This window comes from Ovis canadensis, chromosome 10, assembly GCF_042477335.2.
Source record: "Ovis canadensis isolate MfBH-ARS-UI-01 breed Bighorn chromosome 10, ARS-UI_OviCan_v2, whole genome shotgun sequence".
NCBI lineage: Eukaryota > Metazoa > Chordata > Mammalia > Artiodactyla > Bovidae > Ovis > Ovis canadensis.
The window spans coordinates 44118503-44190436 of NC_091254.1; the positions used below are offsets into that span (position 1 = coordinate 44118503).

General features: G+C 45.9%; 1 protein-coding gene across 1 annotated transcript; it reads right to left on the reverse strand.

Moving 5' to 3' along the window:
* Nucleotides 1–3062: 3062 nt before the first annotated feature.
* LOC138446781 (cilia- and flagella-associated protein 337-like) lies at nucleotides 3063–35036 on the reverse strand. The gene is made up of 12 exons (XM_069602121.1): nucleotides 34828–35036; nucleotides 32185–32290; nucleotides 26381–26535; nucleotides 24351–24453; nucleotides 20936–21042; nucleotides 20771–20854; nucleotides 19196–19337; nucleotides 17328–17387; nucleotides 12588–12753; nucleotides 5659–5760; nucleotides 3583–3632; nucleotides 3063–3227 (listed from the first exon to the last, which is right to left on the reverse strand). Exons 1-12 carry the CDS (start codon nucleotides 35034–35036, stop codon nucleotides 3063–3065), a joined length of 1449 nt encoding a protein of 482 aa, XP_069458222.1.
* Nucleotides 35037–71934: the final 36898 nt, after the last annotated feature.

A 71934-nucleotide genomic window follows, 5' to 3' on the forward strand; every position in this document is an offset into this window, starting at 1 on the left:
GGGAACACCAAGAGGTTGGAATGAAACTTCTGACCGGGGTCCAGGCCCCACGCCAGCACTGACTCCTTTTAACTCCAGTGAATAAAGTCTTAAACATACTAAGCATCTACACTTACACTAAAATAGTGGATCAATTCAAGGAAAACAATCATCATTTATAAGAAAAATGGCTTCAGATCTCTTCCTTTACTCTGTGTAGGGAACATAACCATCTAGTCCTCACAGCAGCAGCAGAATTATAGTACTGTCCTTGTCTTCTGATGAATTCAGAAGGCTTCTGAGAGAACCCATTTACTCAAAGCTGGGAAAAGTATTTTGACTCTGTTATACATTCTTAAACTCTAAAATGGATGGTACTCACGATTCACCATGCTGATGTGGGCCCGCCAGAATTTCACGTCTAAATCAGAGGAAAGAGCACAGCTGAGTGCGGTGGGAGAGGCCCACCCTGAAGCTAGATGCTGCGCACGGTCACTGCAGGGTGGGGTCGGAGCTGGATGAGCGCCCAGCAGGGAGAGAGGCCCAGCCTGAAGCTAGATGCTGTGCAACGGTCACTGCAGGCTGGGGTCGGAGCTGGATGAGCGCCCAGCAGGGAGAGAGGCCCAGCCTGAAGCTAGATGCTGTGCAACGGTCACTGCAGGCTGGGGTCGGAGCTGGATGAGCGCCCAGCAGGGAGAGAGGCCCAGCCTGAAGCTAGATGCTGTGCAACGGTCACTGCAGGCTGGGGTCGGAGCTGGATGAGCGCCCAGCAGGGAGAGAGGCCCAGCCTGAAGCTAGATGCTGTGCAACGGTCACTGCAGGCTGGGGTCGGAGCTGGATGAGCGCCCAGCAGGGAGAGAGGCCCAGCCCAATGCTAGATGCTGTGCAACGGTCACTGCAGGCTGGGGTCGGAGCTGGATGAGCGCCCAGCAGGGAGAGAGGCCCAGCCCAATGCTAGATGCTGCGCATGGTCACTGCAGGCTGGGGTCATATCTGGATGAGCATCCAGCAGGGAGAGAGGCCCAGCCTGAACCAAGATGCTCGCAACAGTCACAGCAGGCTGGGGTCAGACCTGGATGAGCGTCCAGCAGGAAGAGAGGCACTGGTGTGACAAGTCGTTGGTCTTGCTACATTACTTTGATACAAGTTTTTATCAAGCATCTACTATGTGCAAGACCCTATGCCAGCTCCAAATACATATAAAATGGGGCCTGTTCAAGGTCCTCACCCTATAGTTTCCTTTAGCACTTAGGGTTTGGTAAGGCTGCAAGAGTGGGAAAGTAATAAAAAATAATTTTTAATACAGCCTGGCGAAAGCTATGTTCCCAGTACTCAGAGTAAAGACCAATGCAAGGCCGATCACTCTTACTTCTAAATTCCAATTTCTCACACTTTAGCATTTAAACTTCTCCTGTGGTGGAACAGGAAAAAGTGAATAAGGGGAGGCAGGTGAATATTTGCCTCTAAATTGGCTTTACAGAAATATATTTAATGAAATATTTTATAGCCATTCAAATATGCTAAAAAAAAATACCTAAATATGCTTATATGTAAAGCTGGCTAAGATACAAATGAAAAAATGAGTCCTGAAAGTATGTATCGTGGGTGTGTGTGTATGTGCTCCTGTATATATTTTGTATATATATATATATGCATAGGAACTTTCTGGAAGGAAATTGAAATTCATTAATAGTGTTGCTAGGATGCAGAAAAGTCGGGCTGGGTGATGGAGGAGGTCAGAGAAACAACTACTGCTTTTCATTTTATATTTTATCATGCTGCTTGATTTTTTTTCTAAACATGAGCATTTCTACAACTGTATGAAAGGCTTTTAACACTTTAAACATATTCTGTTATTACCAAAGCAGTATATCTCCAGAAAAATTAGGAAAGACACATTTATTAAAAGAAGATAACCCTGTATGCGAGACAGCAAAAGAGACACAGATGTATAGAATGATCTTTTGGACTCTGTGGGAGAGGGCGAGGGTGGGATGATTTGGGAGAATGGCATTGAAACATGTATATTATCATATGTGAAACGAGTCACCAGTCCAGGTTTGATGCATGATACAGGATGCTCAGGGCTGGTGCACTGGGATGACCCAGGGGGATGGGATGGGGAGGGAGGTGGGAGGGGGGTTCAGGATGGGGAACACATGTACACCCGTGGCAGATTCATGTCAATGTATGGCAAAACCAATACAATATTGTAAAGTAATTAGCCTCCAATTAAAATAAATAAATTTATATTTAAAAAAGAAAAGCATAACTAAAACCTCAATGTGGGCTTCCCTTGTGGCTCAGCTGGTAAATAATCTGCCTGTGGGAGACCTGGGTACAATCCCTGGATTGGGAAGATTCCCTGGAGAAGGAAAGGCTGCCCACTCCAGTATTCCTGCCTGAAGAATTCTGTGGACTGTATAGTCCATGGGGTCACAAAGAGCTGGACACAGCTGAGTGACTTTCACTTTTCAAAACCTCATGTACAAAGAGATAAGGATTTGTTACATCCTTGATGTCTATTTCTCCAGACTTTCAATCTTCCGTGTGTGTCTTCGTTTTAACAAGGGTTGCATTATTGTTTTGTGACCTAATTTTTCACTGAACAATTTTATCATGAATAGTCTCCCTATAAATACATTTTCATATATGGCATCCTTACACAATAACTCAATGATATTTCAATATGTTATATTCTATACCATCACATGTTTAATTATTCCCCTTACACTGGACAGTTTGGTTTCTCTATTATTTTCTTCTGCCTCTCTTATAAACAATATGCTGATTCACAACGTTATAACTAAGTCTTTGTTTATGCTCCTTACTCTTTTTTTTTGGCCAAATCCTTAGAAGTAGAATTGCTGGTTCAAAGCTTTAATGTGCATTGTCAACTTGCCTTTTATGCCCTTCAGACTGTATATACCAACTCACTCTCCATCCAAGAGCATGTGAGTGCCATTTTCCCCTCACCTTGCCAATACTGAATATTTTCATGAAAATATTTTTCTCTAGAAAAATATCAAATTTTATTTAATCTAATATTTAACTAAAACTGAAGCAATGCTCATCATAGCATCTCACATGGAGAGCTCATGCCTACTCGTGGGAGGCTGCAGCTCCTGTCCCTGCAGGCCCTGCTCCTCAATGTCATAGACGTGCACAATGCCGTGCTGGTCACCCATGTAAGCACAGGCATCTCCCGCCGTCACCACCATGCTGCTGACCCGGGCTTTGTCTGTGGACTGAAGACACATACACACAGGGATCTTTACACACACACACACACACACAGGGTCCATCACAGAGAGACACACAGACACACACACAGCGTCCATCACAGACAGACACAGACACACATGGTCCATCAGCGGTAAAGCTTACGTGTCAGACAATAGCAAGTGAAATACATTCTCCTTGATGAGAGAGACACTAGTTTTTTGACACAGGCTAGTGTCAAAAATGGCAACCCTTGCCAGTATTCTTGCCTGGAGAATCCCATGGATGGAGGAGCCTGGTGAGCTACAGTCCACGGGGTCGCAAAGAGTCAGACATGACTGAGCGAGCGACTTAGGTGTCAAAAAACAAGCCAACCCAAACATAAGGTATGGAACTTATTTCCAACCCACTACCCAACTTATAGGAGCAAAGTTTGCAATGGGACGGGCCCCACCAAACAGCCTCAGACGGTGACAGAACCTGGGAGGAGGGAAGCAGAAGGGAGGGCCCTTGGGTGTTGGTGCTTTACAGTTCTGGAGCTCCCGGGCAGAGTCTGGGAGTCTCTGTTGAGAGGCACCGCAGTCTCAGGACTCCAGGGTGGTGCCTGGGCTGCTTGGCTTAATCTGACCAGCTGAATGATCCATCTGTGTGTATCCGGGGAAGGGGCCCCCCTTGGAGGCTTTGGATTAAATGTCTCAATAGCCTCTCCCTTCTCCACTATTCCAGGCAGCCTTCCTGACAGAGGAGGCTTCTTTGGGCTGTGGAGGCGAGATATGGAAGTTTGTGCTATGGCAACAATTAATGTGTGTGCGTATGTGTGTACACAGGCACTTGTGTGTGTAGGCACATCTTTTAAACACATTGTGGGACTTGCCTAGTCAAAGGAATTCTCTGGGACCTCCTTTGGTCTGTCAGTCACAATTCTTGAGTGCTTTGCCGGTAGGTGTTCACAGCAAGCCTGTGAAGTGGGAACCCCATGCATACCTCTTCGCCTCAGTTCAGTTCAGTTCAGTTCAGTTCAGTAGGCTCAGTCGTGTCTGACTCTTTGCGACCCCAGGAATCACACCACGCCAGGCCTCCCTGTCCATCACCATCTCCCGGAGTTCACACAGACTCACGTCCATCGAGTCTGTGATGCCATCTAGCCATCTCATCCTCCGTCGTCCCCTTCTCCTCCTGCCCCCAATCCCTCCCAGCATCAGAGTCTTTTCCAATGAGTCAACTCTTTGCATGAGGTGGCCAACGTACTGGAGCTTCAGCTTTAGCATCATTCCTTCCAAAGAAATCCCAGGGCTGATCTCCTTCAGAATGGACTGGCTGGATCTCCTTGCAGTCCAAGGGACTCTCAAGAGTCTTCTCCAATCCCACAGTTCAAACGCATCAATTCTTTGGCGCTCAGCCTTCTTCACAGTCCAACTCTCACATCCATACACGACCACTGGAAAAACCATAGCCTTGACTAGACGGACCTTAGTCAGCAAAATAATGTCTCTGCTTTTGAATATACTATCTTTGCCTAGGAGCTCCCTAAATCACAGACTGTGGGATCCTCCTCTTCTCTCAGGGGAGGGGGTCCTGTGCTGCTGACAGGTAAAGCAGAAGCGAGGGATGCCCAGGGTGAGGGCGCCTGGGGCCAGAAGCTTCAGGGCTGGGCCAAGGTCGGGCATCGGGAGGAGGCTTGCGAGCAGAGCCAGAAGGCGGTCTCCTTCTCCAGTGAGGAGACTACAAACGACCGAATGCCCTGGGATTCGGGCTCTTGCAATCAGAGTAACACAGGCGGCGGCTTCTAACTCACTGTTTAAAATAAAATTCCTGTGCTTTGGAGCAGGACACTGGCCCACTCCTTACAGTTCACTGAAGCCAGAGGTCCTGTCATCTATGTGACATCACCAAAGCTAGTTAGTGGCGGAGGCGGCCTCAGGAAATGTCCTCTACCCAGGAGTCCCCAGCCTCCGGGATCTAATGCCTGATGGAGCTGATGTAGCAATAATAGAAATAAACTGCACAATAAATCATCCCGAAACCATCTCCTACCTCCCAGTCTATGGAAAAACTGTCTTCCACAAAACCAGTCCCTGGTGCCAAACAGGCTGGGTAAGACTGCATCCCTGCAGGCTGACCCGCATTACATGATTCTCAGCTCTTCTCTCAGACCTCCCGTGGGTGCTGTGGCAGTCTGCCCCTCCCTCGCTGAATAAACATCTGATGTTTATTTAACCTCACTGAACGACATCCTGTGAGCCCTATGTCCCTGCAGGAATCACCAGGGGCTTTTGGGGAGACAGCAGGCAGGGAGACTCAACTGGGAGGAAGCTGCCCTCTCCCAGCTGGAAGGCTAGGCTGAGTCAGCCAGGGAGTGCCTGGTGAGTCCCGAATGCCTGGGGGTCCTTCCTCTTGGAACCCGGGCCTGCAGTGGCCACTTCTTAGAGACGAGCTGACGGCCAGTGTGGGCACCATTCTCACCTCGGGGCCCGTTGGCCATCAGCGAAGCGGAGGCTGATTCCAAGTTGGCTGCCCGAGTCTTGAGGAAGGCGAGGCAGGAGACACTTCCGTCTGGGCCTAGAGACAAGGAGAGGGTTTTGGTTGTGCTCCCCATGCAGCTCCCAGCTCTCTTCTCGTCCTCTCTGGTGATTGCCCCGGGGCCCCAGAGTCTCAGAGCTGCCCCTGGACCTGGGTTGAAGCGGTCGAGGCATACACAAGAGCACAGGTGGCCTTGCTGGTTGAGAAGCAGCCCAGCCTAGCTGGGGGGATAAAGTCAGATGTGAAGGCAATCCAGGGTACCCCTGCATTGCCCCAGGACCCTAGGGCTTTTGCAGAGAGTCAGGTATGGGGAACTTGGTTAGGGCTTGAGGGAGGGGCTGAGAGAGATGGTAGGGCAGTCAGAGGCTTTGCCTGGAGCTCTATGGGTATTTCCTAGGAGGTCCCCACTCTCTAGAATTCCTGGATGGGAATTAGTTGCTGTTCAGTCGCTCAGTCATGTCCGACTCTTTGTTATCCCACCATGGACTGCAGCACACCAGGCTCCTCTGTCCTCCACTGTCTCCCAGGGTGTTGGAATAACTTCTAAACCCACCTCCCTACTTCCTTACCATCCGCTCCTCCTGCTGGACTTGAAGCACCATCAACACAGGGCTCACATTTGTCTTTTTCCCCACTTATCTCCAATGTCTCCAAGAGCTTAGCACATAGAGCTCAAAATTTGCTCTTGCATATAAGTCCTGCAGACCTACTTAGATGCAAACCTCCAAGAACCACAAAAGACATAGCTGTTTGGGTGTTAGAAGATGGGCAAGGGGCTTCTTCATCTCACCCTCCTTGCGTCTGTGGGCTCTGGGGTGACTTGCCTCGACTGGAGGTGAAAGGAAAGTTCTCATGTAAACAATGGAGTAGGTGCTGGAGTGAAATAAAGAGGTGCTGCTCCCTTGTCTCAGCGCCACAGGACACCCACGACCCAGGCTAGCTATTGTTCAGCAGCGTTTGTTCGGGCCTGACTCTGAGCTCAGCGCTGTGCTGTGCACTTGGGAAGCCACAGTGAACGTGGCAGACTCAGGCCCACCCTCAGGTGGACCACGATCACAAGCTGGATTACCCACCTAGAGCACATTCTGTGCCAGACCTGGAACTAAGCACCTCTCAACACCACCGTATTCAGCAATCACAACAACCCTAGTTAGACTTGATCTCTTGATTTTATCAAGCAGTGAGAGTATGGTTTAGAAAGAACTGCATTGCCTGAGGTCATACAGCTGAGGGGCTGACATTCAAACCCAGATGTGTTTGTATCCAAAGCCCATGCCCTTGGTATTGGGCTCTGTGCTTGTCCTTAGGGGGCTGAGGGTTGTCCTTGAGGGACTGAAGGTTGTCCCTGGGGGAGCTGAAGGTTCTCAGAGGCAGATGGAGGGCCACCTACATGGTGTCCTCCCTGGTGCCTGGGACACACAGTCAGTGATTGAGCTAAGGGTCACTCAGGTTAACCAGCTCTTGGGGAATTGACTTACAGGGTGGCAGGAGGGAACATGATGAGTAGGGGGAGGGGCAGCAAGGATAACCTCCCCTAACTTGCCCACTTCATCTTGGGTAGGGAGCTTCAGAGTCCTGGGAAATGGGCATATGTGCCGCCTCCCCACTTACCCATGTGTGGGCTTGGGGAGCGTTTCACTTTCTTAAACCTGTTTTCTTCACCTGTGATAGGGAGACAATACTTCCTGTTTCACAAAGTTTCAGTGAAGATTAAATTAGAGACTCTAAAAAAAAAAAAAAATTAGAGACTCTATGGGAATCGTGCTCCATGTCTTTGCAGTGAAGGCTGAATGGAGATACTGAACCCAAGGTACTCAGAACACAGGGACACTCAGCAAATGGTAATGGTTATAATGGCTATTAGTTAAGTGTCTAGCCTCTGTTTCCTCATCTGTGAAAATGGGTCCAAGAGCACCTATCTCTCTGGGTCAATGTGAGCACTGAGATAAAACATTAAAAGCACTCAGGAAAATGACATATAAAATCAAACATGTCATTTATATGATTATTAACATATTGTTATTATGTTCATTATAATTCTATTATTAAATGCTATTCAAATATTATTTTATTAAAATTATATTAAATGTTTTGTTATAATAAATATTATTAATTACAGATGAAGTAAATATTATTAGTTTCCTAAGTAAAAAACCTTAGTCTCTTAGAACGAATAAATGAATTCCTCAAAGAAGCAGGATACAAAGTCAACACACACAAAAATCAGTTGCATTTGTATACATGACCAAGGAATAATCTGAAAAGTAAATAAGGAAAAAAATTCCATTTTCAATAGCATTAAGAGTAACACAGGAATTTACCTAGGAGGTGAAATACTTGTATAATGAACGCTACAAGACCCTGTTGAAAGAAATTAAGACATATATAAATGGAGACATGTACCATGTTCATAAATTGGAAGAAAATATTGTTAAAATGAGAGTACACCACCAAATGATCTACAGATTCAGTGCAATTTCTATCAAAATCCTAAAGACATATTTGGCAGAAATAGAAAAACTCATTTTAAAATTCACATGGAATTTCAAGGGACCTCCAAATAAGCAAAACAATCTTGAAAAACAAGAATAAAACTGGGGGGACTCATACTTCCTGATTTCAAAACTGACTGTACAAAAAGTACAGTCATCAAAACAGTGTGGTACTGGTATAAAAACAGATGGGTAGAAAAATGGAATAGAATAGAGAGCCCCAAAAATAAACCCCCAGGTTTTTGGTCAAATGATTTTTGACAAGGGTGTCAAGACCCTTTTCAGTGGGGAAAGGACAGTCTTTTCACTAATGGTGCCAAGAAAACTGGATATCCACCTGCAAAATAATAAGTCTGGACCCTTATCTACTGCCATGTGTGAAAATTAACTCAAAGTGGATGAAGGACCTAAACGGAAGACCTAGAACAAGATAATTCTTAGAAGGAAACATAGGAGAAAAGCCTCATGACATTGAATATGGCAATAATTTTTTGGATATGCCACCAAAAAACATAGGTAACAAAAGAAAAGTGTAGACAGATTGGACTTCAGGAACACTGATCTTTTGTGCATCAAAAGACACCATCTGTAGAGTAAAGAGACAGCCTGCAGAATGGGAGAGAATATCAGCAGATCATTTGTCTGGTGATGAACTAATACCCAGAGTATATAGAAGACTTCTAAGAGGCAACAACAAGAAAACCAGATTCAAAAATGGGCAGAGGGGGTGGTTTCTCTGGTAGTCTGGTGATTAAGAATTTGCCTTGCAAAGCAGGGGACGTGGGTTCAAGCCCTGGTTGGGGAACTAAGATCCCACATGCCTTGGAGCAACTAAGCCTGCACATGCTGTAACTGCTGAAGTCTGTGCACTCTGGAGCCCGTCTGCCACAGCTAGAGAGTCTGTGTGCCACAATGAAAGATCATGCATGACGAAACCAAGACCCAACGCAACCAAATAAATTAAATATATATTTTTTAAAAAGGGCAAAAAAACCTGAACAGACATCTTTCCAAAAAAAGATATAAAATAGCCATAAGCAGGTGAAAGGACAAGACCACAATGAGATACCACCTCACATCCATTAGGATGACTATTATCGAAGAAATGGAAAACATCAAGTGTTGGTCAGGATGTGGAGAAACTGGAGCCCTGTACACTGTCGGTGGGGATGAGGAGTGGCAGGGCCGGTGTGGGAAAACACTATGGTGGGTCCTCAGAATATCAAAATAGAATTGCTGTGTGATCCAGCAGTTCAGTTTCCAGTTTTCTGCCTGTAATGCGGGAGACCTGGGGTCAATCCCTGGGTGGGAAGATCCCCTGGAGAAGGGAACGGCTGGCCACCCACTCCAGCATTCTGGTCTGGAGAATTCCACAGACTGTATAGCTCATGGGGTCGCAAAGAGCCGGACACGACTGAGCACCTTTAACTTTCACTTCACTTTTTCTCCCCAGCAATTCTACTTCTGGGTATATACCCCCCAAAAAACTGAAAGCAGGATCTTGAAGAGATATTTGTACAAATATGTTCACAGCAATGTTATCCACAATAGCGAAAATGTAGAAGCAACCCATCGATCCATCAATGGATGAATGGGCAAGCAAACTGTGGCGCATATAAATGACGGGATATTATTTAGTCTTTAAAAGCAAGGAAACAGCAATATGCTACAACATGGATGAACTTTGAGGACATTATGCTAAGGAAAATCAGCCAGTCACAAAAAGACAAACACTGCATGATTCTATTTCCATGCGTAATCAAAATTATAAAGGCAGAAAGTAGAACGGTAGCTGCCAGGGGTTGAAGAGAAGGGAGGAGGGAGAGGTGTTGTGTAATAGATAAAGACCTTTAGTTTCAAGAAAATTTATGGGGAAGGATGGAGAATATGATTGCATGGCAATATGAATGCATGTAAAACCACTGAACTGTATACTTAGAAATAGTTAAGATGGTATATATTGTATTATGCATATTCTTCGCGTGTGGTCAGTCACTTCAGTTGTGTCCAACTCTTTGCGACCCCATGGACTATAGCCTGCCAAGCTCATCTGGCAGGGATTCTCCAGGCAAGAATACTGGAGTGGGTTGCTATGCCCTCTTCCAGGGGATCTTCCTGACCCAGGGATCAAACCCATGTCTCTTATATCTCCTGCACTGGCAGGCGCGTTCTTTATCACTAACACCACTTGGGAAGCCCACATGTATTCTACTACAATAAGAAAAGGAGAAGAAAAAGCCTTCCAGAGAGCTCACAGATTTCCTGGATTTTAGCCTGGCTGAAATCTCTTAGTCTCTTTCTTTCACTCTCAAATTCTTTCTCTTTGATGTGGGAGAAGACATAACAATTCTCAATATTGCATAAGGGAGAATGAAGCTAAAATGTAGAAAAGTTGGCAGAAAGAATGTATTTTCAGCTCATCAGCTTTGCTCACACAATTGCCTTTCTCTCTTAGCTCCCCTTTCCACTGAGAATGACTTCAGAAGACTTGTCCAGATGGTTTTCCAAATAAGAGGGCAGTCTCTTAACCAAACCCATGTGAAAAGGACCACCGTGCTTTGTTTTGACCTTCAGGCCGAGACAGTGTTGCTCTTTTCTGGAAGGCTGCAGGAACTTTCACATCTTTCCACCTAATTTGTGCATTTTTTTGCACTGTTGAAATGTGAATAATTAGGAACTAGGGCTGGCTTTTGCATTTTTGGAGAGGAGAGAAGTTTTTCAAAAACCAATGGCCACATAACTTGAAGCAATAAATGCTGCTGCAAAGAGGGTTTTAAATTAGAACTGCTGGCTGAAAGGTCAACACTGCATTCTTGGCCAGTGACTTAATTCTCAATTTAATGCAGAGAAAATAAACCTTTAGAAGGAAATGCCACCACTTTTTCCCCAAAGATTTTTTAAACTCTTAGGCACTCTCAGAAACAGCTTCACAGAAGGGTCTTTTTTTATATGCAGCAAAGGGCCTAGAAATAGACAGGATCATAAATCTACAGGTAAGGATTTCTTTTTAATCTCACGGCGTCCAGAGGTTTCGGTTTCTAACCACTGCCCTCCGGAGCGCCTCTCAAGCACAGCAGGCTGACTGCATTGCTTTATCCTCATTTTACCTGTTGAGCATCACATCTTCTGCCTGAATTTAGACTGTGAGTCCCTTGGTGTGTACAGCACCAGGGCTCACATCTCTCTCCAGCCTCTGGTACACATCTCCCATGGGCTCCCATGTGGGCCATGGAAGAGGCTCACATATATTTTCTGATCCAAGGAGCCACTGGACATTTTCCTTGGCTACTAAGTCATCACATGTCTAAAGCAGGGATCGTAGTCTGAGGGTCATCGCTGTCTAAGGGTGGGCTGGTTTGGCTTCTGGAGATGCAGGAACTCCCCAGTTTTATGTAAAAATGCCCAGCACTTCTGTCTGTGTCTCCCCTGCTGGGACCCGTGGGTGTGAGGGGTGGGAGCTCTGGCTGTTGGCTGATGAGCATCTGCAGATGGCCACTTGGGAAGGATGAAGCTGGACTCTGGACATGGGGAGAGAGCAGTGGTAAGAAGCTGCCTGTGTGGCTTTGGGTTCCTGCCACTTTTACAGTCCAGCACCACCAGCAATGGAACTGATAGATAAGCGAATCTCCCCACGTGTGTTTTCCACATGGCTCAGGACTCCTGGGGAGAGAGGGATGCGATTACCAGCCCAAGACCTAGCACTGGGCCTGGCACATAGCAGGAACTTGTCTGTATTCTTTGAATGAATAAGTGAGTGAACGGCCCCATGATCACATTAGCAGACAACAGAGAGAGAGCCTTGAAGAATTAGGACCAGTGCAGAAGAATTGGGAAAGTGCAATGGGGCAGTGGGGAGTTTTGTAGCATACAAGTAATGGGGCTTCCCAGGTGGCGCTGGTGGTAAAGAACCCACCTGCCAATGCAGGAGACATATGAGGCCCCGGTTCGATCCCTGGGTTGGGAAGATCTCCTGGAGGAGGACATGGCAACCCACTCCAGTATTCTTGCCTGGAGTATCCCATGGACAGAGGTGATTGGTAGGCTACCGTCCATGGGGTCACAAAGAGTTGGACACGACCGAAGCACACAAGCACCTAACTGACTTACAATGTTATGTTAGTTTCAGGTGTGCGTGAGATGCGCTCTGATGGACAGGTGCCTGGGGATGTGTACTGAGCTAGCTGAACTCTCAAGCTCCCCCCGCCGCTCCTGCCTTCCCCAGCTCTGAAAATCTCCATCTCACAAGTTAAGACCTGAAACCAGGCCACTCCATTATAACTGGGAAGCATTCCAGAGACGAGCTCCCTTTAGACAACTTGCCAGGAGCCTGAGCCTGCCGGGCCCATGCAGAGTGGCCACGGAGGCCACCCCTACCTTCGCTATCTTCTGTGCCGTCAGAGGAGCTGGGGGAATTCAGCTTTCTGTACACGCGGCCTGAGATGATATTCCGGATGATAATCTCCCCATTGTAACTGGAGGTGGCGAGGAGAGAAGGTGGACAATGAGCCACACAGAGGATGTTTTCCTTGTGCCCATGGTTCTAAGAAAGAGAGAAGGGGACAGAGTCAGAAACCCAATCCCCAGTCACCTACAGCTCACTTGCCTGCATTTGACACCTGGACAGAGGAGGAAGAGGGGTTCCTCCTGCGGTTACCCCTCCAGGGGTTCCTCCTCCTGGAACCTGGTGGCTCAGCCCAGGGGGTCGGGGCAACGCTCACAGACCAGCCAGAGAGGAGCTGCATCCTCCCGAGTCAGTTTCATCACCTTCCCCGGGGAAGCGCTACTTCCGTTAGCTCCCTTACCACCCTCAGTGCTAGGAAGGAGGCTCTTTGCAAGGAGCCCTCTTTGGGGCTGAAACGTTGATGGGAATGTGACAATGGAACCCAAGCACTGGCCAAGGGGGTCTGGCCTCCCGCGAGCCCCAGGTCTAAATTCCAAGGTGTAGAGTCCTTCAGCTCAGTTCCTCCGGGGCTCCCCTCTGCCCCCCATTGTGGCCTACTAGTGCCCTTAGGAACTGGAATTCCCTACTCTCCTTGAAAGGAGGATTCGGGTATACGCGTGCCTAAGAGAGACAAGACACACAACAAAAATGTTTTTGTTTTCTAGACCAGAGCTGCAGAGCTCCAAGAGTGCCTGCCTATTCTCCAGCTGAAGGTTGAAAGTTAAAACTTTCTCCCTGGGGTGCAGTTCCCTTGTGAAGAGAACTTCTCCTGGGGCTGTAAAGAATATTCTTTCTCCCTTGTCTTCATGTGCTTCTCGCAGAGTGTCCCTTGAGGACCTCTCTGTTATCAGCTAAGACGTCCCTTCTGCCTGAAAGCAGCTGGGAAGGTGGTGGGAAGGACAGTTGGAGAGAAAGTCAATGGCTTTCTCCTCCCGACAGTCTGCCTCCAAATCTCACCTCCTGCTGAGGTCTGTGAGCACTGGTGTCTGGAGATTCTCCCTCCACGGTCCCCACTACTTGTGGAATGCAGTTTACATGCCTTGGATGGCTTTCAGGCTCTGGTTTAACTTCCAGTCTCATTTCCCTCCTGAACCTGAATCGCCAGCCCCTCAGACTATTCATAGTCCTTCCAGACAACATGCTTCTCCTGCTTCCAGACAGCCCTCTCCCCATCTCCCCCATCCAGACTGCCTTTTCCTACTTGGCCTCCCAGAAAAATCCTAGTAATCTTTTAATATCCTCCATGATGTTAAAGCAAAATTGGTAGTTCCCATCTCTGAGTTTCTCTAGTATTTCATACGTTATTACATCATCCGTCACATCATATAATGATTACTTCCTTACTTTATCTCCTTTCCAGTCTGTGAGACCCTGGGCTGGGAATCACACTTTATTCATGTTTGTATCCTGTGTGCCTACCCACAAAGGATGGCACTATGTCAGTGCTTGATAAGTAGGGGCTGAAAGAATTGATAACTGAATGAAGAAATATTTGGATGAACTCCTTATTACCAAATTCAGACTCAAATTGAAGAAAGTAGGGAAAACCGCTAGACCATTCAGGTATGACCTAAATCAAATCCCTTATGATTATACAGTGGAAGTGAGAAATAGATTTCAGGGCCTAGATCTGATAGATAGAGTGCCTGATGAACTATGGAATGAGGTTCGTGACATTGTACAGGAGACAGGGATCAAGACCATCCCCATGGAAAAACAATGCAAAAAAGCAAAATGGCTGTCTAGGGAGGCCTTACAAATAGCTGTGAAAAGAAGAGAAGCGAAAAGCAAAGGAGAAAAGGAAAGATATAAGCATCTGAATGCAGAATTCCAAAGAATAGCAAGAAGAGATAAGAAAGCCTTCTTCAGCGATCAGTGCAAAGAAATAGAGGAAAAGAACAGAATGGGAAAGACTAGAGATCTCTTCAAGAAAATTAGAGATACCAAGGGAACATTTCATACAAAGATGGGCTCTATAAAGGACAGAAATGGTCTGGACCTAACAGAAGCAGAAGATATTAAGAAGAGGTGGCAAGAATACACAGAAGAACTGTACAAAATAGATCTTCACGACCTGGATAATCACGATGGTGTGATCACTCATCTAGAACCAGACTTCCTGGAATGTGAAGTCAGGTGGGCCTTTGAAAGCATCACTACGAACAAAGCTAGTGGAGGTGATGGGATTCCAGTTGAGCTGTTTCAAATCCTGAAAGATGATGCTGTGAAAGTGCTGCACTCAATATGCCAGCAAATTTGGAAAACTCAGCAGTGGCCACAGGACTGGAAAAGGTCAGTTTTCATTCCAATCCCAAAGAAAGGCAATGCCAAAGAATGCTCAAACTACCGCACAATGGCACTCATCTCACATGCTAGTAAAGTAATGCTCAAAATTCTCCAAGCCAGGCTTCAGCAATACGTAAACCATGAACTTCCTGATGTTCAAGCTGGTTTTAGAAAAGGCAGAGGAACCAGAGATCAAATTGCCAACATCCACTGGATCATCGAAAAAGCAAGAGAGTTCCAGAAAAACATCTATTTCTGCTTTATTGACTATGCCAATGTCTTTGACTGTGTGGATCACAATAAACTGTGGAAAATTCTGAGAGAGATAGGAATACCAGACCACCTGACCTGCCTCTTGAGAAAGGTCAGGAAGCAACAGTTAGAACTGGACATGGAACAACAGACTGGTTCCAAATAGGAAAAGGAGTACCTCAAGGCTGTATATTGTCACCCTGCTTATTTAACTTCTATGCAGAGTACATCATGAGAAACGCTGGGCTGGAAGAAGCACAAGCTGGAATCAAGATTGCCAGGAGAAACATCAGTAACCTCAGATATGCAGATGACACCACCCTTAAGGCAGAAAGTGAAGAGGAACTAAAAAGCCTCTTGATGAAAGTGAAAGTGGAGAGTGAAAAAGTTGGCTTAAAGCTCAACATTCAGAAAACGAAGATCATGGCATCCGGTCCCATCACTTCATGGGAAATAGATGGGGAAACAGTGGAAACAGTGTCAGACTTTATTTTTTTGAGCTCCAAAATCACTGCAGGTGGTGATTGCAGCCATGAAATTAAAAGACGCTTACTCCTTGGAAGGAAAGCTACGATCAACCTAGATAGAATATTCAAAAGCAGAGACATTAATTTGCTGACTAAGGTCCGTCTAGTCAAGGCTATGGTTTTTCCAGTGGTCATGTATGGATGTGAGAGTTGGACTGTGAAGAAGGCTGAGCGCCGAAGAATTGATGCTTTTGAACTGTGGTGTTGGAGAAGACTCTTGAGAGTCCCTTGGACTGCAAGGAGATCCAACCAGTCCATTCTGAAGGAGATCAGCCCTGGGATTTCTTTGGTAGGAATGATGCTAAAGCTGAAGCTCCAGTACTTTGGCCATCTCATGTGAAGAGTTGACTCATTGGAAAAGACTCTGATGCTGGGAGGGATTGGGGGCAGGAGGAGAAGGGGACGACAGAGGATGAGATGGCTGGATGGCATCACTGACTCGATGGACGTGAGTCTGAGTGAACTCCGGGAGTTGCTGATGGACAGGGAGGCCTGGCGTGGTGTGATTCATGGGGTCACAAAGAGTCGGACACGACTGAGCGACTGAACTGAACTGAATACTTCCCTGACTCTTGCGTGATTTCTGCCCTTACAATGGCTGTGGCTTTCCTGGGGACATTTTGTGCAAACTCTGTGCTTTCACTTAATAATCACTCATCTGCAAACTTCATAAAGGCAGTGACCACGTGATGACCACTTTGCTCATCACTGCAAGCTCAGTGACCAGCACAGGCTGGGTGCATGTTTGACATATGTTGGTTGAATGAAAGCCTATTAATATAAGCTAGGCACTGAGCTACATCCTGGGAATACAATGGAGAAAGGCAGACGAGGTCTGTCTTCATGACTTTGTATTCTAGTGACTTGTGCCTTTTGGAATATTTACAGGGCATAAGGTGGGGTTGGCTGGTGGGAAATGCTTGTGCACAGTGACCTTCTTTTTTTAATACTTGTCTTAATGGCTTGACATACAGACATTTTGTTAAATTTATTTTTAATTGGAGGATGTTTTACAATGTTGTATCGGTCTTTGTTTTACCACAACAACATGAATCCAGACAGTTTTGAGGGAGATCATTTGGCTCTGGGAAGCTGTAGAAGGTTGGGGGCAGTTTAAGTGCTAATAAGAATTATAAGACGTTCCCTGGTTCTGGGTCCCTAACAAGCCATGGGGCAGCAGGAACGTCATTGCTTAGGTTCCCTGGCCGCCCAAGGATGGCACGGTGAATGCTTATGGTTTTGCACTGGAGCAGAAGCAGGAAGTGGATGCTTCCTTGAAGAAAGTCATTCCCAGCAGGTCCTGGATTGCCATTCTTGCACAATAGGACTCCAGGATGAATTCAAGTAGAGCTGTGTAGACTTGCTCCTAGGCCTCATGCCCCAAACAGCACAGGCCATCACTCCTGTGGAGCAGAAGCAGCTGCCTGGAGCTCAGGGCTCCTGGCTCTACCGGGACCCAATCATGAATCTCACCACATCGGAGGCTCTTGAGATGCTGTGACCACCCTCGGCAGGCCCAGGGGACTCAGGGTGAGCCTCTGGAGGGAATGACATCCCCATCAAGTGCCACTGTTTGGGTTGAGAGTCGGACAGTGGACCAGGGCTCACGAAGTCATCTTGCCAGTGTGGCTGTGGCTTCTGGAAGTGATGAAAGTCACACGGTGTGTCCTGCATCCAAAGCCAAATAGGAGACGTTGTACCAGCAGTAAAATGAGCTGCCAACACACTCACAGCTTCAGAGAGAGGTGCTGGCACACTTTACAACCATACCCCTCACTCCACCAGTGACGTAGATTTTCGAAATGTCAAAGCAAATTCCCCTAGTGCTAGTGGGAATAAAAAGCAATCCACGCCTGACGTTTGGGTGATTGCATTTCAGCAAATCATATGCCAACTGACAAGCTCTCCTTGGATGGTCTGCATAGCTTCACCTCCATAATAAGACCCATAGCCATTGCCTGAGCTAAAAACAAAAGCCATCAGCTCAGGAATCTATAATAGCAAAGGGTGAATTCAATGCCGAGAACTCTCAGGTAGTTATGTTGCAGATCATCTGAGGATGCTGGGCTTAGGCTGTGAAATACAGCGTATTTTCAAATGAATAAAGAACTTACAATGTTTAAAGACTTTGGAAATCCAGAACCATCGGCATAGCAAGCAAGGGAAATAAAGTGCCACAGGTGGATTTAAAATGCAGTTTTAAGTCAGAATTTTCATCTTCCCCTGTCTCTTAATTCCCTTTCCCAACTGTAAGTCATAAAAAATAACTTTTTTTTCCCACAGAGATGTTTATAGATGGCATTTATTTCCTCTTCTCATTCAGGGACGGACTGGGGCACAAAGAAAGAAATGATAACCCACTCCAGCATTCTTGCCTGGAGAATTCCATGGACAGGGGAGTCTGGCAGGATACAGTCCATGGGGTTGCAAAGAGTCAGACACGATCGACTTACTAACACTTTCACAGGGAATAAGGAAAAGATGGGAGAGAGAAGGAAGAATTTAAAGAGCCAAAGTGTTGACAGTCTGGTTAACCCTCAGTTAGGGGTGAGGGTATTAGAAATGAAGCTGGAAGCCCCTGCCTGGAGAGGGGAGCACAGCCACCTGCACAAAGGGTGAGAAGACCAGCAGGGTGTGAGGAGCTGCAGCTGTCAGGGCTAGTCTGGTTTGGATCCCCGGAGATGCCCTCTCTGTCCCAGAGCTTTTATACCCAGTACTTTGTGATATCATGATTTATAATTAGAAATATCTGTTTGGGCTTTGTCCACATTCTGGGACAGAGTTGCTAAAACCTTGCAGTTTCTTGAGTGGTGAGACCATAGAGGCTCCTTGCCCTTTCCCAACCTCACTGTCTCATCTCTTTCACCTGACTGTCCCAGAGTTGTGTCCATTTGTAGTAAGATGATAATCCATGAAGCTAAGTATTTCTGTAAGTTCTGTGTGATGCTTGAGAAAATTAAAATAATCCAAGGGGGGTGGTTGTTGGGCCTTCTAGTCTATAGTCAATTGGACTGACTTGCAAATGGTGTCTGAAGCGGAGGGGCAGGAGTCTTGTGTCTTGGAAGAGTGAGCTCTGCCTCATGGGATCTGATGCTCTCCCCAGGCAGACAGGGTCAGAACCGCAGGGTACCAGCTGGTGTTGGAGAATGGCTTGCCGGGCAAACCCCCACACATCAGAACTGGATGTCGTGACATTACACTTCTTCCCACAAAAAAGAACTAAAGAGACCAAAGGAGAAAAAGTGAAGTTTTTTAAAGGGAAGGAGGGAGGAAAGATGGGGAGAAAAGGGAGAGAGAAGGAAAGAGGAAACACTTTTTTCTGTATCACTGCTTGGCTTATACCAGAAAGAGGTATAAAGAATTTCTCCAAAATCTGTTTTTAGAGAGAAAAGATTCAGCAGGGCGTGGGGGTGGGGAGAGGCATATCAGTGTGAAGCACGGTTTTGAAACATCATAATTCTGTACATTTCACGTACAAAGTACACATCTCTTCTTCTCTCCCATCCAACTGCTATGATACACCCAGAACAATAACAGATGGTTATATTTGGATGCTCAAGCTTATCATTCATGCTTAATTTTTGCGTGGAATCAGCACTGTGGCTTGATTTTGCCGTGCTCATGTGGCAAATGAAGAGAGCAAGAAGGTCACCTCTTCTTTTTTTTTTTATGAAGAGCGAGATAAAAGATGATTTGGTAAATGAGGGTCAGTTTTTTAACTGGCTCCTAAAGGATTAGGAACAGAAACAGGATACTCTGTTGTTCCCAAGGTCTGTTCCATGAGCAGCTGCCTTTCTGAGGATGACCCAGTCCCGAGAGCCTGGCTGAACCATGGAGGCGAGGACGCAAATAGAAGTGGACCAAGCACTGCTTTTTAACACTTTCATGTTCAGGAGGGAATTTATTGGATTTTTATTCTTTGACTTCTGGCTGCTGAATTTAGCTACTCTAGTTTGTGACTTATTCCTAGATAAAGCATTTGGTGGAAGTCGCACTGTTTCCTGTCTCTACCTCTAAACCATTATCAAAATGTGAAGAGAATTGTTTCCAGTATTCTGGAAGAGACGAGTTGCCTAAACTGCCATCGGGGAGCAACCACAGTTTGGGTAATTCTTTGACACATTTCCTTCTGGAAAATTCCCTTTACTATCTTTAGTATCCTTCCCTAGGACAAAGGTTGTGTCAAAAATGATACTCAACCAAATATTGAAAGTTGTCTCTCTTATATTCAAGCTGAATGTAACTTCCTTGGAGAAGGAAATGGCAATCCACTCCAGTATTCTTGCCTGGAGAATCCCATGGATGGAGAAGCCTAGTAGGTTACAGTCCATGGCGTCGCAAAGAGTCGGACACGACTGAGCGACTTCACCTTCACCTTCAAGTTCATCTAGACTTTGTGATGTTTGACTTACGTGATATTTAAAATGTTTAGAAAAATTTAATATTTTAAAGTTTTTTTTGGGGGGGCAGGGGTGGGTTGCTTTTCTTGTAGCTCATGGATAAAGAATCTGTCTGTAATGCAGGGGACCTGGGTTCAATTCCTGGGTTGGGAAGATCCCCTGGAGAAGGGAATGACAACCCACTTCAGTTTGCTTGCCTGGGAAATCCCATAGACAGAGGAGCCTGGCTGTTTTTAGAGCATTTGTTGAATTTGTTACAATATTGCTTCTGTTTCATGTTTTGGGTTTTTGGTTATGAGGCATGTGGGATCTTAACCCCCTGACAAGTGATGGAACTTACACACCCTGCAATGGAAGGCAAAGTCTTAACCACTAGACTGCCATGGAAGTCCCAGGTTAAACTTTTTAAAGAATTCAGGGCTATACCAGGCAGCGAGGGAACAAATGCATAGGCTATAGATGGGGGCACAAATATAGATGTGAAGTATGTCCCTCCTGCCCAGGAGTTCAGAGTCAGTGGCAACGAAATACGAGAGAGAAGGGATCTAACATGCATGTATCCTAGACTCTGTCTCATTTGATTTCTCCTGTATTTGCCCCAAATGCCTAATGTGTGCCATTATTTTATGGGGACCCTTGGTAGGAGGTGACTCACTGTGTTTCAGAGTGTGCAGACATTGCCCACTGTTGTAGCTCCGTATTTTCAGACAGCCGTCTCTGCCCCCAGTAATCAGCCTAAAAAGCAGAACCCTCCATCAGGACACAAGTCAGGGGTCATCCTGCCTGACAGTAGGAGATTCTGACGAAAACACACACCTTCTTCCACTGGAGTCGGAGGCCAGACAGGTGATTCCAGCATTGCCATGAGCCCCAGTAAATCCAGACAACAGTCTTCCCGTTTCAAAGTCCCATACTTTCACCACCTGTAACAGGAAGTTTAAAAAAGTAGCTGGAGCCACTGGCTATCAAATTAGAGAGAATTTACATTTAGAGGTCTAGTGTCATAGATATGAAAGATAAGCGTTTACTCTGAAGGTTTCTGTACTTTTAATACAAGTTGGCTTACCTGAGCGTGTTCGTTAGCTAGGGCTGCCATAACAAAATACTATAGACTGGGGCTATAAATAGCAGATGTATTTTCTCACAGTCCAAGATCAAGTTGCCAGCAGGGTTTGGTCTCTTTCGAGGCCTCTCTGCTCGGCTTGTGGACAGCCACCTTCTCACTGAGTCCTCACGTGGTCTTTCCTCTGTGCCTCTGCACCCCAGCATCTCTTTATGTGTGTAAATTTCCTCTCGTTATAAGAACACCAGTCAGATTGGATTAGGGCTTATCCTCACAGCCTCAGTTTAACATGATGACCTCTCTAAAGACTGTCTCCAAATACAACCATATTCTGAGGTACCGAGCATTAGGACTTTAACACATGCATTTGAGGGGAACACAGTTCAGTCTACAGTACTGACAGAGAAGATCAGAAAATTTAGAGGCATTGGATAAAAATCTCCTGACCATATAACTCAGAGAAGACAGGTGTGAATTGAATTTTGAGCAGCCAAATTTATTTACCACCAAAGCAAAGCTGAATAGGAAAGATGACACATTTTCTGGGAAGGATATATAAACCCTCAGCTTTAAAGCTTTGCTCAGTCCAGCTTGTTCCAGTCTTGCAGTTATTTTCTTTTTGCCCCATCTCTTGAGCACTCTTTGAATGAAATCATCTTTAAAATTAGAAAAAAAAATTTTTTTGGCTGTGCCATGGCATGGTGGGATCTTAGTTCCCAGACCAGAGATTGACCGGGTGCCCCCTGCAGTGGAAGCAGAGTCCTAACCATTGGACCGCCAAGGAAGCCCATGATTTCTATGGACTGGAGAATCCCAGGGACGGGGGAGCCTGCTAGGCTGCAGTCCATGGGGTTGCACAGAGTCGGACACGACTGAGCGACTTCACTTTCACTTTTCACTTTCATGCACTGGAGAAGGAAATGGCAACCCACTCCAGTGTTCTTGCCTGGAGAATCGCAGGAACGGGGGAGCCTGGTGGGCTGCCGTCTCTGGGGCCGCACAGAGTCGGACACGACTGAAGCGACTTGGCAGCAGCAGTAGCAACAGCAGTGCTCAGTTTATACAAAAGAATGAATACAATGTGATATAGTGGTATTCATAAATTCAGGTCTTGTCAAGATCTTGGGCAATGAAGTCTAGATGTCATGGATTGTGATGACTATGCTACAAAGATTTCACACAGCAACAGATTTGCAAGGTGAGCAAATACTTAAATCAATAATTTAATTCAGTAAGTATAGGGGTATTTACTACTGCAAGGAGATCCAACCAGTCCAAATAAAGGACATCAGTCCTGGGTATTCATTGGAAGGACTGTTGTTGGAGCTGAAACTCCAATACTTTGACAACCTGATGTGAAGAGCTAACTCACTGGAAAAGACTCTGATGCTGGGAAAGATTGAGGGCAGGAGGAGAAGGAGACGACAAAGGGTGGGATGGTTGGATGGCATCGCTGACTCAGTGGACATGGGTTTGGGACTCTGGGAGTTGGTGATGGACAGGGAGGCCTGGTGTCCTGCAGTTGATGCGGTTGCAATGAGTCAGACAGGACTCAGTGACTGAATTGATTGATTGATTGATTGATTGATTGATTACCAGCATATGCCTAATACATACAGTTATAACTGTAGAGTATTTATATCTCAACTTAACCTCTACTTACCACCCACCACTGGGGGAGACTTGCATATCAGTATAATGCCACCGAGGGAGGCAGACTGTGTTAGCATAGAATTAGGAGCCCAAATGCTGATGGAGCCATTCATTCTGCCTGGATGTGGGAGGGGATCTAGGACTGTTACCGGGGCTGGTATCTGAGCTGTGCCTTGAAGAATAAGAAGGGTTTTGACAGATTAAGAAGGAAAGAAGAGGGGAACATAGGTGCTTTAATTCCTGCCCTCAAACACCTGAAGCAACTGTTTAGAGGTGAGGCTCACACACATGAAACAGAGCAGGACACCGTACAGAAGGCTCAGTGGGTGATCAGGAAGAGGGAGGTGCCCGCACAAGTCAGGGTGGAGAAGGCAAATTTTCCCGGGTGGAGACAGGACTTGAGCTGGACCTTGAAGGGTTGCTTAGGTGTGTGTAGGAAAAGAGCAGGAAGAAGGAAATTCCAGGGTGGAGACGGGAAAAGTTTGCATAGAGCCAGGGGCAGGAATGTGCAGAATGCTGAGAAGGGTGATAAGGCTGACTTCCTGGGAGTCAAATCTGGAGGATAAATGCTTCTCTGTAAGTTTGAACTCAAACTATGCAGGAACCCACTTTCTTTGAGGTGAACTGATACTGAGTCATCATAAAAAATGTTTGCCCAAGAGAGCAGGTAATCTGCTTCTTTTGGTACTTAATAAGACCATGGTGACCACTAATCTCTGGAGCAGAAGCTCAGCAAGAAGAGATGTCGGGAGTGCAGCTGAAGTGAGTGTGAACAGGAAGAGGATGTGTCCAGGCTCTGATGCTCCTGATGCTATAAATCCTAAAGACAGGGTGCACCAGGCTCTGGCAGGAATGAGGGGAGAGGTCACGGCCACACTGCCAGGGACACTCACTTGCAATGCTGGAGCCCAGGTCAGTAATAAAGTAAGTGATTGAACTAATATTAGAAGATTTCAGAACATTCCAGCAGCACCAGTGTACTTGGGATGTGCCTTCCCATTGCCTCAAGGACAGAAAAACACAAGTTGTGGGATGTCTGTGTTTCCCTGCTCTAGTTCCTTGCTCAAGGAGCAGTGATTACTGATTATGGCCCCTCCTGTGGGCCAGCCACTGTGCAGGTCCTCCAGGAGGGGGCCGGCGGGGTCCTCATGAGCCCTGGTGAGAGGGGAAGTAGACAGCAAGCTCTGAACCCTCATTCTCAGACTAGAGTTGCAGTGGGTTAGGGGTACATTGATCATCCCATACCACACAAGAGCATTGCCATGAAGTCTTAACCATTCCATAGGACCAGACAGACTGTCCTTCCAAATAGCTCACACTGTAAACCCCTGCAGAATCTGTGGGCTCTTCCATCCCTGTGAGCATTCACAGAAGAGTGTCCAAACACTACAGGTGGTCAGCAGAGCAGACTCAAATCTCTCATTTTCACTTCTAGAGACAGATTGGCCTGTGAAGGTGAGGACAGTGGCGCCGTGCTTGCAAGCACATCTAAAGAGACTAACACTTGACACTTACAGATGCTTCTGAACAGCTGACCACCTGCCTGAATGTGGGGTTGTCCCGGCAGCATACCCCGGACTCCTTGTGGGAAACCACTGAGTGAGACTCATGGGGACAGCTTGTTCATGAAAAGCAGAGAGAGAGAGAAAGAGGATGAAAACTTGAATCAAGGGCACAACATGCATACCCGGGACGAAACGTCGACTGCTTTGATTAAGAGGATGGTCTTGAACTCAAATGATGGGTCTGTGACCTTGGGCAAGTCACTCAGCTGCTCAAAACTCTACTTTTATGATCTATTAAATAGGGATGACGGTATCTACTTTAAAGCATTGTTTTGAGGATTAAATGAGAAACCGTATATATAGTCATCATCCCTCAGTATCTGAGGGGGGGGATTAGTTTGAGGACCCCCAAGAACACCAAAATCCACAGGTTCTTGAGTCCCTTATGTAAAATGGCACAATATTTGCATATAACCCATGCGCATTCTTTTATACACTTTAAAACACCTCCAAATTACTTATAAAAACCAATGCAGTTTAAATGCTACGTATATAGTTGCCACATGTGGCAAATTCAACTTTGGGGGTCCTTTTGCTTTTTGGAAACTTCTGGAATTAAAATAATTTTTTTCTTCCATCTCCAGTTGGTTGAATGTGCTGATGCAGCACCCATGGACAAAGAGGGCCGACGTGATGCCCTTAGCCCAGGACCTCACGTAACCTGATGGGTCTGCAATGAGGAGCAGCCACTAACCATGAGAACTGATGCCATGTCTCCTTGATGGGGCAAGAAGGAGTGTGACTTCATGAAACTGCAAGGTGGAACTTCTTCCCTATTAACACACATCTTCCCACAAACAAACTGTATCATCCCATTCTGAGTCCCCAAGCCTGAATGGCAGTGCTTTTCCCTCACAGCAGGGACAAGGCCAGGCCAGATCCTGGGAGGCCCTGCAGAGTGCCTCCCACTGGCACCCATGGGCACAGGGCTCGCCTGTGTCCTTGGACTTCGCCTCTTAAGCCACCCAATCCTTTTGCACTCATCGCCTCATCTGTAAAATGGAATCCTTTATAGAAACTTTGTGAGGAAAAAGTGTGGGGAAGGAGGTGAAAGGCTGGCATGCAGTGGATGCTGAAGAACCGAACGTTGGTCACCAGCCTTCACTCTCCTCAGTGCCCTGCGACGGTCAGCCCCAAGCCTGGGCCACTCACAGAGATTCGGGGGACCCGAAACCTCAGACTTAGTGCTGGAAGAGTCTCAGTGCGGGCAACGCAGGGCTTGGCATAAGGACGATTAGAACTTTGGGGAGCAGAGTCTCCACACGTCACAGACGAGACCGCAGGAGGCTTTTGGCTGACCAGGTCAACATCACAAGCTCCCCAGAGATGGAGCAGGGACCGGCAGACAGTATCTGGCATTCAAGTGTTGGTGCTAGAGAAGAGGCTATTTTTGCTGTGAGCTGGAATTTTAGACACTGTTCCAAAAAAAATCAACCCAGCAGGCTGTTTGTTCCACCCAGCAATACCATGTAGAACAAACAGCAGGTGGACTGAGAGATGCTCCCGTGTTTCAGCTGGTTGTTTCGGCCTCTTGAGTGAAGAGCCTGCCTTCCAGGCCTGGCTGGAGTGATGACCGGGCAGTGCCCTCTGTGTCTTCGAGTGGCTGCCCTGCTTGAGGGACAGGGGTTTCGGGTGTGGGCACTGCAGGACCGTGGGACTACAAGTAGGCTGATGCCTTAGGACTGAGTAAGCAGCCCTGGGGTTTGCAGGACAGTTTCCTATGGGGGTGGGCTGATGGGCGGAATAGGCTCAAGGGGTGGATTTCAGTCTTCAGGATGATATAGGGAGGTGGTGTCAGAGTTACCAGTGGGCATGTTAGGGAGAGCTCACCAGATATACACTGTGCTCTAGGGTGTGGGGCGTACAGCCGGGGGCTCCCACAGAGTCCTTAGCTCTGGATTGTTAGGTAGAAGGTCCTACACAGCTGCACTGAGCTCTGCCGGACCTTCTGAGAGCTGACTGCCAGGGCCCAGAGGACACCCTCCTACCTCAGCCGCAGGTGCAGGAGTGCTAGGAGTGGCCACATACAGGGCTCTGGGACTGGGGAGGTAGAGGCAGGCCCCAGGCTCACCCCGAATGCCGCTGGCTTTGGAGGAGGCAGTGAACAAGCAGCTGTTGGTCTCCAGATCCCAGATCTGAGGAGGAAATGAGAAAAAGTGATCAGAGCTCTTGACTAGCCTGTTTTGCTGGGATTCCAAAGCTGTCACCTTTTGGGGGATCTCTTAGGCTCATGCAAAGTTCACGCATTGCCCCTTCTCACACACCCCCAAAGGAAAAGTAGTTGTCTAAGGAAGCAGGAAGTGGGGACCGAGGTCCTGAGCCCTTCTGCCAGGATGAAGCTGCCCGGCAACTGCAGCTAAACTCCCCAGAGTTGAGCTCTACTTTCCTACTAGGAGATGCTTCTCTTCCATAGACACAGCTTCCTTGGTGGGAGCTCACACTATGGGTCTGATCTGTGGCTCAGAGCTACTGCTGCACCCAAGATATGCCCCCATTTCTTCCTATTGGTCCTTAAAACCCATCCCTGGAGGACACAGGCAAGAAACCTCAGGGTAACTATTGGAGGAGAGCGTAACCCCCCGTCCCTGGGTTGGAATCCCAGCTGTACTGCCTAATCACTGTGTGGTGTTGGACAAATAACTACATTTTCTTTCCCTCAGTTTCTTTATCTGTAAAATGGGGAGAATAATAGTAGCATTTGCCTTATAGAATTGTTTTAAGGAATCTAAACATTTAATAAAAGATGGAGTGCTAGAAAATGGTATTACATGGCTGCTGCTGCTACTGCTAAGTAGCTTCAGTCGTGTCCGACTCTGTGCCACCCCATAGACGGCAGCCCACCAGGCTCCCCCGTCCCTGGGATTCTCCAGGCAAGAACACTGGAGTGGGTTGCCATTTCCTTCTCCAATGCATGAAAGTAAAACGTGAAAGTGAAGTCGCTCAGTTGTGTCCGACTCTTCGTGACCCCATGGACGGCAGCCCACCAGGCTCCTCCGTCCATGAGATTTGCCAGGCAAGAGTACTGGAGCGGGGTGCCATTGCCTTCTCCATTATATGGCTAGAATACTACTAATATCGTTCATAATAGTTTTGGGCTATTTTTTTTTTTTTTTTGCCTGCAGTGTGTGGCACATGGGATCTTGGTTCCCTGACTAGGGATTGAACTATCATCTCCTGCAATGGAAACACAGAGTCTTAATGGCTGGACTGCCAGCAAAGTCCTGACAGCTCTGTTCTTGAAGGGAGAAAAAGTGCCCCTCACCAGAAGCACTGGTGCTGGATTGTTACAATAGACAGAAATAAACTTACATTGTTTCAACCTATGGAAAATAGGGGTTTATCTGTTACAGCTGCAAGCCTTACCTTAACTGACACACCATGCTACCTTCCTTCCAAGAAATAGCTTTCTTTCCACCCTAATTCTTGTTGACATAAAACAGCTCTGTTTGTGGTGTGCAATATTAAATGCACAAAAAATAACAAGTGAAAATGGAAATCTGAATCAGTCACTTTGCTCTTCTTTAGAGAATGCCAGAAAGTAGCAGACTCCTAAAACATTTTGTGGGTCCCCATGATTTACAGACATGAAATATTTGGGCTAAAAAAAAATCATCCAAAGAATGAAGACTATCTGATCAGGCATGCTAGAGATTTAGCTGTTTGCTTCCTAGTTGATTAGTTTTTATTTGATAGGAATAATATATTCTGAAATAAATTACACACCCTATTTCCAAGATAGGATTTCAATATATTTTAAACACACTTTGGGAAGTGATTCAATATGCCTGAATCATCACAGGCAAGATGCTAATCTTGTCATCATAAGTTTAGATTGGAAGAAAATGGAGAGGCACTAGGAAAAGAAATAGGATGGAAGACGTGTCCTCACATACAGAAGTATGATTATCTGATGGCGGCAAGTTTTGGAAAAAAAAAAAGTGAATTAAAAATATGATATCTCTAACTTTGTGGCCCTGGAGAATGCCTTTGGATGACTTTGATTTTCAAAATAAATAAAAAACTAAAGTCCATAAATCTTACCATTTTAATCAGTTTTTCTTGGAGGACTGAATTGAGTTTGGGGCCTGGTTGTATCCCTGACTGTGATCTCAACACCTAATTTTATATAAATATGTTCTTCATTGCCATGAGATGGACTCTAAGCTCACTACACAGGATCCATGTGGGACCCCACAAACAGTAAAATCCCGGAGTGTCACAGGGCCCCCGTTCTCAGTCTTTAGGGCTTTTCTCTCTTTTGCCAGCTTTGGCTCCCTTTATGAGACTTCCCTGATGGTTCAGCAGGTAAAAAACTTGCCTGCAGTGTAGGAGACACAGGAGATTCGGGTTTGGTCCCCGGGCCAGAGGATTCCCCTGGAGAAGGAAATGGCAACCCACTCCAGCACTCTTGCCTGAAAAATCCCATGCACAGAGGAGCCTGGCAGGCTGTAGTCCAAAGAGTCACCAAGAGTTGGACGCAACCAAGCACACAAGCATTCTCCCTTTATGATCTCATATACTCCATGGCTTAAAATTCCATCTAAATGCTGATTCCCAAATTTGTATCTCCAGCCCTGACATCTTCCCTCTCTCAGGACGGCTCTCTCCAGCACATCCACAGCTGGGCTCCTGACGTTATGCTTCTCTCACCCACCACCTTCCTCATCAAAGACCTAAAACCTTGGTGTCATCCTTGACTCCTCACTCCCCCTTTTCTTTAAAAACAACAAAAAAGAAAATCACAGCTTTCAGTTCAGTTCAGTTCAGTTGCTCAGTCGTGTCCGACTCTTTGCGACCCCATGAATCGCAGCACACCAGGCCTCCCTGTCCATCACCATCTCCTGGAGTTCACTCAGACTCGTGTCCACTGAGTCCGTGATGCCATCCAGCCATCTCATCCTCGGTCGTCCCCTTCTCCTCCTGCCCCAAATCCCTCCCAGCATCAGAGTCTTTTCCAATGAGTCAACTCTTCACATGAGGTGGCCAAAGTACTGGAGCTTCAGCTTTAGCATCATTCCCTCCAAAGAAATCCCAGGGCTGATCTCCTTCAGAATGGACTGGTTGGATCTCCTTGCAGTCCAAGGGACTCTCAAGAGTCTTCTCCAACACCACAGTTCAAAAGCATCAATTCTTCGGCGCTCAGCCTTCTTCACAGTCCAATTCTCACATCCATACATGACCACAGGAAAAACCATAGCCTTGACTAGACGGAGCTTAGTTGGCAAAGTAATGTCTCTGCTTTTGAATATACTATCTAGGTTGGTCATAATTTTTCTTCCAATCACAGCTTTATTGACATTTAATCCACATACTACAAAATTTACATTTTAAAGCATACAATTCAATGGTTTTTAGCATATTCACAGAGTTGTGCAACCATTGACACGAATTTCAAAAAATTTTCATTCCTCCAAAAGGAAACCCCATACCCATTAATCGCTACCCCCTATTCCCACCTCACCCCACCCCCTGACAGGCACTAAGCTCATTTCTGTCTCTGAATTTGCCTACTCTGGACATTTTATGTAAATGGAATTACACAGTACACAGCCCTCTGTGACTGGCTTTCGCTGAACACTTAGAGCTTCTCATGTTTTCTGTGTTGTATCACATGATAGTGCTCCATTTCTATTTTCTGTTGCTGAATAATACCCCATTGTATGGCTGATTGGATTTTGTTTATCCATTCCTTGGTTCGTGGACAGTTGGTTTATTTCTACTTTTTGGCTGTCATGAATGCTGCTATGAATATGTAAGTATTTTTGTGAACAGATGTTTTCAGTTCTCTTGGGTATAAACCCAGGAGTGGAAATGCTAGGTCATATGTTAACTTTCTGGTTAGCATTTCAAGAACTACCAAAATGTTTTCCAAAGTGGCTGTACCATTTAAATTTCTACCAGCAATCCACAAAGGTTCCAATTTCTCTACTTCTTTGCCAACATTTGTTATCATCTATCTTTTAATGTTAGCCATCCTAATGGGTGTGGTTTGAATTTTCATAGTGATTAATGATGTTGAGCATCTTGTCCTGTGTTTACTGGCCGTTTGAATATTTTCTTTAAAGGACTTTCTGTCCAAGTCCTTTGCCCATTTTAAAATAAGCTATTTGTGCTTTTAGTGCTGAGCACTGAGTTCTTTGTATTCTAGGCGCAAGTCCCTCATCAGGTATGTGGTTTGCAGGTATTTTGTCTCATCCTGTAGGCTGTCTAATCACTTTCTTAATATTGTCCTTTAAAGCACGAGTTTTTATTTTTGAGGAAATCAACTCATTTTTTCCTTTAGTCTCTTATGCTTTTGATGCCATATCTAAGAAATCATTGCCTAGACCAAGGTCATGAAGATTTGGTCCCATGTTTTCTTCTATGAGTTTGGTAGGTGTAGCTCTTTTTACAGTTAGGTCTATGATCCATTTTGAGTTAACCTTTTTGTACAGTGTGAAGTAAGAGATTTAAGTCCAAAATCAAGGCATGGAAAGATTTGGATTCTTCAATGGCCTTTCTCCTGGGCTTGCAGAAGACCGTCTTCCTGCTGTGTCCTTGCAAGGTTGCCTCTCAGTCTAAGTGTCCTGATTTCCTCTTCTTATAAGGACATCAGTCATACTAGATTAGGACCCACCAACATGACCTCATTTAACCTTCAGTATTGCTTTATAGGGGCTTCCCTGGGGCTCAGTGGTCAGGAATCTGCCTGCCAGTGCAGGGGATGCAAGAGACTTGGGTTCAATCCCTGGGTTGGGAAGATCCCCTGGAGAAGGAAATGGTGACCCACTCCAGTATTCTTGCCTGAGAAATCCTGTAGACAGAGGAGCCTGGCGGGCTACAGTCCATGGGGTTTCAAAAGAATTGGACATGACTTAGTGACTAAGCAAAAACCCAGCAATTTCTTTATAGGCCTTATCTGTAAAAACAACTATATTCTAAAGTACTGGGGGTTAACACTTTGACATATGAATTTTGAAGAGACACAGTTCAGCTCAGTGTCTATCAATCATTTATTATGTGAGGGGTCAGTGAGCTGGTTTATGTATCTGCGGTGAATATGATCTCTGTCCTGAGGGTCCAGCAACTCACATTGCTCTAAACACCCATCCTCTGGCCCTGTGACAGTCCAGAAAAGAAGGTGGATGAGCCATGGAAATTTGTCATATTTACTGGAAAAGCATATGAGGTGATGGATGAAACAAATCAGTGAGGTTTTTCTTCTTTTTTTATTAAAAAAAAATAGTGTATTCCAGAGATAACAGAGTGACTGGTCTTTAGAGGCAGACAGGACCCTGGGTATAAAAAGAGGTATGAAGGCAAACAAACTGAAGGTAGGGATGTTGCTACCTCTGCCAGGGCCAGAAAGGTTTAAATTCTAAGCCTTGGAGAGAGCGTTTCAGAAAGGGCCCACTTGCTCTCTGTGTACTGCGAGATAAGATGACCACCTCTAGAGGCACAGGACTGCTGACTCTTGTCCCCATTCTGTCCCCAGCTCCCCCTCGCCATCCCCAACCTGCATCCTCACAAGGGATCTCCGGATGGAGTGTAAGCAGAGGGCTCAGTGCTATCACGTTTACTCATCCCAACAAAACAGCAGGTATAGAAAGTTCTCGGAGAGGCTGCCCTTCCCCTGCTTGCCTATTCTTCCTTTCAAAAGCAGATCCATGGAAGCAAGTGTCATCTGAGTATCTGCTAATCAGAGGCCCCAAAGGCTCCAGAGAGAGGAATGAAAACATGAAAGGAACACCTTCTCTGTCTGAAACCGCATTGGATAACACATCAAAACATAGCAGGGCAAAGACCTTAATGGTGTTGTCGGTGGACATGGAAAATATCTTGTTATCCTCAGCAGACACATGGATGTAAATCACTGGAGCTGTGTGGCTTCTCAGCATACCTGTTGGTTTTCTAGAATGGAAAAATAACAGATGAACACCAGGCAGTTCTAGCTGAGGCTTCTAAATAAAAATGCAAGACTAAACTTGGCCCGGATCTGGCAGCTCTATTCAGCCTGAGGAGGGTTATGTCTCCCTCTGAAACAATGTGCGTATATATCTTGTGTGATAAAAGGAGTGAAGCAGATAATATGCAGTTACAGCAACACAACTCGGTATGAGATGAAGCCCTGCGCTTTGTTTCTCCCGGGGCTGACAATATCGCTATAAAAGGAATAAGCTCGGAAGAGCATAGGGTGCAGTTGGAAGAGACTCCACGCAGGTTTTGCTTTATGCAGTATTCAGATCTGGCGTGAATGTCTTTCTAATAAGAGTTTAAGGAGTTCTGAGGGATAGCAGGGCCCTGAAGGGCGCAGGGCTGTGTGTGCTGTGGGAGGGTGAGGGGTAAGGAGAAGGGATGCTGGGCTGAGGTTGACGGGGAGAGAACAGTGTCTTTTTCTAACCACGTCACTGGGAAGTAAGCAAATTTTTCTCAGTCTTCTGATAAACAGGAGGCTAAGGTAATAGAAGTGGGTAGAAAAATCATGTTTCTTTTTTCCTTCCCTCCTCCTTTCTTCCTTCCATTTCTTTCCTTCTTATTAGCATCAGACACTGGACTGAATGCTCTACATGGATGGTCTCATTTGCGATCTGTACTGCTAATCTACAGAAGACTCCCAAGAGCCCCGTGGGCAGCAAGGAGATCAAACCAGTCAATCCCGAAGGAAATCAACCCTGAATATTCATTGGAAGGACTGATGCTGAAGCTCCAATACTTTGGCCACTTGATGCGAAGAGCTGACTCATTGGAAAAAGACCTTGATGCTGGGAAAGATGGAGGGCAGGAGCAGAAGGGGACGACAGAAGATGAGATGGTTAGATGGCATCACCAACTCAATGGACATGAGTTTGAGCAAATTATGGGAGACAGTGTGGGGCAGGGAAGCCTAGTGGGCAACAGTCCATGGGATTGCAGTCCATATGACTCAGCTGACTGAACAACAACTACTGCTACTACTACTAATCCAGGAGTGGATAGTCTTGTTATTTCTGAAGAGGGACTGGAGGCTGCAGCCCTTGCTCAGGATCATTCAGCTAGAAAGGGACTGAGGTGGCACAGAGGCTGGATCCATGAACTCACTGCCTTGGAGCACCGCTCAGCAGCTGAGGGGGCAGGGGTCACCTGGCAGGCCTCACTGATATCTGTGCAGAGGCTCAGCAGTAACCTAGGCTTTCTGTAGGTGACTGGTTCTTACTCCAAACCCCATATCAACTCCCCATTTTCCTCCTCTCCTTCCTTCTTCAACACTTGTCAACAGAAATGACATAGCTTTTAGCAACCAAGTTGCATTTGAATCCTGATTCTGCCATTCAGTTCAGTTCAGTTCAGTTCAGTTGCTCAGTCATGTCCGACTCTTTGCGACCCCATGAATCACAGCATGCCAGGGCTCCCTGTCCAGCACCAACTCCCGGAGTTCACTCAGACTCACGTCCATCGAGTCAGTGATGCCATCCAGCCATCTCATCCTCTGTCGTCCCCTTGTTCCCCTGCCCCCAATCCCTCCCAGCATCAAAGTCTTTTCCAATGAATCAACTCTTCGCATGAGGTGGCCAAAGTATTGGAGTTTCAGCTTTAGCATCAGTCCTTCCAAAGAAATCCGAAGGTTACCCAAACTTACTTAGCTCCTCTGACCTTCACTTTCTTCCTTGGTAAATGGAGTTGATGTGAGGATTAGAGAATGAATATGGGGCACAGTGCCCAGTACCAAGTAGGTGCTCAGTAAAGTGACAGTTTCTGTTATTTTCAAGGAAGCATTTCTGAGACTCATTCTGCAGGGACCCACATGAAGGTCAAGGGGGCACTCTCAGGAGTGTGATAATTACACACTGAAGGGGTGATGGCAACAGGCTTCTCTTCTGATTAAACAGTTTGCTACCGTGGCTACCCCAGTTCTGGGCTTTCCAGAAGAATCCCTGGAAAATGGGGAGTTGATATGGGGTTTGGAGTAAGAACCAGTCATCCACAGAAAGAATCCCTATGTTCTTAGGTCAATTCTGCTATATTTCAGGGGTGGTGGAGTCCTTAAATTAGATGGGGCTATACAACTCCAGCAGAGAAGTGAGGGTAAGCTTAGGGCCACCTGAGTGAGGGACACAGAAAGGACACTGATCGCAGATCAAGCGTTTAACCTAATTGTTCTCTACAACTGCTCATCATTCATTGTAGGGAAGACAGCAATCTGGTCAAAGAAAATCTTTCCAGTTGTGAGTGAATGATGGTTCTACACGATCTCCGTGTCTTTGGAAGCGATTTGCATTGTAAATAAGTTGTTTATTAACCCCCCAAAATGACTTTGTAATAGCCACAAGCAGAGATTTCCTGGGTTGCATGTCTGGGAGATCACTTTTGGACAGGGGCTCTTAAAGGGGAATCTTAGTGATCCTCAGTCCTGCTCTCCTGTACTTATGAGGTAAAGGGCACCCTTGGCTGGAGAGAGAGTGAAAACTTACCCAGGCAGATAAGGATTCCAGACTCTAATTATCCGATGCATTCCACCTGTCAACAGCAAGTTTTTTCCCTTGCAGAACGTAAATGCCTTGACTCCTTTGTGGATGCAGAAAACCGTTTGATCACATTCTGCTCGCCTTTGGGGCAAACCAAGGAATGCTTGGTCTTTTCTTGCTTTGACATTTTCCCCAACATCCTTTATTTCTTTCATCTTTTGCTCGACATTTGTTGTTCCCAGAGTGCACCCTAAAAATATTCACAGAAAAGCAAAACAGTTTCTCAACAAGATCAGTAAATTTTTGGACAAGTTACTAATTTTTAAAGATCTCAGGTTCATTTTCAGTGATGACAGTGTTTTCTTCTTTTTTACCCCAGGTGTTAAACCATAGATAGTCTGAAGAATGAAAATGATATTGTAAAAAAAGCAAGGTTTCCCCAAATCTCTACTGAGTGCCAGGCATTGGGCCAGAGCCACCCCACACATGACCTTGTTTGAGCCTCAAAGAAACTCAGTGGGGTAAGCACCTTTACTGCTACCTTACGGGTGAGGAAACTTACACACAGAGAGGTTAGACGCTTGTCATCAAGAAAACACTCAAGCCAAGGAAGCACCATCTGACTCCTAGATCAGGGCCTCCAGGTTTCATTAACTAATCAGCCAACTTCATTTATAACTATTCTGACAGATATTTGAGTCAAATGACTCAAATGACTTTTGGGCTTATGAATCCACAGAATAGAATAAAATAGTAGCATCACACAGAAGCGTCACACAGAAATGATCAAGGGCCTTCCTGCAGGCTTCAGACGTTGGTTTTGAGACAGGCTGGGACCTAGTGCCCTTGACTAGAGTCCTTGCATCTAGATAAAAGTCTCCTCGAGCAACAAAAAATACAAGAAACTATAAGAAGCTAAAGATAACTTACATGTGTGTGTGTGCAAAGTCGGTTCATGTGTGCTAAATCACTTCAGTTGTGTCCGACTCTCTTCGATCCCATGGGCTGTAGCCCACCTGGATCCTCTGTCCATGGGATTCTCCAGGCAAGAATACTGGAGTGGGTTGCCATGCCCTCCTCCAAGGGATCTTCCCAACCCAGGGACTGAATCCACGTCTCCTGTGGCTTCCGCATTGCAGGCAGATTTTTTATCACTGAGCCACCAGGAAAGCCCAAAATAACTACATGAAAGCCCAATCGGGGCAATTATGAACTATAAGATACAAAAAGGCCACAAACCAACCACCGTTTCTGAGGTGGGGAGAGCAAAAGTAGGGTACTATGCATGATCCTTGCACACAGCACTACCAAGGGGGTGGGCAGGCCACCTAAGGCACCCTTCCTGCCCGGCCTGCCCAACCATCCCCACCCTTACCATGTTTAAGGAACCAGCTTGCCCCCTCCTGGGGAGCGAGCAAGGCACCTGTGACTTGTTTTTGCTTCCTTCTGCTGTAGCACAAATTCCAATAAAGCCTTGCCTGTATTCCTCATCTGGCTTCTTATCAATTCCTATTGATTAAAGAGCCTTAGGCCCCAAGAGGGTCCTAATAGTCTCACCAGAAGATGATCATGAAGGAAATCCGAAATACACTCACCAGTGCTTCTCCCGTCCACCTGCCTGACTTCCCCCTTGACCTCCGCCTCGTCCAAGGAGCTGAAGGACCTTGGAGGACGAAGGTGGGAGAACAACTGTCTTCACCTCCCTCCCCAACCCCCTCCCGATCCCTCTACGCCCAGGTAAGAACCTCTTTCATCATCTGTGGCTTCAGCAACTGGCTGAAGGATTTTCGGTTTGGTCTGGGTCTTGTGCCTGCTAGCATGAATTACAACTCAGCTTTCTTCCAGGATTCAGGGAGAACAGCACGTTACTCAGAAAAGTTCCCTCAAGGCGATTGGAGGCTTCCACCTCCCGGGCGTGGTGCTATTGCAGCTCAGAGGACCCTCGTGAGGCAGCCCTGCCCATTTTCCGATAGAAGTGGGAAATCTCCATTTTTCACTGGATATTGCCAGAACTTTACATGTTGGTGACCAGTTTTAAAACACGCTTTAGCTCTGTCTGTGGCTGTTTCTCAGGGCCTCTGGGTTAGGGCGTGTTGTGCAAGAGAGGACGGGCAGGTGTCACAGTTGAGGGAAGGGATCCCTCCTCTTTCCACTTCAAGGCTTCTCTGCTTCAGAGTCCCGTGGCTGTTCTCCGTTCCCTGAATTCCAACAGGGAAGCAGAGTCATTTCTGAACCGGGGTCTCTGACATCCCCATTATTTGAGGCTATATAACCCGAGTCCAGAGTTATCCCTGGCTGGTTTATGGACAGTGAGTTGAGCTGAAGACCCTGCCCTCCATGGCTCCTCCCCGCAGTGGCCAAGGGCTGGGTCAGGTGGTCCCTCTGGCCCCATCCTTCCTTTTCTGGTGTAGCATGCAGCAGGGAAGGTAAACAGCCTTGAACTTGCAGCTCTTTCATCTGCCAGGCAGAGGGGAGGGGAGGACAAGTGCTGAGTGTACATAATTAGTTCAGATGACAGCATGAGCCTGCGTTATCTGAGCACTTGAAATGTCAAAGCAATGCAGCAAACCCTCCACAAGCACCGGTTCAACACTTTCACCCCTCTTGTTGTGAGCAGAGATCTGAAACATCTAAGCAGGTGTTTATTTTTAATTTTTTTAAGCGAAGGGAGAGCAGCCAGTTCATTTGCATGATCTCTAGCGGTTCTTTTCCAACCAAGCCAGAAAGAGATACATGTTTAAGTGGTTGTCATGGAAACCAGAGAGCATTGCTCTCCCCCAAGGTCTGAAAGAAGGATGATGAAAAGTTTAAGCAGTCACCATGGAAACTGAGAGCGGATTTGAGGAGGGCTCAGATCTCAGCACACTAAGTAGCAGCTAAGTCTTCAGGCGCTGGGGTCCTGGTTGAATTCTGGCTGTCCTGCAGCTGCTAGTATCAGGGCTGACCCACAGGCCACTTTCACAGTCATAGGCTTAGAGCATCCCGGGGGGTCAGCACTGAGGTGAGTGCGTCCTCTGCAAAGTTCAGATCCTTATTCTTCCTGTTCTGAGGTGGCCTCTCCTGCTTATCCCTCCCTGTACTTCATTCCCTTCCCTCCATCTGTTTCTTCAGTGTGGCAGGAGCCCACAGATCGGCCGTCACTAGGCGGAACCTAACGCTGCTCAGGTTTGCATTCGGAGCCTGGCCTGGTCTGTCTATGGCCTTGACCAAGACGTGTCCCCTTTCATGTTTATGAATAATGAAAACAAGCAAGCAATTCCTGCCTTCCTTCACTGCAAGGGAGCAAACGCACTTGAAAGCACTTCCTGCGCCTCACGCAGGGTCTCTGTGCCGTGTTGGTCTCTTCTGCTAAGGTTTTTCCCTCTTACTGGAGGCGATCCTGTCTGGGGACAGCTGGCTGACCTGAAGCTGAGTTTTGAAGTTCAGGAGTATGTCAAGGGCGGTCCCTTAGGGGCTACAGAAGGGGACAGACCAGAAATAGAAGCTAGAATTAATTTGAAGGGGACTGTGGGATGGTGTGAACCATCTACTTTCTTCCTGATGGGGTTACCGTCTCATGGGACCATTTAGGGGTGGGGTGGGGCGAGTCCTGTAGCACAGTGGAAGAGCGTGCGAGTGTGTGTGGGAGTGTATGGGCAGTGACACAGGTGTAGGACACTGTGGGGGTGTGTTGGGGATGGGAGGGTGGGGAGAGGGGGCAGAGAGCACAGGAGGAAACACTTGACAAGCTCGTCACTACTGACTCTTAGCTTTCCCGGTGCGTACGGCCTTGAGCACTGCTTTGGGAGAGAGATGGATTTGTTATGTACTCTGACTTCACAAAGAAATCCATTAGATAAATATTTATTGAGCACATACTTATGTGCCATGTGCTATTCTAAGTGTTTGGACAAAACAATGAATAACACAGACAAAACTCCTGCCTTCAAGGCTCTTGTCTTCTGATGAAGACAGACCTCAAGTAACAAACATAATAGATAAATCATATAGTATACGAGGAGGTGATTAAATTCATGGAATTAATCAAGGGCAGAACAAGGTAAGAAAAATAGGGAATGCTGAGGGCAGCGACTGGGCTGTCCCATTATAATATAATGTGGACAAGATGGCCTCACTGAGAAGTCTGAGCAAAGACCTAGAAGAGCTGAGGGAGTGAGCAATGCAGGCATTTGAGGGGGAATTTTCTAGGCACAGAGAAGAAGCAGTGAAAAGATCCTAAATAAGTTCAGGGAGGTTGTATGACAAGCACAGAGAGGCTGAGGGAAGGAAGTAGGAGGCCGAGCCAGAGACGTAAGGGTTGGGCTGACACCCAGGGCTCTGGAGGACCTGACTTTTACTGAGTGAGTCGGGCGCCCACTGCAGGATTTGCACAGCTCAGACTTCTCATTTTACAGGATATCTCTGGCTGATGCGTGGAGACTGCAGGGGCAGGATGGAAACAGTAGCCCAGGGAAGAGAAGTCAGTGACTTTCATGAGATGGTAGTAGTTGGGCTGGGGACAAGCAGCCAAATGCCGAGTGTATACTGAAGGTGGGATCAACAGGTCAGAATGGGTTGTGAGAGAGAGAGAGGAGTCAAGCGTGACTACTAGATTCTGGCCAGAGCAATTGGAAGCATGAATTTAGAGCCAACTGAGATAAGCTGGATGGCCTGAGGGAGATGATCTAGATTCAGGTTTGGGCTTAACTTGGTGTCTGTGAGATACCCTAGTTGGAGAGATCCTTTAGACATAGGTCCAAGGCAGTGGGAAATACCAGACTGAAATTCAGGGGGATGTGCATTTGGGATTTGATAACATCAGCAAGAGAGTGATGCAGATGTGAAAGAGAAGAGGACTGAGGACTGAATTCTGGGGCCTCCAACGCTAGGTCCTGGATGCTACATCATGGAGGGAGCAAGTAAGGGAGTCAGAGACGTCATCCAGCAAAGAGCTAGAGGGAAGGGAAACCAAGAGAGGCTGGATCTCTCAAGCCAAAACACCAGGGGATTTCCCTGGTGGTACAGTGGCTAAGACTCCACACTCCCAATGCAGAGGGCCTGGGTTCAATCCCCAGTCAGGGAACTAATCCCACATGCTTGCAACTAAGAGCCAGTGCAGCCAAGTAAATAATAAATATATTTTTTAAAGGCATACAGGAAGGAAGCTGAGTGACCCTGCAGCTTCAAGTGTTAAGAGAATAAGTGGGATGAGGACAGGTCACTGACTCAGCAACAAGAGGGGCATTGGTGGCCCTTACAAAGGTGCTTTTGGTGGCATGGCAGGGACAAAGCCAGGCTGGAGTGGGTTTTAGAAATACTGGAAGGACAGGGAAAAGAGAGGGCAAGTAGAAACAACTCTTCCCAGGAGTTTTGCTCCAAAGGTTCGCCCTCATTCTCATCCTAGTCCCATCCCAGGCACATCATAAACTCCCAACACACACAGAAACTCTGACAATGTGGAAAGGGGATCGAGGTGAAGTAATTCTTTCTGCACGAGCGTTATCTAGGTCTCTAGAGACACTTCACACTGGTTCAGAGCTGTCAGCAACTGCAGTGGCCCCTGCTTTCCATGACGTGAGGAGGAGGAGGGGATGGACAGGGGTCTCACAGGAGAATGAGGATCTTCAGACCTGAGCTGGACAGACCCTCGTGTCAACCTTCCTTATTGAACTGGAGAGGGAACCAGGGCCTGAGGTCACAGCTCTGTGAGTGGCAGAGCTGGGGCTGGAACCCAGAGACCCTCCTTCTTTCACTGAATTTTGTTCTGCCATACAAACACTGAATTCGGAGCGGTTTCTGAAGGCTGACTTGCAGTTTTTTAAGATTCATATCCATTATTGTTTGAGAAAATCATAATTTCCTAGTTCCCAGAAAGTCTAATGAAAATTCCCAAGAAACTTCTTATAGCACATCTCTTGCTAACACTTGGGTGATTTAAATGTCAGTGAATCAGAAATTGATAAAGGGAGCTTTCCTTGAAAGATAATAGGAGTTCCAAGGCTGTGAATCAGAGGTGGATGGAGTTCCTGTCAGAGTCCCGTCAAGAAGAAGCAAGAAGGTGTTTCACAGGCGGTGGAGACCTCAGACATGACTCATTACTGATTCTCCAAGATGTTCAGTGGCCACTGGGACAAGATTCTACAGGAAAGGAGGGGGAAAAAAAAAAAAACCAACCCTAAGATCTCAGTTTTTGCAAAGCTCAGAAATGCTCAGGCACAGCTCAGCTGAAAGGCCTCATAAAAGAAAGACTCATCATGACGTGGGTGGCTGACTTCTGAGTTGCTGAAGATGGTGTTAAATATTTTATTCATTACAAATGCATTGCTTGGTGAAATCAGGCCCTTAAAACCCAGGAGTGGGGCCAGGGATGGATCTAGGAGGAAGAGAGAGAGAGCATTTAGGACGGTCAAGAGGGAAAGGTGAAGATCATTGCAGCAAATGAAAGGCGATCTCATGTAGAAATGTTGCTCCAGCTGTCCAGGTGTACAGGGACCCCACCCAGAGATCACAGAGATCAAAGGCGGCCTCTGCCAGCTAACACTTTCTCACCGTCCTACGGTGAATGATGAGGATTTATTTTGCTCCAGGGTCACAATCTCCTTTGGAAATGTCATTGTTTTTGTTCAGTCACTAAGTCAGTTTTGTCCTACTCTTTGCAACCCCATGAACTGCAGCGTGCCAGGCTTCCCTGTCCTTTTGAAATGAGGCTGTCCCCAAACAAGTCCCAGGACCTGAGGGACAGGCCCTTACCAGTCCAAGTCTAGGGAATAAAAGGTGGAATTCTGGCACTGGGGTCAGGAAAACTGAAGAAGAGGCACAATTCCATCTCTTCCAGCTAAGTAACCTGATAGGCAAACTTCTCTAAACTTATGTATCTTCATTTGTAAAATGGGAGTACACACAGGTATCCTCACCTCCTACTGTGAAGATCAAATAATAAATACATGTGAGTGGTTCTCAACCTTGGCTGCAAATTAAAGTCACTGAGAAGTATCTAAAAAATACTGGTGCCTCAGCCACAGTCTTTGGAGAGTGCTTTTAATCTTGGCCACATATTAGAATCACTGGGAGAACTTTTAGAAGTCCCAATGTCCAGGAACTTCCTGGTAGTCAGGTGGTTAAGAATCCACCTTCTAACGCTTCCCTGATAGCTCAGTTGGTAAAGAATCTGCCTGCAATGCAGGGGACCTCAGTTCAAATCCTGGCTTGGGCAGATCCTCTAGAGAAGGGATAGGCCACCCACTCCAATATTCTTGGGCTTCCCTTGTGGCTCAGCTGGTAAAGAATCCACCTGCAATGCGGGAGACCTGGGTTTGATCCCTGGGTTGGGAAGATCCTCTGGAGAAGGGAATGGCTACGCACTCCAGTATTCTGGCCTGGAGAATTCAGGACTATACAGTCCACGGGGTCTCAAAGAGTAGGACACGAGTGAGTGACCTTCACTTCACTTCCAATGCAGGGGATGTGGGTTTGATCCCTGGTTGTGAAACTAAGACCCACATGGCTCAGGGCAACTAAAGCCTGCCTATTGCAGCTGGAGAAGGCTGCATGTTGCAACTGAGATCAGCATAGCTCACCCCTGCCACAAAAGCCCCAATGCCCAAGCTTCACCCCGGGCCAATTAAGTCAGAATCTCTGAGGGCAAGACCCAGGTAGTAATCAGATTTGATGAAGTACCCCAGAAGATCCCTAAGGGCAGCCAAGACTGAGAAATAAATGTGAAAATTCTTTATAAGTTAGTAAGTGCCAAACACATGTAAGGAGTCATCACCAGTATTACCTTGACAAATTAAATATGATGACAGGGACACTAAATTAGTGGACAAGGCTTTTCAACATGCTTTCAAGAGCTTCACAAAATAAGAATGAAGTTTAACAAAGTAAGCTTGAAGAATTAAGATGATTTTCAAGTGCCAAGTTATTAGGAAAAATTATTTTAAATAGAATAAAATAGAAAAAAAAACAAAAAATTAAGTAAAAAAATATACTATTGTGATTAAAGAATACCTCTTGGACTTGACATGTACACAAGTGCCCTGCAGCTCTTTTCAAGGGCAGACAAAAAAAGAAAAATCCCTGAACAATACCTGAGGACAAGTTACTGATTCTGTGCTTTAGTTTACTCACCTGTGAGATGAGGTCGTAGTGGGATCTACTCACAAGGTTATGATAAAGAATCTGCCTGCCAACGCAGGAGATGTAAGAAGCTTGGGTTCGATCCCTGGTCAGGAAGAGCCCCTGGAGGAGGAAATGGCACACCACTCCAGTATTCTTGCCAGGAGGATCCCTTGGGCAGAGGAGCCTGGCAGTCTGTAGCCCATGGGGTTGAAAAAAGTCGGACATGACTGAGTGTCTGAGCACTGAGCAGCGAGCACCTGGTGGAGATTAAATAAAAGAATGCATGGAAGGAGCTTAGTGCGGGGCCCGGCAGTAAGTGTTCTAGTTAGAAGGCCCCAGGACAAGTCAGAGGCTGCATCTACTTCAGACTATGAGCTGGTCTCCGGGGAATGGTCCATGTGAAGAGACTGGCTCCCGGGTCAAACCTAAGTCAGCTGATCTCCTGCAGTTCATCCAGCACCAGGACATACATCCTCTGGTTGGCCCAGACAAAATGACTCCCACATGAAGGCTCGTCAGATTCCTACTCCAAAGACCCCAGATCAATCTGGTCAAGTCCTCGCCCAGACTGCTGTGCATCTGGGCCTGGAAGAGGGACGGGTGGATAGGGACTGGGGTTCTCCTTTCTCTGAATTCACTTGATCAAAGGCCAGCTTCCAGAACAATCCAAAGGCCTTCAAGTTCTGGGTCTTCCTCTTGCCATTGCTGACAGTTGTTACATCAAGCATGCCTTTTGAATTCTTAAAATATTCCAAATCCTACTTCATACAAATGCCCCCAAGACCACTGTTTTATGTTGAGACCACCATATATTTAATACCATGTAGCACTTTGGGCTGCTCAGATGGTATGGCCTGAGATTGCCTGGAGTGGATTTTACTTTTATTTCAACCCAACAAATACAAATATGGATCGAGCTCTGGGTGTGAGCGAAGGCTGGGATAGGCCTGCCCACCCTCCCTCTGCCTCCCCGGCAGCCGAGAGTGAGGCTTATAAAACTCAGCAGTGGGAGGATGTCCCATTTTGAGCTGCTCCGGGAGTTATCAGCCAAGTGTGGGATGCCTGCTGCAATGTAGAAATTCTAAAGGTGGGAGACAGTCAAGGGTCTGACACACAAAAAGGGAACATGGCAAACTTAAGAGAAGGGCAAGCAATACCTAGGACTAGAGCAGTGGGCTCGTGGTTGGAGCTTGAAATGACAGCTTTGGTAGAATCGTAGTAGTTCAGCTAGAAAGGAAAAAAAGAAATGTTAATTTGAAGATCACACACCAGGTCAAGTAAGAGTCTATAACAATATCTAACGTGTTTTTTCAACACACATTTTGAGAGGGAGAAAGGAGGCTCTTGTTCACAGGACAGGTGCGACTTTACAAAACTACATTTGAGTGTGGGAGGCGTGGTGGGTGACAAGCCTCCCAGGGGGCTCACTTGCCTTTATACTCGCTCAAGACTAGTACAGGAACAAGCAATTCCTGGGTGTCCTGTGTGATAGACTGTGCCCAACTTTCTCCTACCTTGTTTAGATATTTCCAAGAAAATCAGAATGCTCCCTGCACAGCCGCGGGGGTTTCACAAGACAGCAGCGTGTCCTTCACTGTACTCGAAAGGGGAAAGTGAAAGTGAAGCCGCTCAGTCATGTTCTACTCTTTGCGACCCCACGGACTACAGCCTATCAGGCGCCTCTGTCCATGGGATTTTCCAGGCAAGAGCGCTGGAGTGGATTGCCATTTCCTTCTCCAGGGGATCTTCCAGGCTCAGGAATCGCACCCAGGTCTCCCACGTGGCAGGCAGACGCTTTACCTCTTTTCCTCAGCCTTTGAAAATGAAGCGCTGGGCTCAGTGGCGGGTGCTCTGGGGATGGGGAGGCAGAGGTTTCAGGCAGGACCCTGAATGGGGGTGGCGGAGGGTGGGGTTGGGGGTGGGGAGGGCAGGGCCACTCTTGGGGGGGCAAGGAAACAGGTTGGGAGGGATTTGCAGAGGTCCCCTCCTCTCAGGCCACCTTCTCCACCTGCAGAAGTCCTAGTAAGGAAAAAGTATTAGTCACTCAGTTATGTCCAACTCTTTACCATCCCATGGACTGTGGCCCTCCAGGCTCCTCTGTCCATGGAATTCTCCAGGCAAGAATACTAGAGTGGGCAGCCATTCCCTTCTTCAGGGGATCTTCCTGATCCAGGGATCGAACCCAGGCCCCCTGAATTGTAGGCACGTTCTGTACCACTGAGCCACCAGGGAAGCCCTCAGGTAAACTGTACCTCAAACAAATTGAAGGAAAAAAGAAGCTCGTTCCAACTGCTTTCGAGAAACACATTGAATTAACTACAACTTTGCGTGTGCTTGTTCAGTCAGATTACTGTTTTCTTTTTTTGTACCTAGCTTTCTTAATTCACATTTCCTTTCTACTGCAGGATGGTATTCTGGTTTCTTCTCTTTATGTTTGGAACTTTGTTGGTTTAATCTTTTAGACAAGATTTTTCCAGGTCCAATTTTTTTTCCCCTTTAATTTTCCTTTTCACTTAGCACATGTTTGATTCTTTTCCATTCACCCAATAACATTCCCTACCTTTCTTTTCTTGCATTAGTCTTCTTTATTAAACATCTTCACTACTTAGTTTGCCTGATGTGTTTATAAAGAGACGAGGGATCTTTATCCTCCCCCAGTGGAGGATTCCCATCAATCCCGAAGGACCACTGCTCTCCCTTCTGCCTGTCCACTCTGTGTTTGGCTTCTGGGCTTTTTCTTTGCTTTTCAATTTAAGGTGTATAATTTAATGTTTTGTTAGTATATTCAGAGTCATGCACCATCACCATTTCCAATATTAAAACATTTTCATCACTTCAGAAAGCAACGCCAGGACTTCCCTGATGGTCCAGTGGCTAACAATCTGCCTGCCAATGCAGGGCACCTGGGTTTGACCCCTGCTGGGCAACTAAGCCTGTGCACCACAACTACGGAAGCCCACACCCTCGAGCCCATGCTCTGCAACAAGAGAAGCCACTGCAACGAGAAGGCCGTGCACCGCAATGAAGGGTAGCCCTGTTTGCAGCAACTAGAGGAAGCCTGTGTGCAGCAATGAAGCCCAGGCAAAAAAACTTAAAAAGAAAAAGAAATACCCTTAACGTTAATAGTCACTCCCTATTTTCCCACTATTTCCTCATCCCTGTTCTTGTCTGGAGAATCCCATGGACAGAAGAGTCCGGTGGGCGACAGTCCATGGGCTCGCAAAGAGTTGGGCAAGACTGAAGCGACTTAGCAGCAGCGGGCCACCACTAAGCTGCTTTCTTGTCCCCCCGGATTTTCCTTTCCTGGACATTTCATATGAATGCAATCATATAATTTGGGATCTTTTGTGACTTGGCATAATGTTTGAGTGTCATTCATGTAACAGCTTGTATCACGACTTCATTCCTCTTATTGTCAAATAATATTTCCTTGTACGGACATACCAGATTTTGTTCATCTGTTCACCAGTTGATGGACATTTGGATTGCTTCTACTTTGGGACTACTGTGAATAATGCTGCCGTGAATGTTCGTTCAGGGACAAGGTTTTGTGTGGACACATTCTTCATTTTTCTTGGTTAGACTGGGCTGTCTTAACATAAAGGACAAAGTCTTGCTTTTTTACACACTTGGGAAATATTAACTTCGCTTCTCAGAGCCAGTAGAAATCTCGGGGAACAACTCTCAAGTCAGTAGTCACATTGTGGGTCGTCAGACGCGAGTCATTTGATTGAGTCTCACTCCTACATGATGGAGGAGGACAACCTGCTGTCTCCAGACCCAGAGGGTATCTTGGGTGGAAACTCCCAGAGCAAACATGCAAGCAAGTTCAAACTGATGATTTTCATTCACTTCTAGAAACCATTCTTTGTGCCATTCTGGGTATATCATGTGACATATATTTTTGTTTTTAGCTAAGTTAATAAAGTTACCTCAGGACCAGTGGTGACTTGTTAAAGAGTACGTATACTATTGTTTGATTGCTCGTGTGACACTCCTGCGGAAAGACGTAGCGTGACACACTGCAAGTTACTTTTGCTTCTTCTTTTTACCTGAGTAACCCTGTCCGCGTGCACTTGCCAGCAGACATGGTTTACGTTTGGAGAGGTCACGCATTATTAAGGTTAATGTTTGGCATGTTCTCAACTTCAGGCAGCTTCTTCCAAATTCCAAGGAGAAAACAAAAAATCTCAAAAGAATAGGAATGAATGTTCCCCCTCATTCTGCTATTATGATTTCAAGCATATGGACCACCCTAGAGCCTCAGCTTCTTCATATGCAGAATGGAAATCATACTCCACACAAAGTTTACACTGTTGAACAAAGTGTGTATAAATATAAAAAAATACAAAAAATATAAAAAGAATGAATGTCCCTCCCATGTCCTCCTGACTCCATCCAGGAGCTTTTTCGTAGGCTAGCCTTCTGATCAGGAATGACCATCCTCTCCTTGGCTCATAAATTCTTCTCATTCACTGCAACCTCAAATAACTCCTCCATGGGAACCTCTCTCTATGCCAGACCATTTGATTGTTTCATTTTCTGGACTCCAGGAGAGTTGAGCATGGAACTGATGCTTGCTGTGTACTGCTCTTATTTTCTCATCCATGTGTGTACAACCCAAAGACCAGGATGCTTCCTTTGGAGCCCCACGAGGCTCAGTAGAGAGCAGGGACTCAGTTGGGTACCTCTGTGTGTTTTAGTCATGATTTGAACAGCCTTTAAGAAGAAGATACTGAGGTCAACGTCCATCTCAAAAAGAAGTGGGCCTTGCTCATCTTCCCATCATATGCGGGAAGAACTTAGTGGCGGTATCAGTGGTCTCATATGTTACAAGAGCTCTGTGATCACTGGTTAATTCACACGAATGCTCTGAGGGACACAACATCCTTCCCGCAGCCAAAGCAGGAACAAAGCAGCTGGTATAACAGGAATGATTAACTGTGGAGGACCCATGGTTGTCTACCTAACAGACACTCTTTCCCCTTTTTTCTGCCAACAAAACCGCAGCAGAGGGCTTCCTTGGTGGCTCAGTGGTAAAGAACCCACCTGCCAAAGCAGGAGACATGGTTCAATCCTTGGTCTGGGAAGATGCATATGCTGTGGAGTAGCTAAGCCCATGGGCCACAACTACTGAGCCCATGCACAGCAACTAATGAGGCCCAAGTACCCTAGACACCATGCTCCTCAACAAGAGAAACCACCACAGTGAGAAGCCCATGCACTGCAGCTAAAGAGTAGCTGCAACGAGAGAGAGCCTGCACAGCAACGAAGACCCAGCGCAGCCAAGGGAAAACAAAAAAAGCCAAGACGGAGAGCTCTTGATTTCAGGGATGTCCTGGGACTCAGTTCTGGCCAATGAGATCCGGTGAAATCAACTGAGGCGCTCTGGGAAGACATTTTGCTCCTTCATAAAATGTGAAAATAATGTGAGATAGTCTCTTTCTTTCTCACTTTTCCCTCTCCCCTGGATGGTATTGTTCTTTATGATTTTAAACACAGTTGAGATGTGAGATATTTGGAGCTATGGCAGCCATTCTGAGGCCATGAAGCCATGGGCTGAAGGGCAAAAAGCCAGCATACTAAAGATGGTGAAATGACACTGGAGGTGCGTGATGACACCATTGATAAGCTAAACCAGTGCAGCAACCATCCACCTCCTGATATTTCTTTAATGAAAGAAAGATAACTCCTTTATCCTGTTAGTTGTTTTTATGTTTCTATAATAGCAAGCATTTATCAACTTCTTATTATGTGTCAAGCAGTGTTCTAAGCACTTTATATATATCAACTCATTTACTCCTTAACTTTATGAGATAGGCACTGTTACTGTTCCCTTTTCAAGGCTCTATTATTATTTCTTCAGAGGGAGGAAACTGAGGCACAGAAAGATATTCAATAATTTGCCAAAGTTAGCAAGTGGCAGCAACAGGATTCAAGCCCAGGTAGCCTGGATTGCAGCCTGAAGCGTATTTAGTGGATAACTCCGCACTGCGGTCTACAACTGATGTTCTCACCATTTAACAAGCCCCAGTATTGAGGAACTATTTAGAGCTCAGAGGTGTTGTTCAGATGACCTTGAAAATACTAAAGTAGATGGAACCTGGAATGGTGACCTAAGTGTCACTGAAACCCGTAGGCAAGATGTTTTAATACATACTGCTAGCAATTACAGAAGCACATTGACTTTCCCAAAGAAGTCCCCAAACTGTTTTTTTTTTATCTAGTGTTTTATTATTATTATAGGTTATGTCATAGTAAAGTTCTCTCTGCACTTTTTAATTGCTAGTATGACAGTATATTTTTTCATTTAAATTGCTCATTACTTTTGAATATTTTCCAAGTATTAAACTTGAAAATTTGAGTACACTCAAAAGCTATATTGGACTTCCCTGGTGGTCCCATGGTAAAGAAATCCGCCTACCAGTGGAGGGACACTGGTTCGATCCCTGGTCTGGGAAGATTGCACATGCCAAGGGGCAGCTAAGACCTGTGCCGTGACTACTGAGCTGGTGCTCTGGAGCCTGCGAGTCGAAGCCTGCATACTCTAGAACCTGTGCTCCCAGCAAGAGAATCCACTGCAGTGGGAAGCCTGTGTACCGCAACAAAGAGTAGCCCCCACGCTCCACAACCAGAGAAAACCTGCGGGGAGCGACAAAGACCCAGTGCAGCCAAAGATAAATAAAAATGTAAAAAGCTGTTTTTGGGGAATCTCTTGCAAAATAGCGATCCTATCAAAACAACAGGAGACCCTCTAAACTGGTGATCGCTGAGCACTCCCTCTCAGTTTGGTTATAATCCTTGCTGGACTGCCTCACCGTGTAGAGTGCTCAGGGGCAGTCTACATGAATGTTCACCTCCTCTCCAAATGAACTTCTGTTGGGGTTCATTCTGAACTTCTTCTTCATGTCTTGGACACATCTTTTCATCTCTCATTGCCTGATGAAGCTCTTTATTTCTGAGTTTTCTCAAACTTTCCATCCAAGCCCCCTTATCCCCTACACGCTTAAGCCAAGAGGCAGAAAATTATAGATTGAGTAGATTTCAATCCCCACACTTCAGAACTCCCAAGACCCGTTACCCATCTGTGTTTGCTTTCAGATGACAGGCACTTCAGAAACCAATCCTGAGTACTCAATCTCCATTTTGCCCATTTTGTCTTTCTAAGATTTATGTTACAGTTTAGAGTCACTTGGCTTCTATAACAAACACTGATCTCACTGGTTAATGGAACTTCTCTCTTTAAAAAGCAGCTTTCGAGAAGCAGTTAGCAAAGTCTGCTATTGTTAAAAGAAGTGCCTGCTCTCCAACAGTAAAGTTAATAATAAGTCTCCTCAGCCTGAATGTTTCTTTGTGGTACCTTGAGAATCCTGCAACTAGCTTTTACTGTCAATTAATCTTCTCTCATTTAAATTTCCCTCAAATAAGAACTTTTCTGACCCACTTCCATTAACCGCTCCATAATACCATTCATCATCAATGTTACCTTTCTCTGGATACATTTATTTCTGGGGAGGAATTTTCATGACAGAAAATAGGTCAGAAGAGAAAAATCAGCCAAATTTACAGACTTAGATTAAGGAGATGGTGATGGTACTCAGTAACCAAAGGTAACTGACTTAAAACATGCATTCACACCTCAAGAGATAAAACTTTAGGGAAAAATCTTTAAATTCTTGGTAATTACTGGTTGGAAACACAAATTCAGTTCCTGTGCGTGAATTAACTGATGAAGACAAAGTGTTTCAAACAAGGACTTGATTGTGATTTATTTTTCATTTTGTTAATAGTTTCAGAATTATCCACTATTTTCTTAATTTAGACAAGAATCACATATTTTTAAAAAATCTCCACCAAGCATGAAGCAGATAGATGTCCTGGGATACTTATGACACAAGCTGTTCCTTTTTAAAGGCATCTGCAGGGGGAGATTTAGATAGTCTTTGCTTTATCAGTTTTTCATCTACTTTGAAATTGGTTTGGTTCGATCAGAGTATCATACAGTATCAGAGTATCATAAAGGCGTGGTGCTGCCTTTATGATTTTGAGTACATCTGTGTCATCAGTCAATTGTTCACCTTGAACTTTATCTTTCAGCTTGTCAAAAAATAATCTAACACTTACCCAAGCACCAGCAGGAATTGCCAAAGAAGCCTGGAGGAGGCTGTCATTGCAACTGGAACCTCAAGACTCTTGCCCCCAGTCCAGGTCCCCTGAGAAGTGGTGAAGTGTGGCACCTTTCCACACTTCACAAGGGCACGGCATCCTGGCTCCATGGCTGTGGAAGGCTTATGACACGTGGGACTCCAACTCCTAGCAGTACTTGTGTGTGTGTGTGTGTAGGGGGCTGTCTATCCATTATAGGGCAAAGCTCCAACAAATTCATTCCCTTTCATCCAAATGCAACTGAGGGATACTATGAACTGTCCTGCTGTGACTCTTTAGAAGGCACAATTCCTGGAATCATTACCAGTACTTTTTCTTTTCCATTCCTCTCCCCAAAGTGTCTTTGTGTTACATCTTTGAGCAAATGAATAAACACCTCTACTCAAAGCAAAGTGCCAGGTAAATGTCAGGTGAATGCCACCCGGGGGAAGTTTTAGTGACTCAGGACCCTGTTCTCACTGTACCAGGTTCAATGACCTTTTCTAAGACTTGGATAAATTCAGAGAAATAGTGTTAAATTTATTGATGACACAAAGCTGAGAGAGAGAGAACGCCAATCTACTGGGTGGTATTACCAGTATTTAAAATTATTTTAACCAAATAGAATTAGGATGCAAAAGAAAATCAATGAAATGAAATTTAGCAAGAATGAAAGCCTTGGGGTTAGATTTAAACCTCAATTTATAAAGAAAGGATGAGGAGGGTCTTCCCTGATGGTCCAGTGGCTAAAACACCATGTTTCCAATGCAGGGAGCCCAGGTTCAATCCCTGGTCAGGGAACTAGACCCCACATGCGGCAACAAAGACCAGGTACAGCCAAGTAAATAATACGTGTTAAAAAAAAGAGAGAGAAAGGATGAGGAACACATGGCTTGAAAGTGGAAGATAGATGCCAGTGAGTAAAGTGTTGGTGGGCTGTGTGATGCCTTTCTCCAGAAGAGAGGCCAGGATAACACGATATCTTGAAATGAAGTCAGATAAAGGATGGCTGGGAAAACTAGAACAGTTTACCCAAGAGAAGGGAAAATCTCGTCATTTTCAAATATTTGAAAATGTGGATTTTGGGGGGAAGTTGTGTTTTTATGTTTTGCTTATTTTTCTTTTCTTTTAAAAAATTATTTTTATTTTTACTTAAGTTGTATACTCAGTGATAAAGAATCCGCCTGCAATGCAGGAGATGCAATAGGAGCCAAGGGTTTGATCCCTGGGTCAGGAAGATCCCCTGGAGAAGGAAATGGCAACCCTCTCCAGTATCCTTGCCTGGAAAATCCCATGGACAGAGGAGCCTAGGGGGCTACAGTCCATGGGGTTGCAAAAGAGTTGGACATGACTTAGCAACTCAACAACAAAGCTACATGCAGTTGTTTGAAGAATCAAATAGTTCTGCAAGTTTAAGAAGCCTGACCACTTTCTTCATTTCCATCCCTGAAAACCTCCACACTTCTTTATTTTAGGTGACTATTTGGTATCTATTCCATGTCTCTAAATAGCGTGCTTGCTGTACTTCTTGGTTTTTCAGTTTGGGATATTATCTTATGACTCTTGACTTTGATTTGCTTAGACTTCTGAGCACTTAGCATTCATATTTACCAACCATCTTAATCTTTTCTCAAGATACTGGGCTCCATCAGATATTCACTCCATTGGTTTCATCTTCTGAAGGGCCCTGGCCACCCTTATGCCTGGTATACAGTTGCCATCTCAGGTCTGGATGGGGAGGAAATGTAATTTTTCTTAAATTCTTCAAGGTTCTTGGCGAGACTTCCCCGCTAACAGAAGACAGAATAGCAGGAGAAAACCAAACAAGGAAAAGAACACGTATATATGGGAGATAGTTGGGAAAACTGAATGGCTCCCCCAAATGGCCCAAGCCATCACCTTAAATACCATCTTCAGCTAAAGGTAAAGAAGATGTGTGTGAGGGAGCCAGTTATGGGAGATTATCAGGCAAAACACAGTAAACAATGGTAAGGTCATTGGACAGATTTAAGTCATATCTTCTCCACTCATCACTCATCAACTTTCTAGAGATTTGGTCATCCGCCTCTTCGGTACAGAGAGGTTGTTGTTGTCTGGTCACCAAGTCATGTCTGATTCATGCAACATCATGGACTGCAGCATTCCAGGAAGACACCCCTACATAGGGAGATTCCCCTTATAAATGTAAAATGCTCTTACAAAAAGGTAACTTCTACTTGGCTTTCAGAGCTCCTCCTGTGCCTGCTGTATAAAAATAATCAGCCTGAAATAATCCTTATGGCAAAAAGGCATATTTGGGGTGATGTACTCTGTTGCCTTTCAGGTCATTCCTTCCCCATCATCCTGAGAATGCTATTTGCTATTCTGCTTCATTGCATCTCTTGTTTTCCTATCCCAGGTCGTCTTCGTTGCAGTTTTCCCCTTCAGTTTACAGAGAAAATCCTTCATTGGTTTCCTGAGAAGGATACCTATATGGGAAGTACTTTTGGAAACTTTACATCTTTGCAGACGACTTCATTCTACCCTCAAATTTCAGTAATAGTTTACCAGGATATAGAATGCCACACTGGAGACAATTTTCCTTCCATTTTTGAAGGAATTGCTGCTTTGCTTTCTAGCTCCCAGTTCTGCTGTGGTGAAATTCAAATCCATTACTGAGTCCTGATCCTCTGCATGGTGATCTGACTTGTCTCCTCTGGACCCTTCTAAAATCTTCTCTTTGCTCTCACTGTTTTGGAAAATGTTCTTAAACTATTGGATTCTTTTCTTCTCTCTCTTTTCTCTTTTTGTGTGCATAGTATTTGAATATTGTACTTCCCAGACTGGTCATATAGTTTTTGTTAATCTTTTCTCTTTATTTCACTTTTTTCTGTTGTTGTTGTTGTGCTTTCTGGGAAAATATTATCTTCCAACCATTTTATTAAGTTAAATATTTAAAATCACAATTTTAATTTCCAAGAATTCTTTTTTCCCCTCTGGATTTTCCTCTCTACTGGCATCTTCTTATTTAATGGATTCCATCTTGTCTCTCCAAAGATAATAATGGCATTGTATTGCTGTTTCATGCCTAGAAGGGAAAAGTACGGCTGTCAGCGATCTAGGAGGCAGTGCTGCTAATTCTTGGGCCTGGGGGGTGAGGATGTGGGTTCTGTCTTATGAAATGAATTGACTGTCAGTTTTCCACACAGTTGATCTCAAGGATTTAGTGTTTTTGGACTTCCTAAGTCACTTACCATTTGTTTTATCTGCTTTCCAACTTTCGAATTTTGCTGCTGCCGTTTCCTCTCATTCACTCCATCCTTGTGGGACTGTGCCTTCAGGACAAAAAAAAAAATCCCTTTTCTATGGTTGAGACCAGTTTATTAAGGAGGGAATTAAAGTAGGTGCCTGAATTCAGCCTACTCTGCTTCCTGCAAGTGTGGAAGGCCTATTTGGAGTCACCTAAGGGACTGCTTTCTAATACCTGGAAATAATCCGCAGCTTTAGGGGCTGTCTTGTGAGGCAGGGGCTCCCCTTTCCTGGAAGTTGTTGTCGAAAAGTGAGAAGTTTTGTCGCGCAGTCGTGTCTGACTCTTTGCAACCCCATGGACTATAGCCCACCAGGCTCCTGAGTCCATGGGGTTCTCCAGGCTAGAATGCTGGAGTGGGTAGCCATTCCCTTCTCTAGGGGATCTTCCTGACCCAGGGATGGAACTCAGGTCTCCTGCATTGCAGGCAGATTCTTTACCACTGAGCCACCAGGCCAGTTTGAAAGTCTGCCTCTCTGGGATGTGGCAGAGAGGCTTCTGCTTCTCTGGGTGGTCACAGGTTAGATAAGGTGCCTCCCTGGGACCTTCCCACTCATTTAAAACTCTGATTGCTGCTGCTGCTAAGTCGCTTCGGTCGTGTCCGACTCTGTGCGACCCCATAGACAGCAGCCCACCAGGCTGCCCCATCGCTGGGATTCTCCAGACAAGAACACTGGAGTGGGTTGCCATTTCCTTCTCCAATGCATGAAAGTGAAAAGTGAAAGTGAAGTCGCTTAGTTGTGTCTGACTCAGCGATCCCATGGACTGCAGCCTACCAGGCTCCTCCGTCCATGGGATTTTCCAGGCCAGAGTACTGGAGTGCGGGGCCAAAAACTCTGATTACATTGCGCTTATTCTAGTAATGTTGATATCCAGATATCTCTGAGAAAACGTGCTTTCGTTGTTTTATTTTCCAGTGTAGCCCACTGTGTGTTTTGCGGAGGGAGAGTTTTGGTGAAGAGGTGACACCTGGGGGAAGTTTGTGTCTTCTAGTTCTGTCAGCAAAAGATTATAGGTGATGAGAAGTCAGGCTCTAGTCAGGCCCAACTGCTTCCTGGGCCCCCCTAGAACAGCAGGTGGTGGGGGAAGAAATCCACTTCTGGTCTAACACATACAGTCAGCACTTTCCAGCATTTCTCAAGATAAAAATGGAGACCCTAAAGCCCAACCCAAACTAGACAAGGCCAACACCAGAAAACAAGAGGTGCTGAGAGATACTTAGGTATTGTGGAAAGACCTTCATGTTCTAAACGGATTCTCCTCAGTATTTGCTAACAGAAATCAGTCGTTTTCAGCTGAACAACGTATCTGACAGTGGCTGGCAGGGAAAGATGAGTTAAAGGTAAGGAAGTTAAAAGTTACGGCATGAGCTACTGCTAATTGAACAGCATAACAAGAAAGCAAAGCATGTCTGGAATTATATTGGTCAATGGGCAAATTAGGTGCAATTTATAAAAACTGTTCTTATATGCAACTTTCCAGCCGTCACTCATCATCAGTCATCATGTGTAGCTGATGCGCAAATACGCTCTCAAGTTCAGCCGTATCCTCCATGGAGAAGTTAGCGAGTTAATGTCTTACAGTCAGTTTTCAAGCATTTCTATTGCTTAACTAATTTTAAACAAAACCCAAGAATTCAAGTTTGATGAAAGAGCCAGCATCCATCCACCCATCCGTCTGTTAGGTAGTTAGAATATGAAAAGAGAGTCCAAAATGGCGGTGGTTAAAAGACAAAGAAGGGAAAAACCCGCAAAAATAGGACAAAGGAAGGTCCGAGGACCGGAGTAAGGACCTCAGGTGAAACAAACAGCACTCCTGGCTAGCCCAATTTACACAGGGCAGGCCCAGGGGGAGGAGAAAAATACATATGAAAAGAGGAACCAAAATTGGGCCAGGGCCTCTCTTCTCTTTGCGTCTTTTGAGTCTGCATTCCTTCACGCCTCGAGGATGTATTTTCCTTTACTTTCTAAATAAAACTGAGCTGTAACATCGTGCTGTAACACTGGTCTGTCCAAGGGCTATAACGCTGGTCCATCCATTGCTTCCAATTTTTGTTGCGACAAGACAGAACCAAGGAAATTACACACTCCTCCAACACATCCATTCAACCATCCATCCACGTCTACTAGGGACTCAAAAATAAGAGTTCTATTCTCAGTCCTGTAGAAGTTCCCAGTCTGGTGAGAGACACAGATTGGGGACAGAATATTCTGACTTAGGGCTATAATCCCAATCATTGAAGTACGCATAGACTATTTGGGGATGTGTGGTTCCAAGAGGAGAGAAAAGCTCCCCTGAGGAGAAGAGGCTCAGTGAAGGCCCAGAAGGGCACTGTCTTCAAGCAGGGAAAACCACCTACACAGCTGCCTGGTTCCATGAAAGATGAGTTGCTTGTTAGAAGCCCATCGGCCACCAGAACATGGCAGGGCTTGGGGGCTGACAGTGCTAGGAAGGGACAAATTTGGAAAAAGGAGTGAGGTCCCCATCCTGAAGTGCTCACAGACAAGAGTTTCGGTTTTATCTGAAATTGAGGGGCGTCGCTGAAGGATTCTGAGCCAGACAGAGACAACATGGGCTCTCACAAGCTCTGCTGCTGCCCCTGGTCTGTCGCCATCATCACTAGAGTGACTGTTCAGTATGGGAGTCAGAGCAGGTCACCCACTGCTCAAAACCCTGCAGCAGACCCGGCTGCTCCAAGCCCCATGCGGCCAGCCTCCCCTAGCTCTTTGCACTCACGCCTTCCTCTCTCACCCTCCGTCCATTCTGCTTCCAGTGCCCTGGCCCGTGCTCCTCCTTCAGCCTTCCAGGTCATTCCCCCGTGGGGCACTTCTCTGGCTCTTGTGTCTGCAGGGAATGCTCTTCCTTCAGATATGCATGGGGCTCACCCCCTCCCCTGCTTTGAGTAAATACCAACCTCTCTATAAGGCCTATCCTGGCCACACTGCTTAAAACCGCACACTCACTCGGTACTCTCAACCCTCTGTACGCTGCTTCTTTTTCCCTGTTTTCCACACCATTCATTACTTTTCAAGGTATCATATAAAATGTTATATTTATTGTCTTTCTTCTCCTGTTAAACTATGGGCAGATGTCTTTGTTTTGTACCTAGCACCTAGAAAGAATACAGAATGAATAGAAATTATATATATATATATTTTTTTACAAAACCACCTGATGAAAATATGGAGGTTGATGTACAGGGGTGTGATATTAGGGCTCGGGAGGCCAGTTAGGGGTTTGCTGTGTTGACAGTGACAATTTGAATGGGGCAGTGACCATGGGGAGAGAAAGCAGGGTCCCCATTAGAGTTATTAAGGGAACAAAGTTGTCAGGACTTGGTGACCAATTATTTGGATGTGGGAGTTAGGTGGTACCAACATTGGATCTGGAGGAAGGGGAAGACATGCTAATTTTTGGTGGATGAAAAAGACACAGTGAGGTCACCTTCAGTTCTCTGTGGGACCGGTCTTTTTATATTGCCCAGTACATATTGATTTTATAATTTATTTCTTTCCCATGTATTTGCAACCCCATGGACTGTAGCCTGCCAGGCTCCTCTGACCATGGGATTCCCCAGGCAAGAATACTGGAGTGGGTTGCCAGTTCCTTCTCTAGGGGACCTTACTGACCCAGAGATGGAACCTGTGTCTGCTACATTGGCAGGCGAATTCTTTACCATCTGGGAAGCCCCATCAATATACAGCCTCTAAGAAAATACATTCAACTTACCTAAAATTTTTACTAAAAGCAAAATAATTGATTACAATAATTTGTGGCTTATCCTACGGTCATTGACCATCCTTAGGATCTTATTTGAGGTTTTAAAAAAAAAGTCTAATCTGAGGTACATCTAAGTTTCTTTCCCATTTTCCACTGTCCATTTTCACATTGACAACCAGAGACACGGTCTCTATAGCACCATACCTCAGACGTCTCCCGACTTTTCTCTAAATGATGATGTCCTTAACTAGTTTACTTTAGACCTGCAGTCCTTAGGGAAACCACTCGACTGTTTTTAAATGGCTCTGGCTTCTTTCCTGTTCCCCAAAGCAGTAACCTCCTCTCACGATAAACTGCACCCACTTGCTGGAAACTCAGCAACTTTGTTCTTCCCTTTCCCCACAGCCCCCCAGATGGCCACCAGCTGGCCTGAGCTATTTCTTGCATCCTAATCTCTTTATCCATCCTCTTGGTTTTCTTTTTGATCCCCTTGTCTCTCCCCTCCTCCTGCTAGCAGCCACCACAATCTACTCCTCTGTGGAAGCGCCTATTTTTCTGAGAGAATTCGAGGATTTTTTTAGAGCATCACCTCTTTTTTCTTCTGCTTTTGTATTGTGCAGAGACCAGCTAAAGGGCTGTGTGGGAGGAAAGCCGTCTCTGGGAGCAGGACGACGTCTCCCGTGAGAAAGGGGTCAGGACAGACTGTCTCCTGAACGAGGCTTCTGGGGGACAGAGGGACCAGCAGGTCCCAGAAGTCACACCTGGGCCCGGGGGCGGTGCTGGCCACTCTTGAAGGGCACAGCGGGAAGTGTCCCCTCTCTGGCTTTCTCATGGGCACCATTTGACCTCATTTCAGGGGATGTCTGTCCCCTTCCCCAGCACCAGAGAGGGTCACACCATATTCTCAGTTGTTAACTTTTAAAGGACTGTTACTGATTTTTTAAGATGACAACTGGAGGACCGCTTGAAATGACAAACGGAAGACACGAAGCTGAGGTTCTGTGTCTTTGTGTTTGCAGGGCCTGTGAGCTTCCTCGTTCTTGGGTCTGGGGGAGTGTTTCTGTGAGGTGAGCCTGAGAGTGTGCCTGTGCAGGGAGAGGGTGGGCATGCTTGTGTGTCTAGGCTGTGCCTGTGTGTGTGTGGACAAGGCTGTGTGTGCGTGCGCTTCACGGCTGGATGTGTGGCTGCCCATGAGCAGGGGGTCTGGGCAGGCTGCCATGAGTGGTCTGGCCTCTGAGAGGTATTGGAGGTGACTGTGCTGGGCCTGTCGAGTGTAGAGGGCAGGGGGCTTTCTAGGGAATTCCTGAGTGTCTACTTGGGAGATTGTGGGATGAAATTAGAGACTGTGTGGGAAATCTGTGGAGGGCTGTTGACATGGGTTTGGGGGTATATTTTGGAGTGTTTGTGGAACATGTGTGGGTGTCTACGAAGCCTCTGTGTGGTGACAGTGGGAAACGTGTGGCAAAATGTGAGTGAGACTGCTGATATCTATAGACCATCTATGGCGTGAACGTGAAGGTGTCTCTGAAGGTTTCGGGGGAGCTGTGGGGATGTGTCAGGGGTCCTCTAGAGTGTCTGTCTGTGGGACAGTGTTGGTGAAGGGCCTGCTGGTGTCTGGGGACCTCTGCAGATCTCTGCGTGCCTGCTCTGCGTCTGGATTCACCACACCTGAGAGTGTGACGGCCTCTAAATGTTCCACCGGGACTATTCTCACCTCCAAGCCCCTCTGTCCCCAGGGTCACTGTGACAGGCTGAACGGAGGTACTTTCTCAAGGTACTCAGCCACCAGCAGTGGTAGCACAGTTGATCTAGAGTGACGCCTTCCTTGAGTGATTAAGGGTGTGGTCTGACCTTCCCCCTGAGATGAACCTGGGGTGTGGCCTCCTCCTTGTGAAAAGCCTAAGGCATGACCTCAGTCAGATCAGCCTGGTGACTAACTTTCCTTGCTCTCCTTCTGGATATTCCTGAATGACCTCATTCAGACCTCAGAACCCCTTCTGAGAGGAGGGTGCAGGCAGTGCCACCTGGGTTATGGATGAAGACACTGAGGCAGCCGTGGGGTCTGGCAATGGCCAAGCCGCCGGGGGCACAGAGCCTGGGATGGTGTGTCTCACCACCCCACTCTCCTCTCTTGAAGCCAGATCTTGAGCTCCTGCCGGGTGGCAGGCGCTATCCTCTCTGAAGATTTTATATTTAGCTAAAATGTCCATCCTGACTTTTTTCCATGACTAGTTTGGGTTTCACTGCTCTGCCCTCTGAACCCAGCAGAATGATCTGATATATCCTCAGGAAACATTTCTTAACGAATGAATAAATGTCCCCACTTCGGAGGTCCATTGTGGTATCCACGAGAGGGGAGCGTCAGAGAAGAGTAGACAATGAGTACAGTAGGGGGTGGGAAAGAGAAAATTAGAAAGAAGAAAAAGCAAAGCCAAACCCTAAGCTATCTTAAGAGCATTTTTCTGGGTTTATTCTCTTACCCCATGGCAACAGTTACATAAAGAGATTATGTCCTTGCTTCAAAAAAAAGTGTTATTCCCCTTCATTTAGAAATTAGACTTAAACATCAATATTTACCTTAATAGTTCACCGACAGAAGCCAAAAGCAGAATGCTCACACATCCCTGCAACACAGCTTAAAAAAGAGAAGAAAAATAAATTCCCTTCAGAAGTAAAAAGCCAACACATTCCATTTATTTCCCACACACTAAAAGCTTGTGGTTCTCTCAGCAGAAACAAGTGATCTTTTTCCACTTAAGAGGGAGTGGATAGTGTTCAGGCATCTCTATTTCTCCCCAAACAGATGGGCTTTCATATCCAGCAAGTGGAGCTGTGTAACCCTGAGTGAGGCATGAGCTTGGACAAGACTCCCCTGTGCAAATGCTCAGACTGGGGTCACAGGGAGCTCCCTCCCTATTGCGCCTGACAGTGCGCTTGGAGGACCTTGGTCACTGTTGGGGGGGGGGGTTGTCATAGCGACCTGCACCGGCTGCAGCATCTGACACAGAGGAAAACACTGGAACACCACCCGGGCACGCAGAACAGCAGAACTTGCTGTCTTTCCTACGAAATCAACACTGGTAGTCTGTTTATAGCGTTCCTGTGTTCCACGATTTAATATCTCCTTGAACAAGCACCAGGCACTGCTCCAGCTAGGTGGCTCAGTGGTAAAGAACCCGCCTGCCAGTGTAGGAGACTCAGGAGACTCGGGTTTGATCCCTGGGTCAGGAAGATACCCTGGGGTAGGAAATGGCAACCCACTCCAGTATTCTTACCTGGAGAATCCCATGGACAGAGGAGCCTGTGGGCTACAGTCCACGGGGTAGCAAAGAGTCAGACACGACTGAGCATGCGTGTGCACACACACACTTCTCTACCTAGCTGCTTTGCATGCCTTATCCATTAAATATTCAACATGATTCTCTAGGGTAGGCAATTTTATTACTGCCATTTTACAGATGAGAAGACTGAGGCAGGAGGAGCTTGAATGGCATGCCCAGGGTAAGAGAAATCCCGAAAGGCATCAACTCTGGACTTACTGCATTTCATGTGGCCTCTGAGCTTAGGTAGATCAGTGTCTGATCAGGCTGTGGTCTTAGATCACAGTCTGTGCAGTTCACAGTAGCTAACATCATTTTCTTTCTCAGTCTGGATACAAAAAGAATCCCAGTATCCTGTTTTTTCTCTTTTTTAACCTTAGTGTGACATACACCAAAAATTCTGTGTCATGTGTCTTCTGTAAGATTTTCCTAGCACAGAATCTATTAATGAGAATTACATTACTGCCGCTGGGTTCTGTCACTTTCCCCTGCAGTTATAGTATGATTTAGAAACTCACTGTGTTTCAGGAAATCATGGTGTCCTCTTGCCCTCTCTCCATGTCTCTCCTCCTAGTTCCTGTGTCCCTGTCTTCCTCCACGTTCCCTCCTCAGAGTCCTGCAATCTGGCTTGCTTCCCTGTTCCTCTGCGGACCTTTTTCTCACTACAGGCTCCCTTCCTAACACATCGAATGGAACTGTCACGGTCTCTTGCCTTCCCTGAGCTCCCTGGATGTGTGGCTACTAAGCAGCTCTTTCCTCCTGGACACCCCTCCTCCCCTGTTTGCTGCTGGTTACTAGGCCCTCTCAGCTCCTTGTGCTCCTAAGGTTGGGATCTTAGCCCTCTGCTCTTTTCTTCCCAAGTACTACCCCACGCCCTTCCTCTATCACTCTCTCATGCTCCAGGAGCATCCCAGCAGAGCTGTCCTCCTAAGCCAGTGGTGTGCACATCTGCCTCCCTACACCAAACCCTGGGCTGGGATCACAGTTTCCCACACGACAATGAATGTGCAGGACGTCACGCTCTCCACATGTAAGAATCACACCGACAGCCGGAACACAGCTCCCCTTTGCCCCTTTTCTGTCAGGCTGTGTAGTTCCTGGAGCCTGTGAGTCTCTCGGTGCCCTGAGGACCTATGCTGGGAACTGGATAAAGTGAGAAGGACTGAGGAAGCCCAACACAGAAATCGTGCTCCATCAAAATGGTTTTCTTGCCATTTCCATCCCTCTCTCTCCCTCCTGGTGTTTACCTAGCCATCAAGTCTGTCTTGTGGGGAAGAGAGCACCAGCATTATTCCACCCCGTCCACCCTGGGGCCACCTCCACTTAACCCTTGTCTGTTGGGCCAAACAAAGCTTGGACCCTGTCTCCCCAGTCCTGACTCATCCAGTTAACCCCTGATTTCCTGGCACCAGGCGAGTGTTTCTAACCCATGACTGTCTCTCTGCCACTTTCCTGCTAAGATTACCATGAAGGTTCCCTGCCACCAGTTAGACTAGGTAAAAACCCTTTCACTTAATTTCAAGATCCTCCAACAATGTGGCCCCTCATTCTTTCCACATTTCCACCCCGACACCCCAAAATGGGAGCTCTTCCTTCTGGGCCACCAGCTGTCCCACCTCTTACTCTGCCCTTATCTCTATGATTTGCTCACATTAGATCCCTCTCTCTACCCAGAGTTTATATTTCCTTCAGGATCTAGCTAATCTATTAAGATTGCCTCACTTCCCCCAGGCCAAAATGCTCTTTATTCCCTCTGAATTTCTCTAGTATACATAGTCAATAATGTATAACCTTTAACTACCATAAGTAAGGTTTGTTGAATTTTTACACTGTGCAAAATTGATTCACTCTCCCCTAAAAATAACCCCAAGAGATAAATGCCCCCATAGTTTTTCACATGAGAAAACTGAAGTTCAGAAGGTGAATTTGCCTAATACTGCATCTGGGATTTGAACCCACGAAGTCTGATCCCAAAGCCCACATACCTCTCAACTGTCCTGTGCTAAATACTCTATTTGTTTCATCTCCCAAAGGATTCAATGGAAAAGATCATTTATTGTACAATTTTTTCTTTTCCAGTGAGCCTAGCTCAAGGTGGAGCAGGTATTTATTAAATAAACACTCACTTCTTTTGGCTCGCGACTTCTAGACTTAAAGATACTGTGACCCCAATTGAGTTAAGCAGCTGAAGAAAGCAGTGGTCACACCAGGATTATTTGCTTGATAAATAGCAGATGACAATAAAGACCGGGCTACAGTGACCAGTGACATACTGACAATAAGCCACTTAGCTTTGGTGGTCCCGTTTTTTATTTTTCCTTTGGTAAAAAAAAATCAAGGTATTAAAAAAAAAAAAACCAAACCTGAGCACTCAGTGCTCATTGCTAGTCTGAAATCATTTTGCTTCCAACTCTTATTCAAATCATCTCAGGGGCTTTGTTGACATTATCTGCTAATGATTGTAATCCCTCTTTCCAAAAGGAGAGGCAGCAGGCTGACAAACAACACCCTTCTGTCCACAGAGATCTGAGGTCTGAGGTCACCTCCCGACTCGCTCCTGGGCCAGCTGCCTGCACCGGGCCTCGGGGATGCATTTCTAAAGGGTAATATTTACAGTGTTGGGTAGCTGGGCCCTGTGGAGCTTAATAAAGGATTCTTAGTAAAGGTGGCTTTCATTAAGGCGAGGCGCACAGGCAAGGTGCCCTTGCTTTTGAGGAAAGGATGGCCCAGCACAACAAGTAACGCTGCTCCTGGGCTTGGAAATCTTGCAGGTCAAGTGCCTTGTCAGACATTAACAGGCTCTTTAAGTTCCCAGGCAGATTGAGAGGAACGGTTAGACAAACGAAGGCAGAGGAATCATGCGATCTGTGTCAGGAGCAGAAACGCTGAGACACAGCAGCTGCATTTAAACAGAGCAATTTGCTAAATGAGTGGTCGGCTACATTCCAGATGGCCAGTGCGACTCAGGGCTTGGAGGATGCCTTTATTCAATCCGGCATCTGTCTAGACTGAGACATAAAGGCCAGGTTACACTTACTGCAGCAACAGCAGCTTTGAAACTCGTACAGAAAACCTGCTTGGTATTACCAATGAGGCAGCTTGGCCAGAGGCCAGCTGGAGAAGATGCGGTAGCAGGGCGTGTGTGCAGCCCCGAGGAAAGCCAGCTTCTAGGCTGAACGACGGCCAGCCAGAGGTGGGGGCTCTCGCTGTGCACTTCCGCCTGCTGAACCACTTCACCCACCTCCCACATGCCCGGAGGCAGGTGATCATCATAGGAGGAAGCACCAGGATAAGGTCAGAGAGCAGAAATACTGGTTGAGTTTCCACTCGCCTTCTTTTTCATTGTTGTTCAGTTGCCAAGTCGTATGTGACTCTTTGTGACCCCATGGACCATAGCATGCCAGGCCTCTCTGTCCCTCACCGTCTTCTGGAGTTTGCCCTAGTTCATGTCCATTGAGTTGGTGATGCCATCCAACAATCTCATCCTCTGTTGTCCCCTTTTCCTCCTGCCCTCAGTCTTTCCCGGTCTTTACCAATGAGTTGACTCTTCCTATCAGGTGGCCAAAGTACTTCATAATCATTTCCTGTGTATTTTACTTTGGATTTTCTAATTAGGTTGTCAAATTTCCAATGTGAATGAAAGAATATTCTTAGCTTTCACCTACGACCCCACTCTGCTTTCCCATCTCCCTGCCTCTAGCACCTAATTCAGTCCTGGCTCAAGCACCTCTTTAGAGATGATATATCAAAGATATTGGCTGAGTAGGCTGGGGGGTAGACCAGATGACCACCTTGCTCTGGGACCTCTGGGTCCACAAGATATGTTGACTGACTGATTTAAACTAGGTCAGCCAAAATCAAATGGAACCACTTGATGGGCATCTTGCCCAGCTTTAATTAAAGAGGCAGCCACAGTGCTTCACTGGACTGGTATGAGGACCTACAGGAATCAGCTCTACTGACCTATTTCTCTCTGGTAAGTTCTACCCCAAGCCTATTTAATTTTTATTACTGGATTGAAAGTTTCCATGGGTTGAGGCTTTCACTATGTTCTTCAGCAGCCATTCAGGTCTCATGGTTGGAACGTACTGTGCAGTCAGTAAACAAGCCTGCTTACCCTCACCCCCTCCCTCTGGGTCCCAGAACCCTCTGGGCTTCCACACTGCATAGCTATTTGTTTCTGACTAAGGAGGAAAAGTTTAACCTGATGAATCACCAGCAGCTCTTCCTGTGACATTCTCAGGGAAACTACAGCCTGCTTAGGAAGAACTCCGAAGCACTTCACTTACTGTGGATTCTGATCTACACAGACAGGGAAAATTTTGAGTTCTGCTCTGTGTCTGCACACCAAAGCTTCCTTACCAGCACTTTTCTCTCTTAGAGATTTCCTGTTATCAGGACTATGCCTACCCTAGAGTCAGTCTGAAATAAATAAGCTCAATGAACAGGACTGTCCTAGGGGGGAATTTATCACTACCCCCATACGAATCTCACCCAGATACCGCTTCTTAGGTAACCATCTCAGGTAACTGCCCAGTTTCCTCATTTGTACCAATAAGCAAGGGACTATTACTTTCAGTTCTCCCAAGGATGGCACATGACTAGCATTGTTCTAGATGTACAGGTAGAAAGCTAATCTGTATATAGCAGAGATGGCTTTGGACATGACTGGCCTAGACTTTATTAATGGAGGTCTTTGTGGCAAGAGTCCAGGTTATGGAAAGGGAGCTATTCTGGTATCTATAATATTCTAGTAGTAGATATGCCAAAATTTCAGAGAAATGATTTCACTGAACTTCAAGATAGTCACCAATCTGTTCAAGTTCTTACAATACTCAAATAGCTCAGAAAGGGTATAAAAGTAGATTATTCACCTCCTTAGGAAACAAGTTTCTTCAGACTCACAGACATAGAGAACAGTTGTGTGGTTGCCAAGTGGGAGGTGGGTAGGGGAGGGAAGGATTGGAAGTTTGGGATTAGCAGATGTAAATTAGTATATATAGGACGGATAAACAACAAGGTCCTACTGTATACCACAGGGAACTCTATTCAATACCTGTGAGAAACCATAATGGAAAGGAATATAAAAATAAGAATGCCTATATGTGTACAACTGAGTCACTTTGCTGTAAAGCAGAGATAGGCACAGCAGAGAACATCGACTATGCTTCAAGGAAAACAATTGAAAAAAACATGTTTCTTAGTACGCTGAATGCAACACTGACGAGTATTTCTAAATGATCTTTAAGTGCGTGATCCTAGACGAGATGTAGCAAAGAAAGAAGCCCAAGAATAGTCAGTCACTAATCAAGGCAGCCTTTGTGGTATGACAATGATAAACCAGGTTTCCCTTGTCTTTGTCTCAGTAGCTTCCTTTATGCTGACTGTGTCCCTGATTCCAAGGATACTTGCCCATCAAGAAGTAGGCAAAATGTGAAGACCTTGAAAGCCGACAAAGGGTGCTTAGGGGACCTTAAGTGATAAAACAGCCAGAGTCGGTGCATCTGCTTCATATATAAACTAATTTCTCTCTTGGGCACAACTCATAATTTTGTGAGATGGCAAGGTGAGCTCCTTAATGATATCTTCACTGTAAGCTTTTTATCAGCCTAGAGAAAATTCGTGTTGTTGTTTTTTTTTTAATGAACATCCAGTGAAGGCTCAATACTGTTTAAAAATGTCCAGACTTTTAAACATTCAAACATAGTTCCACAAAGAGCCACCCATGATTGACACTTTATCTTATTAAAGTGCTGTTAATTAAGAACCATAACCACGAGCTACAAGGACTAAAGCAGCATACTCTGCAATCTATTCCTGAAACAAAATGCAACTCTGATTTGCTTGGAACCTAAATCAAAGGAACAGTCTATGGGGTCATTCACTTCCGGTCCACTAGGGGGCAGTGAATGATCGGGTTTCCCCCAGGCAGCGTTAATGACGGTTGCTATATATACACCTGAAGTGTGGCAGGCCTTTTACACAAAGTGAGCAGTGCCGCAGTGATGACAGGTGCAAGGAGCAGCCCGTTATTGCTACCAGCACAGTCTGTCAGGAGGATGAAGTGAAATGGATCATTTGCATTTTCACCAATGAACTTGCATTGTAATGAACAGGCAGTGTTGCCTGGATGGGGCCCTGGCTTTGCCTCCCTGGCTTCTGTTGGACTGCTGCCAGTCACCCGGCTGGACCGCACCCAGGACTGCAGCGCGGTGGACAGACAGAGCCGGGGAGCTGCATTTAACAATCGCCTGGGGCTGGTGACCACCAGGGTGCCGGTACGCATCGTGGGGGTGTGGGTGGGGTGGGGTTCCCTCTCCCATCCCATCCCTGTGCCAGTGTCCGCTGGGGGAAATTCCAGGCCTTGGAAGCTGCAGCAGTGCATATCCAGGGATCCAGATCATGCATGCCGCAGTCTGTGTGAATGGCGCCCCCTGGAGTCGGGGCGTGCAGTTGGGAGTGCAGAGTCCCTGCTCCCACCGTGCAGGGCGCTGGACTGCAGAATCACCCACCTGCCCTCTCCTGGGTGCTCAGTTTTTTTAAAAAAAAATCTGCCTTCAAAGGCTCTAAGGAAAATAGAAAGGCCACATATAGGCAAAGTTTGAAATTGAAACTAGCTGGATTTCAGAGTTGGCCAGGGTCCCTCTCCCTTCTTCCTCAGTTCCACCACCGATCCAAGTATCTGGCACCCTCCTGATGGTCGTCTTTGTCCTGTTCCAACATGCTCTTCAAAAAGATTCTAGGACATCACACCATCCACCTCGGTTGTGTTTACATCACTTGGTCTCCTCTCCCACCGGAATTTGCATTTAAGCCTTATTTCTAATTGTGAGGCAAAATCCAGAGAAAGGTTTCCTCCCTCCCGCATCCTTCCCCTTGGCCCTGATTAACAGGAGCCTCCCCTGACTAATGGGAATTAAACCAGACGTGTGTTTCCCGCTGTGCTCTGGCTTTAAAGCTTTCCGAGTGATTCCTTCCTTCTCAGCCCTGTTTCTTCACACATTTACCTGGAACATCCCTTTCGTTTTACTTGAAAGCCAGTAAAGCACAGTGGTTAAATGCCAGCAGGGATTAGACTGCTCGGGTTCAAATCCCAGCTGTGTCGGCCCGTAGCAGCACATAGCCTGGAGAGCCCACGTGACTGCTCTGTGCCTCAGTGTCCCCGCTATCACAGATGGCAGTAGGAACGTCGCCAGATGGCGGTGGTGTGAGGACTGAAGACGCAAGCACAGCACCAGGCAGAGGCCGGCACTCAGACATGTCACTTGTCAGAATTTCGTGCATTTGCCATAACGCTGCATTTCCTCTTCTCTTTCCTCTACTTGTGCCTCACCTTCCAGAAACAGATCCTCCCACCCGCTCCCCCCCCCCTTTGCTCCTCCCTGAAAGGACAGCACATGGTCGTCTGGCCCCTGAATCAGTGACGACTGCCCCCTCATGCCCTCCACACCTACCTGATCATCACCATAGAGAAGCAGGCACTTGTCAGGATCCTCGTAACTAGAGCAAAGAACGAAAAAAGGAAACATCTTCAGACATGGAGCACAACAGCAGCTCGGGGGAGGGGGACCCGAAGACTGTCCTTTATGTCACGCTTATGTTCTATTTGCAGAACAGTCTTAGACACAGGCACTTGTTTACTTCACCCAGATCGGAAGTGATTTCAGATTTCTCTTCATTTAATCATCTCATTCCACTGTGTAGGTTCATAATTAAAATAAGAAACTTATTTATAAAACCAGTGCCAGAGCTGAGAGCTAGCTGAAAGGAGGCGCTTGGGCTGATGAACCCTCTCGGTCAGGAGACCTCCAAACCACACCGGCCAGCCTGGAAGGAGAGGCAGGGGCCTGCCTGACATGGACAGCATCTCCCCCACCGGATGGGGGTTGGAGGGAGTGGGGGAGAAGGAGCAATGGCTCCCTAATCCTGGTGTCCAAGAAGGAGAGTGGCCAGTTTCATGGGGAAATGCTCCACTGCCTCACTTTGGGTAAATGGCTGGCTTCAAGGGTAGGGTGCCCATCAGCTGGTGCCAGGGCCAGAGGGAGAGAAAATAGTTGCTGATGAAGATGTGAGCGTGGGTGGAGTTGGCTGGCAGAGGGGATGATGGGGCTGAGAAAGAGTAGGAGGAGGGAGTATGGACAGCAGGCAACAAAGTGGCAAGACCCTGAGTGTCTTCCCTTCCCAGTGACCCCTCAAATCTCAGTATTATCGGCAAAAATCACTAAATGCTTGGTGTGGTTGGATTTCTTGTCAAACAGGTAAAGGGGCTGAGTGGATACATGAGGAGGAGGCCTGCCAGTATCTGGGAAATAGCAATGAAGGCTTGTCTGACATTACGCGGCTACATTATGTGGCTACATGACATTTTTTTGGAAGTACAGCTGATATACAATATTATGTTAGTTTCAGGTGTACTACAGAATGATTTGACATTTGCATATATTATGAAATGATCACCATAAGTCTAGTAACCATCTGTCCCCATACATGGCTACATTAAATTTAACAAATAATTTGTCACTTTGAATTAGATTAATTTATTACTCTTATTTCCAGAGACAGAAGGAACCTACAAGAGACACTTCTTTCCCGTGTCAGTATCAGAAGTCTGTATGTATCTTAAACACCTTAATTGATATCTTATAGACCCTACCAAGTGGCCAGTGGATGTTGTTTCCTTCTTTTTTCTGGCTTGTAGGAAACGCAAAGAAAAATAGGTTATTCATTTCTAAAAATTGTTTAGGGTATTATGGGGTGTATTTTGTTCACTGATTTTTTTGTCTCCCTATATGTTTTTCCATCACCTTCATTCATCCCCGTACACACTTTTATTCTATTCTATATTCACAGCTGTAACTGGTCCCAAATCCTCTTTTGGACATTGTAGTTATTAATAAACAAAAATACAAATAAGTACATTTTGCCTATCCTGAAAATTCTTACACTTTAATATTTTTACTGCACAGACTGTTCCTCAAGTTTTGCTGCCAAAACTGTCCATTAATCCTTTCTGGACTTCAGTCTTTAGAATTCTGCTTTTGCAAAAGACTTTTCTTCACCCTCATTTTATTAAGACGGTCTCTTGTATTTTCTTCTAGTATCTACTTAAAAATATTTAGATCTTTATTTTGAATTTATTTTTATGTATACTGTGATTTAAGGACTTAATTTTCCCCCCTAATAAATAGCTAACAATTATATGTTAGACTGTCCTCCCACTGATTTGAAACACTTGTTTTATCAGATACCACTTTCCCTATGTACATGTCTGGCATCGATCTGTTTGTCTCTCCTTTGCACTAGCTCTTTCATTTATTATAACTTAACAGCTTGCTTTGATATCCAGTAGTTCCAATCTTACCTCCTTATTTATTTTCAACATGTTTTTGGGGCTATTTTCACATATTTACTATTTCAGATGAACTTCAGAATCAACTTGTTGAGCTTCAAAACAATCTCTTAGATATGTTCATTGGAATTTCATAGAAATTGACATTTAATTTGGGGAGAGGTGACATTTTCACAATATTAAAATTTCCCATTCAGGAATAAAATTGCTTCCCTTTTATTTGGTCTTTCTTTTACATTTTTTAAGAAAGGCTTTTGGTGGTACTAGTGGTAAAAAAAAACAAAAACAAAAACAAAAACCCGCCTACCAGTGCATCAGACATAAAAGACTCCCTGGGTTTGGAAGATCCCCTGAAGGAGGGCATGGCAACTCACTCCAGTATTCTTGCCTGGAGAATCCCATGGACAGAGGAGCTTGATGGGCTACAGTCCACAGGGTCAGAAAGAATTGGATACAACTGAAGCAACTTAGCATGCAAGCATGCAGAAAGGTTGTTATCACTCTAGATATATCTCACACATATCTTGTTAAGGTTATTTCTAGGAATAATCAATTATCTACCAATCAATTTCTTCCTTAGAGAAAAAGCAAGAAAGATAGCAAAGAGTCAAGTTCCTCACGGTCAAGATACTCCTGTTACAAAGACATGTGCCTATGTATGTCCTCAGTTGCTTCAGTTATATTTGACTCTTCGCGACCCCATGGACTGCAGCCAGCCAGCTCCTCTGTCCATGGGATTCTCCAGGCAAGAATACTGGAATGGGTTGCAAAGCCCTCCTCCAGATCTTCCAGACCCAAGGATCAAACCTGCATCTCCTATGTCTCCTGTATTGCAGGCAGATTCTTTACCTGCTGAGTCACCTGGGGAGCCCCTTACGAAGCCATATTCACTTGCAAAGTTCTGCCATACCTTTTCCCAGGAAAGACCAGTTCAACCCATGTATAATGTTGGAAATAATAAGAACAGCTGGGCAGTTGGATAAATTACAAAAAAAAAAAATCCTGCACGTCTCTCAAAAAGACAAAGAACAGAGGCTCTCCACTAAGTTATAAAAAGACTTGTTTTAGACCCCTAATTTTTCTCTGTACCTTTTATTGCTATAGAAGATATAAAATATAAAATAAAATTCAACTCCTTGCACACGTTGTCATTGTCCCCAGCACATAAATCTTGGGATTTGAATATCAATCATAAA

Excerpts from the sequence above, each read along its gene's own strand:
- LOC138446781 (XM_069602121.1), bottom strand. The coding sequence starts at position 35,036 with ATGAAAGAAATAAAGGATGTTGGGGAAAATGTCAAAGCAAGAAAAGAC. Across the intron at positions 12,754-17,327 it reads CACACTGGCAAGATGACTTC|AACCATGGGCACAAGGAAAA; the intron begins GTGAGCCCTGGT and ends TCTCTTTCTTAG. Across the intron at positions 3,228-3,582 it reads AAATAAGTTCCATACCTTAT|TCCACAGACAAAGCCCGGGT; the intron begins GTTTGGGTTGGC and ends ATGTGTCTTCAG.